The 61306-nt window shown below is 39.3% G+C and overlaps 3 protein-coding genes across 3 annotated transcripts; all 3 read left to right on the forward strand.

Annotated features, from left to right (window-relative positions):
* Positions 1 to 2775: 2775 nt before the first annotated feature.
* LOC135464491 (uncharacterized) lies at positions 2776 to 8216 on the forward strand. The gene is made up of 8 exons (XM_064741917.1): positions 2776 to 2889; positions 3713 to 3742; positions 4472 to 4572; positions 4783 to 4854; positions 5596 to 5716; positions 6638 to 6723; positions 7408 to 7479; positions 8148 to 8216. Exons 1-8 carry the CDS (start codon positions 2847 to 2849, stop codon positions 8214 to 8216), a joined length of 594 nt encoding a protein of 197 aa, XP_064597987.1. The 5' UTR covers positions 2776 to 2846.
* Positions 8217 to 11985: 3769 nt separating this feature from the next.
* Positions 11986 to 43613, forward strand: LOC135464492 (scavenger receptor cysteine-rich type 1 protein M160-like). The gene is given in 12 exon segments (XM_064741918.1): positions 11986 to 12117; positions 12543 to 12709; positions 15107 to 15257; positions 16494 to 16663; positions 18458 to 18549; positions 18551 to 18613; positions 19351 to 19367; positions 19540 to 19670; positions 36853 to 36991; positions 40664 to 40833; positions 42231 to 42384; positions 43433 to 43613. Coding segments are annotated over 12 exon segments (1557 nt in total). The 5' UTR covers positions 11986 to 11995.
* An 8162-nt stretch (positions 43614 to 51775) lies between these two features.
* LOC135464723 (uncharacterized) lies at positions 51776 to 60281 on the forward strand. Its single transcript, XM_064742240.1, has 3 exons — positions 51776 to 52299; positions 55181 to 55333; positions 59474 to 60281. Exons 1-3 carry the CDS (start codon positions 51828 to 51830, stop codon positions 59788 to 59790), a joined length of 942 nt encoding a protein of 313 aa, XP_064598310.1. The 5' UTR covers positions 51776 to 51827; the 3' UTR covers positions 59791 to 60281.
* The last annotated feature ends 1025 nt before the right edge of the window (positions 60282 to 61306 follow it).

The raw sequence follows: 61306 nt of genomic DNA on the forward strand, positions 1-61306 counted from the left end.
TGTTTCATATATGGTGTCTGCGGCCTGATGCTTTAGTGGCGGCGGCACTTTGACAGCGTGGAGTCATCCTGTTACAAGAAGACACAACACATGTGTACACACCTAAAGACACCTCATCGTCATATCACTGAAAAAGTACAGTAACAATAACTTGTTAAGTGCGAGGTTAATCACCAAGCATTCATTTATTCACATCACTATCTTAATAAGAATTTCCCCTATTTGTCTACTGTACATTTTGTACATAGCTATTACTGTAAAATCATTTTTGAACTATCTTAGGATCTTTCTAATCAGTTTCAAACATTTTATTGGCTCTAAATATAAACAAAATGAGCAAAATCTGATTTTAAAAACCGACCTTAGAAAATGTTTGACATTTCTGCAGTTCTTGGCAGGGAAGATGTGAAAAAAAAGTCTTAATGAAGACATTTGGCTCTTTCCTTTCATTTGAACCACACATTATTTTGGACATCATGTACACTTAATAAGAGGATTTGAGTTCAAACTCTTTTCCTCCTGAAGTCTAAAAAGTCTTGCTATATCATGTGACTTGTCAAAAGAGCATTCAGTTTTAGTGGACATGAACGGAATAACTGTATTATCGTGTTTAGAAACCACATGTGACACCTCTTTGCTTCGGGGTCTTCTTTTCCTAACGGTCCAGATCCTAAATTTTCTCCATAGTACGTCTACTTTCAATGAGCCCTCTCCTCAGACGCCCATATTAATGCACATGTAATCAAAATAATCTATTTACTGTTTTCACTCCTGTAATGGTACATGTACCATATGACTTTTTGTTTTACCTTCCGCCGCAAGCCTTGAGTCAGCGAGGTCGTATGTTCGAAACCACCTTTCTCTGCCTCATCTGCTGCATGGCTAAAATTAGAAGTTTTTATCATTTATTTAGGAGTTGCAATGATTTTAGCTCATGGAGTTGACCACCGTTGCGTGAGTAAGATGTCCGACGAAGGACAGTGGTTTATTCCGACCACTCCCGTTTCCTTCTGAACCTATTCCAGGCATACGGTCTATCATGTAACTTCAGTTCTGCCGTACATGTCGTTGGGAATTACGAATACTTTTATAATACATAGTTGATAGAAAGGAAAATTGTCATTGGTTTACTAGGCTTATAATAATTCTCTTTCAATTTGTCGGGATTAGTTCACAGGGGCAGTACATGCAAACTTACAGCCGGTTCCTCTTGCTGATTTCAGGTTTATCGTTAGTATTCCTTCAAGAGTGCAGGGCGTTTTGGGTTGCGTTGATGTTTATCGATTTATCAATCTCGTCCAGGTAGATTTGACAAGAACGCCATCATTATTACGCACTGGTTCGTCGAGGCCTAAAACATTGTTTTCAACCCATTCCTATACCTTGTCTAAACAGCCCAAATAACAAATAACCCGTGACTAACTCCACTTTCAGCTGTATATACCCAAGTGTCACACATGAATGGCAGATGACGAACAGGAAACCCTGGACGTGACTTCTGCAAACACATCTGACTTGTGGACAGCACGTCATATCGTACATGTCACTCCTGCAAACTTGCCCATCGTGACTTGTGGATAGCCTTTTTTTTAGTAAAGGTGATTTCTACGGCCTGCCGTGTGGTACATGTGACTTCTGAAAATATATCGATACTTGTAGAAAGCCTTGATGTCGCGTAATGATGTCGCGAGATAGGACGCGTAATAACTTATGTTATCACACATATGATTTGTAATGTCAATATTTCGACCAGTATGGCATGTGGGAAATAAAAAAGTGACATGTAGAAAGCAGCATTGAGAATAACATTTGTTTTTTAATATTTAAAAATAGAATTTGTCTCAGAATCAAAATTTATATTTTTCAATATATTTAAATCTGTAGAAAATAAATTATTTTTAGAAAAACTTCAGTTATTATATTGAGCTTTACATACACGCGTCAAGGCGATGACACACTACTGTGTTCTGGCATTTGTAGGACGTCATGTTATTCTGTTAAGGCGGAAAAAACCAAATACTTTGCATGTATTTATAATTTATTTGCACAAAACATGGATGTCCTTCTAGATAAACGTACATGTATATAGATTTGCTTATTATTTAACGTTTCTTAATATTCTGTCCTCGGACACGGAATTTTCTTGATTCCTAAGATTATCTCTTTCTCGGCTACAGTATGTGGTGAATTTTATTTTGTTGTGTGGTCTTACGTGAAGTTCCAGGAGACCATTTGCTTTGTTACACGTTAGCGAGTTTCGGTTTCCCCCACCTATAAAACCGAAGTTCTTGAGAAATACGTAAAACAAGAAAGAAATGTATCAATAAAGACAAATTCTATCATTATTTTAATGTTTACTGGTAAAAGAGCATACACCTACTTCAAGGTCGTTTTGTCGACCACCCTCTTATCATTTCGGTTGTGGAGAGATAGTGGAGAGAGCTGAAGATTATCACTAAAATTCAGCATATTTGCACCAGGTGAAGAAACGACAGATATTCACAGCCCACCAGAGATCATTGTTCACAAAAAAAATTCATCCCTGCGCATGTGTCGCCATAGATAATACTAATCGCTTTGAGTGATTCTCTGCTTATCGTAGAAAATGCAAGGGAGCTAGCCCTTGTTATCAGAAAAACATCGAAGCCATCGACTAATTCCAGATAAAGCTTCCGTAAAATGGTGTCGAAATACACCAGAGGCTTTTCTCGTAGACAGGAGTTCGTGGCGTACAACACAAAAAAATATCAGCCATTTTTGACTTTAAGTGTGAAAGGGTACGTGGTGTAGAAAGGTACGTGTGATAGGTCTTTGGAAGAGTAATAATCCCAGATTTCCGAACAATAATGACAACAAGGAATTACAGCTGTCGACTGTATTTTTACTTGGGTAAGTGGTCATATTTTTCATTGACATCCCGTCGGAGGGAGTTATGTTGCCGACAGTGACTGGGCTTTTTAGCTAGCCCATTGTCAAAGTTTTTTATCCATATTTACATACCTTTCATCTGTTTGATTGATGTTTAACGCCAGATTCGCTGAAGTTTCATTTAAACCATGAATAGCCATCATTTTTGCGGTTGAAAAAGTTGGAGTGCTAAAAGCGAACCAATGGCCCTTGGGAAGTAACTTGTGAATTTTCTACACATTTTTACCTGTAGATCGAGCTAATTATGTTGTGAGCAAAAACCACTCTATATGCGACAAATTATTTTTGCCATTTTTGCCCAGTACGACAAAGAAAGCTCATGAAGATTGTGTCCAACATGTGGCGTCTGAATGATAAGCCTGTAAATTACCCAGTCACGACCCACCAGTATTAAAATTTAAGCATGCAGTGCTTAAATAAAAATTGTTTTCAAAGCTTTTTCGACAAGAGTGTTTTTGGGTATATCTGATATAAATTAAAATTAAGTCTCTTTTACTAGAATGAGAGAGAAAACTATTTACGTTTTTTTGGATTTGTAGCCAAATTCCGTAATGCTTAAATTAAATCATTCCTTTCCGCCCACTTTCTCTAAAAACAGCTTCCCTCCACGTGCTCGCATTTTCTCTCCTTTTGCCTATCCACTACTCTTCCTTCCACAAATTTCTTACCCCGCCCCCAACTCCTTTTCTCCAAAAACTAACATCCCTCTTTCTCAAATTTTACACATTATAACTTGGACTTTATTTCACTATACTAACATACTGTCTCCTCTGGTGTGTTGTAGGTCTCATCGTTCTACTGACGTCACTTTCATGTGGGTAATTTAGATATATTAGAGGGTTGTGGTTACACCGACACTCCCCAACCACATAATTAATCTGAGTTTTGGTCATCAAGCACACCTAGCTTTTTCGAAAAGAGCCACACTTTATTAGAGGAAGTGCGAATAAAGTTTTTTGGTTTTTCAAGTTACTTTTTAATAATCTGACTTTCTAAGAAGCTGTACAAGCCAACATGCTCATAAAAAGTGGGTTTGCAATTTCACACAACTGAAGTGAGAGCCCATAACTATGCAAACAGAAGGAAAGGATTTGTCCTGCAGTATAAAAATTGATACCAAATCGTGACTAAGGTTCCCTCCCCCCCTCCACCCCCTCTACCAACGTCTTTCTATGTTTTAATTCGTAGTTCTTTTAACGCCATATTTAACAATTTGTCGATCATGCAATGGCGGGCAGCCAACAGCTCTAAAGCGGAATATCGTATTTACGTGGAAGAAAAATCTAGAACTTGTTATGGGCGATTATCATTATTCTAACATGGATATAACAAGAAATGACGATGGCAGGAATGCACGTAAGTAAAACAAAAAAAATGCATCCCTTAGTCATTTGCGAAATCGTTACTTCACGAACTTACAATAAAACACGCACTGAGGGAATCTGGCACGAGGCGGTATTTCTCCGGTTGCGTGGGACCCTTTGTGAACAATCACACTGCCGTGGCTACTCTGAGTTTACTTTGATCGATTTGGCGCTTACAGATGTTGCATCAGCTGATATCTTCGGTCCAAAATGTCTCAGTTGTGAAGGAGTGGGGAGTCCATCAGACTGCCTGTATACAAAACGATGCTGGGCACACGAGGTGAATTTTCTTCTTATTTTAAAAGCCGGAATATTTTACAATTTCTTTTCACCTTTCCTTATCACACGCGTAGTTTAGTGTCAATCATTTTCTATTCACCTGGCAATGATTTGGGGAGACATGGTCTCCCGGGAAGTAAACATGCTATACAATTCTCTATCTGAATTATCGTCATCCACTTCGTTCTATTTCCTGCATACATCCTGACAGCGATGCTTCACGGAACATCTGACCAATTCCAGCGGAGCCACTTGGTACAACTTCGGCTGTAAAATACAAGAGGTAACAATACTTTTTTTTTATTTCATTGGTGTTATATGTTGTACTGTAGAACCTGTGACTTAACCTTTACGGCCAGCATTATATTAGCAAAAAAAGAAAGAAAAAAAGGGGACAGAGCCCGGTGGGGCTCAAAGACCATCCAAAGGCTACTTGAAGACGTTTCTACATAAGATCGGATGAGAACTGATAAAGTTTAGATAGACAACGTATAAATTAAACGGTACATTGGCAGGCATAACTCTTAGCATCTTAGGAGCATGCATTACCGTTAAAACTGAGGAGTAGAGAAAGAAATAGGGGCAAAACATGACCGTGTTAATTCTTTGCATGTAATATTTATATTGTACAATAATTAAATAAAAAAAACACAAACTCAAACATTTTATCAAGCACAGGTTCATGTTATTTCTTATTTCTTTTTAAAAAAATCCATGTGACGTCATGAAGCCCCAACTATATAGAAATGGTTCCATAAACGTACCATTGAAGACAAATATTTTGATGGACCTAATACTTTTTAAAACAGTATTAAATGTTTTAAATGTAAATGAAGATATATTAGATACTGCTAAAACAGATGTAACTGTTGTCTTGTCCATGAATACGTGACCTTTGTTTTACTTTATTCGTTTTCTCATTACTTGTGGGTTTGTTATCTTTTCCATGATTAAGTACCCTTTTTGACACAGTTGCATTTATTTATTTCCATTTCTGTGTTTGCTTCACTTTGTCTGTCGACAGGAATGTAGCCTGCTGGAATCTTTCAGCGAGAGAAGACGAGGTTTTGAACCAACAGTGACACTGTGTGAGCGATGTTGTACAGGTGATGCCTGTAACACCCATCTCTGTTCAACAACAACAGGTGAACTGTTTCCACCCAGATTACTTTAATTTTTTATACCTGATTTCAATATACCCGAAGTCAACATTACCAGTCTCGCACAACCTAAGAGAAATTAACATAAGTAGGCTTTAATACTTACCTTTTCCAATATTTGCGAAAACACTTAAGACAATCTTTACATAGGTTAATGGTTAAAATCTAGACATGTGCCAGAAAAGCGACGGTTACCTAGCAAGTGCCTGGTAGTAAACTGGTTGATGACTCAAAACTATTCAGCAACATTTGCTTGTCCAAGTTTTCAACATCTCCTGAAGAGAACACTTACCAACCTAGAAGTTTTGTGCAAATCATAGAATGGCAATAAAACTTTAATAAGGAAATAAAGCATACCTTAATGCAACACATTGAAGTAATTGTGTGTTAAAAGAGGAGAGCCTGGAGTAACCAAACAACTCCATTTCGTCAGATATCTTACAACCCTGTTGACTTAAAGGTGCAACCAACAACAGCGTGACATATAATTTCATCTCAGTTGAATTGCGATAGCTTATCTACTCGGCCGCAAAGTCTCCAATTTAAAATCAACATCCTGTAATGTATTGAAGGAAGAAGTGGTAGAGTACACATTTTACCTATTCGTTCCCGAGGAGTTGAATTAGAAAGCATAACGAGGACAATCCTACACAGTACATTGACACTAGCATTTTCTTTAAAAGGGATGGTTTACACAAACAAAAGCCATGATGTTGCTTTCTAAAAAAAGGAGAAAAAGCGCCCTACGTCCCAGTCTCAATTTTAAAGAGGTTTCTGAAATTCTAAGAAACTTCGTTTGTCACTAAAAATGTTTATACTACCATTTTATCATTTGTAGTCATTTGCGACTCTCTTTTTCTTCCCGTGTCTGGTCAAGTAAGTTGTATTTTTCTCTTCAATCCATAGGTCCACAATCCCTTTCCTGTTTTTCTTGTGACGACACGGACGATTCCAACGCCTGTCATGTGGTCAAACATTGCAGGCCACACGAGGTGGGTTGGTATCAGCGAGCATTCTGAAACATCTAGCCTCGGATGCATGGCCTATCCCGTACAAATAGAGTTCCGCACGGGTTATTCCCTAGTCTCATATGCTCGTATTTGGTAGGCTTTCACTCAGGGACAAATGTCAGAAAGCTATTTCTTTAAAATGATTTAATGTACGCGCAACTATTTGGGAAAGGATTTTAGACCAATTTCCAGATGACCTTTTTCACGTTCCATTATTGACTTTCTACTCCTCTCGTGGATAATAAATAGTTTTGTGAACGCCGTAAATTTGTTAATATAACAAATGAATAGCAAAATTTAAAAAAAACAAAAGCGTTTAAATTCGAAACTGAATAAATGTATAAATTAATAATTATTATTGCAATAATTAAAAGCAAAATAAATTATTTGAATAAGTATATAAACTATATAAATATAAACAAAAATAATTCAATAAACAAAATGATATACAAATAATGCAAGTATATGAAACTATTTCAGGTCAGCCAGCTCATGCTGGCTTCCTCTCCGGCTGTACGTGGGAAGGTCTGCCAGCAGCCTGCGAATGGTCGTGGGTTTCCCCCGGTTTCTCTGCCCGGTTTCCCCCCACCATAATGCTCAAGAATAAGTGAAATACTCTTGAGTACGGCGTAAAACACCAGTCAAATACATAAATAAATATTTCAGGTGTGTTACGCTGAGTCGGTGATTGAAGATAGTCCAGTGCCCAGGCACACTTTGGGTTGCGTGTCACAGTCGGTGAGTGCATATACTAGGGGCCATTTTCTGGTTGGCAAAAGGTGTGTAATTTGACCTTTTGATCACTGAGAAGTCCTCATCAAATCCCATCCCAGGGTTGTATACATGTACACTCTTAACAAAATAATCCAGAAACAAAACGTTCATGATATATTTAAAGTGTGATGCTAGATACAGATGAGGTTTTCCCGTCTTTGTAAAATCCTTATAGTTGTCTGACAGAATAATAATGATACACTGCTATTCTTAACAAAAGCGAAATGTTCAATACATGAGATTTATATTTAAATTTATGAAAACCCTTGATTTTTAATTATAGTTTTTCGTTCAGTATTTACCCATGTTCTTCACATAAGAATAACCATAAAAACAAGAAGAGACTTGTACCCAACACTTGTCTTGTGATCGACGTGTGGTTGATTTTTTTTTTCTTTCTGTTCAAGTTTTGTCACCTGCTTACGGGAAATATCATTGGTCGTCGAACAGGTGATACACGTGAAAAGAGAAAAACTCACCTGTGTCAAAAATGCTGTCAGATATCAGGATGTAACAGTGACATTTGTTTCTCACAGAAGGTATAATAGGTTTTCCATTTTAATGAGAAAAAAAATACAGTTAAACCTTCTCTATTTACTCCTAGAACTTTGGTTTGCCATGTCCCTTCACAGGACCTCTGTATTACATATACAGACATTTACCGTTTTGAGTACCAAGGCGATAAGAACCCGTACATCTGAACCCTTAAATGTTCCAATGAACATTTTGCTGGGGTTTCCTCTTGTAATAGGGCAGTCTTAATGCCGAATGTGTTTGTTTGTCAAATGTGATGACAGTACTGTATTTTGAATAATTCATTCTTTTTAATTATCATGTATGCTGTATCCTTTGATGCTGTTTCCATGTGATTGTATATTAAACGTGATGAGAATACAGCATTTTGAGCAATTCTGGATGAGTGACGTTTAATACATTGCAACTAATATCACTGTGAACTATTTACCTAATTCTGCTTAATTCATGGTGCCAGAGAGCGTCTTATTTGCGACTATTTAAGCATTTATATGAATAGTTCACAATAATATAAATAAGACGTCCCACAGAAACAAAACCACAGCGGTGGACACAGTGTGATAGCTGGTCACACGTAATGGGTGAAATACAGCCTCATGTCAGCTTACCTTATTCAGGCATTTATTCTATTTATGTAAGTGCCTAATTACACGCCCCCTAGCACCATGATTTGAGCTGAATTAGGTAAAAAATGCAGTGATGTTAATTGCATTTCATTAGACGTCTCTTGTCTAGAATTACATCTAACATACAGTAACATTACAACAATTCAATAGGACCAGGCCTCGGGAATGGCTATGCCACCAGCATAATTCTGTCTTATGCAGGAATACAATATAATTAAGACGTACGGCATAGAGAGAAAAAATCGACAAGTGACCTAAGTTTAGTGGTTACGTGTGCTCATTTGGGAGATACTTCACCATCGTCCTGTACTCTTTCATATCGAATCGACCGCGATAGCAAAGTTGGTTTTGCGTCTGCTTCGGGAGAGGTAGATTCAGAATCAACCATGGGTCCAGTCACACCTAAGATCTTAAAAGGGGGTGATTCGACTTCCTCGCTTGAAGGAGATAGTGCAACGACTGGTTGACCCGTATCAGTATAATGACTCGGGCGGGGCGGATTACTTGCCTTCGTTAAGTCGTCTCAGTGAGGTAGCTCTAGATAAAAGAGCGGTGGAAATCCGTCCTGCAACAAGGAGGCACATTACATGCGCTGTAAGGATTCCTTCGTCGTCATATGACTGAAAAATCGTTAAGTACGACGTTAATCCCCAATCCCTCACTCACTCACTCTTTCATATCGACATGTTTATGTTGTTGCTTCACATGGTTAGCCACACCAAATACACCAGAAGTAAGGACAAATCTCCTCACAGTATGTTCACGATGGACTCAGATGTGTACCCCTTATCGTTTTCTATCGAGGCTCTGAAATGCTTTAATTACAATTGTGGGACAGACAAGGTGATGGTTCATTTCTAGAAGAGTGATATTTGCGTTAAGATTGCTTGGGAGTCTTAAAGATAATAACAGATAGGAGATGTTGTGGTTTTGGTTCGTCTTACATGAACCTATTTGGATATTGACTAGTTTCCAAGAATATCCTTGTCGGTGGGTTTTTTTATGTGTGGTATTTAACACATTGGAATTTAATCAACCCATCCATCAATCACTTTTGTATGAAACATGTAAAACATTAATCGTTTTCATTTATCTGTAACTCAAATTATACATCATATTCAATTCGTGTTTCGTTTTATTTTTTCTGTTTTAGCCAATTTCCCAAGGAACGCAAGCGACGGAAGGATTCCAATCAACTGCAGTTACATCTGTAACGAATGAAGTCCCCTTAACATGTAAATTGACATTTTGTTAAAACAAACAACCTACTAGTGGAAACATAAATGTCATGTTGATAAAAGTGTCATGTTGTATCAAGGTGTCATGTTGATAAATGTGTCATGCTGATAAAGGTGTCATGCTGATGAAGGTTTCATTCTGATAAACGTTTCATGTTGATAAAGGCGTCGTGTTGATGATAGCGTCATATTGATGAAGGAATGACAATAACAAAAGTGTCATCCTGGTAAAGGTAACATGTTGATAAAGGTATAATGTTGATGAAGGCGTCACGTTAATGAAAGCATCTTGTTGATGTAGCTGTTACGCTGAAAAAGGCGCCATTTTGATGTAGGATTTATGTTGATGAAGGCGTCATGTTGATACAGACATCATGTTGATAAAGGCCTTATGTTGAAGAAAGTGTCATTCTGATGTAGGCATGTTGATAAAGGCGCCATGTTGGTGTAGGCATGATGTTGACAAAGGCGTCATGTTGATGAAGGCGTCATGTTGATGTAGGCGTCATGCTAATGTATGCAATATGTTGATGAAGACGTCGTGTTGATGTAGGCATTTTGCTGATGAAATCGTCATTTTGGTGAAGTTGTCTTGCTGTTGTGCGCATTATGCTGATAAAGGCGTCATGTTGATGAAGGAATCATGTTTTGTAGGCGTCATGCTGATATTGACATTGTGTTGATTAAGGCGTCATGTTGATGTGGGCATAATGTTCATGAAGACATCATGTTTTGTTGATTAAAGAGGCATGCTGGCGAAGGCGCCATGTTGATGAAGGCGCCATGTTGATGAAGGTGTCATGTTGATGTAGGCGTAATATTGACGTAAGCATTATGTTGATGAAGGTGTCATGCTGATGTTGGCATTGTGTTAATGAAGGCGTCATGTTGATGTAGGCAACACGTAGAGGTAAGCGCCATGTTGATGAAGGCGCCATGTTGATGAAGACGTTATGTTGATGAAGGCTTCATATTAATAAAGGCATCATGTTGATAAAGGCGTGACCTTGATGTAGGCATTTTTTTAATGTAATCGTCATGTTAATGTAGGCGTCATGTTAATGTAGGCGTCATGTTAATGTAGGTGTCATATTGATAAAGGCTTCATCTTGATGGAGGCGTCATGCTGATGAAGGCGTCATGTTGATAACGGTGTCATGTAGAGCATTATTGACATTTATTTACAATTAAAAGACGAAAACTACGTTACCAGTGATATATACACATGTGATACAAGGCCGTTATGTCTAACGAACGACAAAAAATTAGTTTTATTTTGTTTCCCACGACTTTGTAAGATGTGTAAAATATTTAATGACATTAACATTTTGTTATAATCTATTGATAATAGAAATTCATTTCATCTTTATACGATTGATTAGGGTGCAGCATTACGTCAGTAATTTTTTCATGCATAACGGAAGACGCCATTTTTCAATGTATGCACACGTACAACTATTTCATTGTGTCTAAACTTTCATCAACATGGTAGTTCTTTTGAAAGTTAGTTACATTAGTATTTTTGTATTCGTCAGTAAATAATCATTGTCGAACTAGGCGATACATTTATGTTTTGATCAATATTGTGATAATTGGTGTCTTTTGCATTATGGTCTGCTGAGACCAAGGCATAAGAGATACAATATTCCCCACGTAAAATAAAGGAAGTACTTCCTTTCTACACCATCAGCTGGCTACAAAAGTTAAAGAAATGTCAATAATGTGGACGTCGGCTTAATTCTACGAGGAGTGTTGAAGTGGGCCCGTAAAATGCAGTCGTCAAAAGGGATTGTTTGAGGAGTATGACCGTATGACCCAACAGATTTGGTGAAACTTGACCTTCATTAAAACTTGCAATGTGCGGAGTACGGAAGTGTGTCCGAACGTTGCGAACGCTGTTAAAATCATGATGAGAGAAGGGAGGGAAAAAGTCTATACACAAAGGTCTACCGTACACGAAGTATGGTGCCCTTTGCAAAAATGAATACTGATGTATGCCTTGGTATTCCAGCATATAACTGATGTATTTTGTATTCCATATTTCTTTGTACATCCACCCCGACAGACATTCGTCTGGTTGGCATGAATTACTCGATGGCCGGAAGACTTGAGGTGTACCATAACTCTCAATGGGGCACGGTCTGTGACGACTTTTTCCACGCAGCAGCTGTTAGAGTGGCCTGTCGCCAGCTTGGCTTTTCTGGGTACGTACGCTGGGTAAATATTTGATTAATTGCGTTTAGTGCAGGGATTCATTAGTTTTCCAAACTTTATCACCAAATACCAAAAAAAAGTAATCGATAAACTGTTCGCAAAAGAACAGGTTTTCCTCTCAGAGAAAGTTCTCCTCTACGCTATAAACTTTTTCCCGGGGTCTAAAGTTTTCTCTGTGGGAACAACGCTTTCTACGCGGGATTAACGTCTATTCCGCCGGTTTAGCTTTTTCTCTGCAAGATTAACGTTTTCTGGGCCGGGTTTACGTTTTCTCTGCGGCCTTCACATTTTTTCCGCGGATAATGTCAAAACAATGTCAAAACCTTGTTCTGAGCTTTCGTGGTTTGTACGTCACGAATGTCAATTAAATACAAAATAAATAAATCATTTACTAGTATCTTCTCTTACCTGTCAGTCAGGAGGGATCTGTCATCGGGACCACACTTCCTGGTTCCGGGCACATCTGGTTGGATGACGTGACCTGTAATGGAGACGAGTCGTCCTTATTCTCTTGTTGGCATACTAATTGGGGCCAAACCGACTGCCGTCATGCAGAAGACGTCTACATTAGTTGTGGCTTCGGTAAGTTAGGGTTACAACTGAAGCCTCGACGAAGACGCCTTCATCAGTTGTGGCTTCGGTAGTTAAGGTTAAAACTGAAGCCACGACGAAGACGCCTTCATCAGTTTTGAAATGCCTAACTTGGGGGTACGACTGTAACGACGACGTAGACATCTCAGTTAGTTGTGTCTTCGGCAAGTTGGCGTTACGACTGTAGTTACGACGCAGAAACCTTCATTGGTTGTGGCTTCGGTAACTTGGGATTGCGACCGTATGGAAACGAAGATGGCTGTATCAAGTGTGCTCACGATGAACTTGGGTTACGACTGCAGTGACAAAGATCTTTTCATCAGCTACGGATTTGGTTAGGTGGGGTTGCGACTGTAGTTGAAGAAGTCTTTTGTGTACCAACCGTCAAAAACAAGGACGTTCCAGGTCAGACTACGATTAACAAAAACCAAAGAACTAAGAAAGTATATACTAATAGGAGAAGCAATCAGAATTTTGAAATGATGTTGGAAAGACGTACGGTATATTTTATTTGTTTATTTATTTGATAGGTGTTTCTAGCCGCACTCAAGAATATTTCACATATACAACTGCGGTCAGCATTATGGTAGAAGGAAACCGGGCAGAGCCCGGGGGAAACCCACGACCATTCGCAGGTTGCTGACAGAGCTTCCCACTTACGGCCAGAGAGGTGGACAGCATGAGCTGGACCTCACAGCCACAGCATTGGTGAGAGGCTCTTGTCTAGCGCGCTAACCGTATTCAGATCGTGTACCGCCTAGAATAATTTCGGTAACAAAATATGTGTCTAAGTTGCGCTTTGATTGCAACTATTCATCAGTTGTGGCCATGGTAAGTTGGGGTTACACTTGTAATTGGGACAAAAACTTCTTCGTCAATTGTGGCTGCGGTAAGTTGAACACTTCTTCATCAGTTATGGTTGAGGTAAGCCGGGGTTAAAGTAAACCAAAATAAGCGGCTACATAGAATACTAAGCCACCGTACCCTGTATAATTCTTACAAAGGGTTTCTCAACGGATTATTATATTGCCTGTTGTACATCATGCTCTAACCAATGCTCCTGTTTTCAGGAAAACAAATGGCATAGCAGAATTACACCGCGTTGTTGGACAGACTTGCCCATTTTGTCGACTTAATACCATTGCCTCAGAATGTATTACCAGTCCATGCTGCTTAAGTTGACTGGGGTGGGGGGGGGGGGGGGGTTAAGAACAAAATGGAAACCCTCGAAATGACCAAGAAAGCGAATTTCACCAGTTTAAAAGTGACCATTTACCACTACTTACACGTTCGTCGTTGCTCTGGTTCAGCTCTCTATGCTGTTAGTCTTTAACTCTGTGGATAAGGTGAGTTAGGAACGAATGGAAAATGGAGGGGGACTAGATTCATGCCAGCTGTATGGTCAAGCTAATTAGTACCCCGGAAAAGATCCAAGGAAAAGGCCCCAGAAAAACCACTTCCTGTGTCCCACAATCCCTTTCCATTTCAGGTCAAAGCAATTGACTTTGTGAGGCGACAGAACAAATGAAACATTGGTAAATAATCTGTGGGACATCCGTTTTGACCCACTTGCAACAATATTGCCTGTTACTGGCATGCAAATATGCATACATACATTCGCATCATTTAATAATTTTAGGGAAAAAGCACTTTTTGATTTCCATCGTATAAGAGTCAGTTAGAATACTTTATTCTTTACGATTGGTAGCCTATGGCAACGACGAATCTCCTCTCACGCGAGGACATCTTGTTGGCTGGGATTCTTTATTAAATCATGTTAAATCACACTAAACCAGTGAAGTGTTAATTGTTTCTAGGTTGATCCAGTCTATTTTTTTACTCTTTGTACTGTAGTCTGTTATAATACTGTACGCCTGCGTAAACCATAATTCTGCTCGTGGACTAACCATCCCCAAGGATTGGTCCCTTTGAGTTGTTTTAATGTGATTGTATGTAAAATGTGATGACAATTCAACATTTCGAGTCAATTGTGGTCAGCCTAAATAACTACAATGAACATCACTGCATTTTTAAAAACTAAGTCTATTCAAGCCATGGTGCAACTTGGCGTGTAATTTGCTACTATTTAGGCATTTGCATGAATAGTACAAGGCCAATTAGCAAGAAGCCCCTTTTAACCGCTTTTGTGTGATCATTTGCCAATTAGTGCACTGCCGCCGTTGATCTGGTTTTACTCTCTATGCAGTAAGTATTTTATCATATTTTGTGCTTTTTATATGGTTTTCTTTTCTCGGGATATTGTGGTTCAAATCTACAACTATTCCATACCTTAGATGTAACACAAATGAGTTTTTCTTACGCCGTGAGCGGGTGTACACTGTGTAAAGGCTCTAAACAATGATATTCCCTTTAATTCTCTTTAAACAGAAGGCTCTGAAGAAATCCGCCTGGTTGGACTAAACTCATCTACTTCCGGAAGACTTGAAGTCAGCGTAGGGACCGGCTGGAGTACCGTTTGTAGCGACTACTTCAACGCAAGAGCCGCTAGAGTCGCATGTCGTCAACTGGGTCTCCCTGAGTATTATGCTAGTTTTCTCCACCACTCTTAAAGTATTAATTATTGTGGGGGGGAATCGGGCAAAGCCCGGGGGAAACCCATGACCATCTGCAGGTTGCTGCAAACCTTCCCCTGAACGCCCGGAGAGAACACAAGCATGACTTCAATTGACAGCAACCGCATTGTTGGGAGGTTCATGGGTTATTGCGCCCAGCTGGCGTGCTAACCCCTCGGCCATGGGAATCCCCTATCGCCTGGATGAACGACTAGTGTTCAGCCATGGAGTGGGCCGTGATCTGGTGAATAAGGGTGCTTGTCTTTTAATCTCTACGACCTGCGAGTTACAGGTTCAAACCTGGCTATGGGCATAGAATTTGTAGATTCCTCTGCACTCCCTAATCGTGGGTGTCCTCGTCACATTAAAGGGATGAATACCATTCTGGATGCCGTTTTGGGGGCGATTTCGTTGGTCACTTGTCTTGGACACGATTCGCTGAATATCACTGTTTTGCACCAAAATAATATGTATATATGTAGGTCGCATGTAGGAATGTTTGTTAGTAACTTGCCACACGCCAGTGGTTTATGTCGAAGGCTCAGGTTTCCTCCCACTCATGAATCTGATTGACTGGGGACAATTCTTGAGTTTACCGTTAAACATCAATTAAAGACATAAAAAATAGAGCGTTACCAAAAAAGTCACAGGTTCAAATCCAATTCGTTGGTACAAGAGTACCTCTGCATTTGGACTGCGCGTCCATATTAACCGCTCTGGATTGCTTCCGCCTCATTTAGCACAGCAGTATCGTTGTTAAGGTCATCCGACCGTTTGCCCATATAACGAGATATAACAGTTATATGTAAATATTTTTACAGCCGTTGTTGATATTTTATTACTGAATCGTCCTTGTTAGACCACTTATATTTTATACTCGAAAGATTCCGTGGCCGAGGTGGTTGGCACGCTAGCGCGGCACAATGACACAGGAACCTCTCACCAAGTCCAGCTCATGCTGACTTCTTCTCCGACCGTGCGTGGGAAGGTCTGCCACCAAGCTGCGGATGGTCGTGGGTTCCCGCCGGGCTCTGCACGCTTTCCTCCCACCATAACATTTCCGCCGTCGTTTAAGTGATTATAAGAATATTAAGAGTACGACCTAAAACCCCAAACAAATAAATAAATTAATTACATACTTGTTGGCAACACAGAGGTTGCACTACTGAAGAACTACCATTTGTCTTCATCTTGTTTCTCAGAGAACCGGCGATTAGTTTCCCAAACGCAAACCTTGCCGGAACCGGGGCCATCTGGTTGTACGGTACCGAGTGTGATGGCAACGAGACGTCTCTATATTCTTGCAATCATTACATATTTGATCAGCATAACTGTCACCACGACCAAGATGTCGTCATCATATGTGGACATGGTAAGTATACGCTATCAGCGACCTAGTTTTGGACAAGAACTGTAACTCTTTAATGAAAAAAGGTAAAATTGGTGCGACCTGTCGAGGGCGGAAAATTTGTTTTCTGAAAAGGCGAAATGTCGCAAATTTTATGACTTAAGACGAGCCTAAGTGTACGACCGTCCTAAGTACCTTTTGACAAACAGCCCCCAGGACGTAGTAAGTAGGCTCACGTCACACTTTTTCATCATCAGACGAGGGCGTGTTGAGCAGGCTTGCGCCGGGCTTCGTCATTTATGATTAGATGTGGGCTTAGTAAACACGCACATGTTACATTTTATTAGTCGACATCACATGTGTGCATGGCAAGCAGCTGCACATCATGTTTGATCATTCGTTATCAGATGTGCGCGTGGAAAGAAGATTCACGTCCCGCCGCGTCTTTCGTCATTTGATGTGGGCGTAGTAAGCAGGCTCACATCACGCCTTATCATTCGTCATCAATTGCGCTGTGGTTTGCAGGCGCCTGTCACGCTTAATCATTCATTACCAAGTCACCTGTGATCACCGAGCGATCAGGCCGCACTGTTAGCCCCACATATAGTTTTAACAACAAGTAAATAATTTTTGTTTCTCATCTAGTACTATTAATCGAACATTTGTACGGGCGAGAGAGAACCCCATAAAGCTTACTTTATTCCGGAAATATACAAGTAAATTATTTTAGAATACAAATAATTCAGAATGTTTTTACAATGTACAGAGATATTTTCGTCACTATGAAGAATACATTCACGTTAATCACAGATAAGATCAGAAAGTATTCAGTGTGAAGCCCACCCAGGCTTTTGTGAACATTCTGTCAGTCTTTACTGGTGTACGAGAAGAGTAGCTGCACAATTATGGGAAAGTGCATATTTAAGGTGTTATCAGGATGTACTCTTGACTTGTATAATGGTATTTATGTCATACCAAGATAATCCTCTTGTCAGTCAATCCCAGGTTATTCTTTGGGGTGAAAGCCACAAAGTTTGTACATATATTAATACCAAATCGATGGTGGGTCCGTCCATGGCCTAGTATTTAAGGCACTGGCGCAGCACAGCTTTAGAGCATCTGACCAATGTGGTTGGTTTGAGTTCAGCTCCAATTGGCTTCCTCTCAAGGAATGCGTGAAAACGTTTGCCAACATCCGATGGATTACCGCATGTCGATTAAAAAATGTAAAAAAAATTGTATATATGAACTCACTATGAATCGAGAGTTCGGAATGGGTCCACCGAAAATCGTTTATTTCAACATACGTATATTACAATGAATAAAGTCAAAAAAAGCTTCATTTCGGTAACAACTGGATGTCTTTGTTTTGCTTTCGTTACCTTACTAGATTTGGCCAAGTAGAAGACAACGGCAATAGTGTGGTAGCGGATAAAAAATTGCCTCTGGTCAACTTAGGGTTTTATTCTAATTGTTCAGGTCAATGCTTTCATTGTCACCAATATGATTTTTATATTTTTTCCTGTAGAACTATTTATCTATAGTTATAATTAGAATTTCACGCCGTTCTCCCAAACATATTGTTCCTGTAAGACGATGTACAACATTACAGTGGGAGGAGACCGGGCAGAACCTTGGGAAACCCCCGATCACCCACAGGTTGCAGGCAGACCTTTCCACGTCAGAATGTAAAACATATTCAATAACCACTAGGCTACGGAGGCCATGTGGAACTATTTTAACCACATTGTAAGTTAAATATTCCCGATTATGTCTTTAAAACCAACGGAATAAATCAAGAAAGCACTCTTTCTTCAGACCTGGAAACTTCTAGGGTTAGACTTGTGAACGGTACCTCTGACAACGGAGGCCGGGTTGAAGTGTTCCGTAATGGAGTGTGGGGGACAGTTTTGTGACGACGATTTTAATCAGAATGCCGCCATGGTAGTCTGTAGCATGCTCGGCTTCCCCACGGTAAGGTTTCCTATGCACATTTCGCATCAGTGTTTTCTTACAATCAGCTGGCATATAAACACTTTTCACAATGTAAATCAGATTACTCATCTTTATGTAGTCCTGTTTTCAGTGCCTACTGTTTTAAACTAAACAAAATTTTCCCACATTCTCGAGTTGGCACGAGAAAAGTTATTTACACATTTCCTCTGTGATTTGCAAATTTATTGTTCACCTACAAGTGGAAAGATGGAAAGAAAATTCTTCTTGATTTCAAGTTAAAATGGTAAAACAAATACCATTGTTTCCTGTGTGTGGATCTGTATTTGCTTTTCAGTTAAACTACAACACGGAAACGTTCTTTTCTATGTTTCTTCGCGTTAAGCCAAATATTCCATTGACATGGTGCTTTGCATAGGCACATGCGTTTGTCACTTAAACACGTATCTAACAAATCCTTCATATTCTCGAATTAGAGCATTTAATTTGTGGATTTTGATTAACTTGTATTCTTGGGTTACGATATTTACCAACAAGTGTAATATAAACAAACTGTTAGATGTATAAGCTCGGTTGGCATATGCTCCGTTCATATAAACCTTTCACATGTATTAAAATGTCAAATGCTCTGTCCATATCTTACCTCACACATTGCTTAAAATGTAATAAAACACACTAATTTCCGAAATGGTCAAATGTTGCTTACCGGAACAAAATAATAATAAAAAACACTGAAATTCTTCTGCTTGTTTTGATAGGTGTTCTGTAACTACAAGTATATGAATTCCAGCACAAACGCGTAGGCCACACTAGACATAAATCACTCAAAGGTAAACTGATTTTCATCAGTATCAACACTTCTGAAGAAAGGGTATTACAGTGCAGTATCTTCAAACTAAGGTCATCTAAATTCTGCTGTTTTCGAATAACTTTGCTTTTGATTTTAGGAGTGGAGCTATTGCTAAACCTCAGGCATATTTTGGTCAGGCTTCGAAGAATACAACGATTTTACTGGATGACGTTAACTGCCACGGAAATGAAGATGACCTTGACTCCTGTCGCCACCGTCCTTGGGGAAGTAACAATTGTCACCATTCGGAAGATGTTGGAGTGATTTGTCCGGGTTTAGTGATAAATTAGAAGCCACTGGGCGTCCTTTTTGTATAGACATCTTGGAGGAAATAAACAGTTCTCCCTAACGACGCAACTGGGAATGATCTTTATTTTTTGTCAGGAATTTACGATACCAGTACTCAATAACCAAAAGTTACTTCGCATCTACCAATGGTTTCTTTGTAAGCGACAGTTTAACACCGAGTATAAGTTTTATGACACTTAGACCAAGCCGTTTTGATTCCTGAAAGACTTCGTTTTACATCAATTATTTGAGAGGCAGGACTACTTTGAAAATATCACATTTTAAACAATATCTAACCATGCACACGTCATATAAATGGCCTTTTTGGTGTATTTCTATTTATATAAGGGTAGTTTATCCTTTCGAAATAGGAATTATACGTGTTATCATAAAGAGATAAAGCTTTGGTCACCCTAGTGAAGATATAAGCAAAAATAAGGTGTACTGTGGGGGACTATCAGTTCTATGATTTAAATCCAAGGAATGTATCCAGCTTTGGAAATACTAACAATGCATTAGTAGTTTGATAAATTCTGCATAGAGTTCCATTTATATGAACACCTGGATGTCTGTCTGTAGATACAGGTGTGCAATTCTTGCCCGTTGGAATACATGAACCCATGAAACAACACAAACGATACCCCAAATGTTAAAGTCAACATAATGTTGGATATTTCGGCCCACAAAGCCATTAACAGGAATATAAACCAGGCAGCATTTGCAGGGGAACCCATGCTATGAGATGAACAATGCACACATGCTTACGTTTTTACTTCGTACGTTTTCTTCCTACGAACTCAGTGTGTCAGTGTTATTACAGCAAACGCCTTCACTTTAAGTTTCTTAAGATTTACAATAAGCAACAATCTCTTGTAAGTATACATGGTTCAGAATCCCTGGCGCCCTGCCTCTTGATTTTGTCTAACTCTGATTGATTTGGGGCTAAGGACTGTATATTCATCGCATTAAATTATATCGCCACGCTTTCCTTAGTGGTGTGTCTAGAAACGTCCATTTTTGATTGACGGCTGATATACGAATCTCCATTCGGACCCATTAACTTAGTACATTTTTTTATTTATGTCTAACGCGGCGCTGAAAATTTTGTCACTTATTCCAAGTATCCACCAGGGTGTCCATTTTATGGGTATAGGACACCGAAATACACGGAATAAAACACTGGAAATCCAAGCAAACCTATGGACTTATAACCGAGACATGATAACCAGGATTTGAACACGGAACTTCAACAATCGCGACGTTCAAACTAATGTCATTTAATCTTAACCAAGAGACGACAACCCCGATCTAGAGCCGAGAATTTAACCGGGCTTTAGTATCTATTTGTTGATATCAGTTGAACGTTCTGACAGGCAGTGGCGATCTAGAGACTCCTAAACATACATAAGGTTCATACATAAACCTTGTGATATCGCTTACAGTTTCTCGCCACCCAGAACAAGCAATATCTGACAATTGCCATGTGGCTTGATACTCATACATTTTTGTTCTGGAATGTAAGAACGCATAGAGCGACACCTTGTGGAGACTTGCATCTTGCATCAGTATATGAAATATGACGAGCAATATAAGAGCCTAGACAGTGTGAAAAACGGTCAGTTTTAAAACGAAGGTACTGTTATCTACTAAGGTGTGAGGAGATAACGGACAGCCTTGAAGTTTATCACTCTATGATGCATACACTAAAGCACACAGGCCTCGCACTTAATAGTATCCGTTGGGCCGCAAAGCTCCTAGGTTGGCCTGAAACAGGTATGATGTGCGGAACTGTACTAGTTCTAGATCTAAGTTACCACATAATACCACACAAAGGACTTACATTGATCGGCTTCTATCAGACTTGAGTAACGGCATTGCCATTGTGATCACAATCAATTATGTTCTTATTGTTAAATGAATAAAGTGCCATACTGTAATTGAATGATATTTTTTACCAATTTACCAAATCTACCTTCGAGCTATCACTCTTCCACATAACTGGTGAATTGACAAGGGTGCTAACTATCAAACCTGGAGGAATAAACCAGAAAAAAGGAGAGTACACGCATATCTGTGTACTGGTCTGCTTTGGTGACCATATCAGTACGAGCTTGGACGTATAGCCGCTATGATTTCTGAACACATATCTAGACGAGCAATGCTGACTCACTGGCATAGAAGGGGTGGGGGGGGGGGGGGGGGGGGCTGGGTAAGTTTCGGCGGTTACGTGTGACCGTTTGTCAACTTTCACACTGTCGTCGCTGCTGTGGTTTTCCCTACAATGTTACTGTATTTCATATCAAAGGCCGTTACAAGTAATGCCCAGGAAAAATAGCTCTAACCTATTTCCACATCTTTACCTTTTTACAAGCTGTGATTTGGGCTTAAAATCATCATTGGCAGACATATTCCTCTTTTGTGGGAAGCATCGTGTAAATTAGCTATATGCACTTCTGTGGACAACACGTGGGCTTAAACTATGTTTGGAACCGTGGAATGTGTGTTGAAATTCAACATCAGTTTTCAATCACGAAACAAGAACATTTAACAGGTTGATTGGGAAACCGTGAATCTTCCGTTGGTAGTATTTGCGGAGACAATATTACATTATTTTGCTGTTTAGGAAACCGTGAAAGTACTATTACGCAATGTCCTAAGTAGGTGTAATTACGAAAACAATTTCTGGTGAACTCATGCATGCACAAGTTCCGATGATAGCCAAGATGTATAGTAAGATACATCAACATTGGCGGAGTAGTTTGGCTCAGACAAGGTGCTTCAAGCGTAACTTCGTTGATGGTGTACAAGATTAGACAGTGTCGGAGAAAGTGAAACCTGAGCTGACGATCTGATTCAGTTAGAGCTTCCCATACAAAATGATTAGGCTGAAAATGAAACCTTTATTGAGGAGCTGATTTAGATCGTTTTCTTAGGCAATATGACTCAGCTGTTCAGGAAACGATTCAATCTGCGCCAACATGCAGTTTAAATCTGAGTTTCCGGTGACGAGACAAGAAGATTATTATGCTTGGTAAATCGTCACATCTTGTATAGATCAGTCTGTGTATTTTTGGAGGAGAATAAATACAGATGGAAATATTTGTTGATAAACAGTATCGGTACATATCCAGTAAATGCCGAAAGTTTTTTTTGACATGTAGATGTTTGATTGTTGATTTTGCTCCTTTGGTAGCCTCCTCGTGGTTTGAAATTCTTTTTGACGTTGATTCGGTCAAATTAGGGCCATACCACCCAAACCAGTCTGAGCATAGTGTACCAGTTTCATTGAGCCATAAATTGAGCCAGATTTTACCGCTTGCCAGTTTTACAATCGTTTGTGTCTGTCGACAGCCATACAGCTTGCTGGCAACTGGCAGAGGAAAAAGACGAGGTCTTGAACCAATGATAACACTATGTGAGCGATGCTATACAGGTGATGCCTGTAACACTCACCTCTGTTCCACAACAGCAGGTACATGTCAACTGGCCTGAGATCGATTTAACTTTCGCTTACCTCGTATATTAGAGTTTAGCAATGTACGTTCAACCCAAAGCTATTATGGATAATGGTCAGTGTGAGTGACAAGTAAACAACTCAAGGGAATATGTGAAGTAATTCTCTTGATTACCACGACAAACTAAAGCTATTAACAACCAACATTTAGAAAGACGAATCGAAACAACAGACGGATGTTGTGTGAGATGAAGAACCCAGAATGAGTGAATGCCAAAAACAATACAAGGCAGATAAGATTTTTACCATCCCTACACGTAAGTTTCCTTATTCCATAATCTGTAGAACAAATATTGGTAGGGGTTCAAGTTGGTTCACAATAGGCAAAGAATCCAAATCAACGAGGTGAACCAGTAAACAAAGTTAGAGTCTTAAAATGATATATCTAACGATATAACTGTCAAAAAGACATACGCATTTGTATGTAATAATGGGCCTATAAAATCTAGTGCGCTGTCCCCAGATCTTTATGTTTAAAACACGAAGCAAGAAAACGTGTAAGGGTGTTTCAATCATTCTGGTTTTGTAGCTGTTCATAAAAGCTTAGCACTGATATTAAAACTGCACAATGAGTATACGCCCACAATGGGCCCGGGTCTAGCGGAAGTAGGTGCAGACTTCAAAACCACAGCGTCAGGATCGTTAGGATTCAAACTGGCTGCCCAAACACTGAAGTAGACAGAAATTGAAACGTGAAAAAAATTGTCATATGTTCAGTGTTGTTACTTCTAAGTTTGGTTGTTCTACTTGTAACAACTTACAAGTTGAGAACAGAAACTGTAAAAAAAAGCAAAGACTTAGAATCCAATCAGTTCCGATAGGTGTTCCGCCATGACCATGTAGGTAGTAGCACAGAGTCCTGTTTTAAAAACCGTTAAAAGTTTCGGAATTGTTTTGCTTGTATGCATACTGATGTCTTTTTCTGTGGTCCTTTCATAGTGTATTCCTGGATAGACTGGGATTCTGCTAGTTGTTCATAACCGGCCGCATTAAAGCGAGTTTGGTCTGGTATTTTTGTTCATTCCACAGCTCCACCCCTCATTTTGTTCTTTTTCTGTGACAGGAAAAACGACCCGAAGGCCAGTCACCGGGCCAAAAAGCTAAAAACCGCACGAGGTGTGTTAGTATCTCATTCCTTGGGTTATGCTCGTTAACTCTCCTCAATTTCCAGAAAGACTTGTATGGCTCAGTTGGTTAGCTCGCTAGCGCAGCGTAGCGACCTACAAGACTCTCATAAATTTGGTCGTTGTGAGTTCAAGTCCATCTCACGCTGGCTTTCTCTCTTGGTGGTGAGGTCTGTCAGCAAACTGCGTTTGCTCGGTTTTCTCCCAAAAAAAATGCTGCTTGCCGTCGTATAAGTGAAATATTCTTAAGTATGGCGTAAAACACATATCAAAGGTCTGTTGTGACATCTACGTGGTCATGTTTTGACGTGAGCATACTTTTTGTTCGGTGGTGACGTGACGTGGTCCTGTTGCTACGTGGACATAGTCTAGTATGGACGCCAACATAGGCCTGTTGTGACGCTGATATTATTCTTGTGACGTCCACATTTTCCTGCTGTTACGACGTGAAGTTATAGCCCAGTTGTGAGATGAATATAGTCCTGTTATGACGTGAACATCGCCATGCTGTGAGCATAGCCCAAGTGCGACTCGAATATAGCCTAGTTGTGACGCGAAGATAGCCCAGTAGTGACCTGAACACACTGTTAGACCTGTCGTAACTTAAACATGGTTACATTGTAAAGTGAACAGTTCTGGAGTGAATATAGTCCAGCCATGGCGTGAAAATGGTTCTGTTTTGACGTGAATATGGACCTGTTGTTGCGTTAATATTATTCTTGTTGTGACGTGAACACAGTCATTTGTGATATGAACATACTGTTAGTCCTTTTGTGACGTGAACTGGGTTATGATGTGCATTAGACATAGTCCAGTTATGGTGTGGAAAAGGTTCTGTTGTGACGTGAACGGGGTTATGATGTGCATTAGACATAGTCCAGCTATGGCGTGGAAAAGGTTCTGTTGTGACGTGAACATACCCGTTTTAGCCCTACTGTTACCATAGAGTAAGATTTTAGAGGTTGCCACTCTAAGATGTGTTTCTTTTTTTTATTGATTATATGTCCGAAAGTACTTCAAAAACCAAGATAAAACAATAAATAAGCATTTTGGGAAAAAATTAAAGTTGGAGTTGGAGTTAAGACAAGGGAGAAAAACATTATTGTTGGTGTCTTAAAACACATGCTTTTTTCTGGCATTTTTTCCCACAAAATTGTATATGAAATAGTCTAACCTACCTATGAGATCGGAATCACTGTGCGATCCCATATGTATACCATTATTAAAGCAGGGCCTCCGAGGCTCAGTTAGTTAGCGCGCTAGCGTACCGTAATGACCCAGGAGCCTCTCACCAATGCCGGTACGACTTGAACAATGTGAGTTCAAGTTGAGCTGAGGCTGGTTTCTTCTCCGGCGGTGCGTGGGAAGGTTTGTCAGCAACCTGTGTATTGTTGTGGGTTTCCCCAGAACCCGGTTTCCTCCCACCATAATACTGACCGCCGTCGTATAAGTGAAATATTCTTGAGTACGGCGTAAATAAAAGCTCATTATTAAAGCAGCAAAACTCATTATTCCAAAATAGAAAACAACGAAAGGAGCAAACGTTTTCCGTTTTTTATAGGACCGTGCGCTAGGTATTGATCACACGGTTCCCTTAATACCATGTATGTATGTACATGATAAAGTCGTACAAAGCATATCTACTTAAGACATATAGTTTCAATTATTTTTGATACAAAAATGTTGGGGGACCCAGTGACCTAGTAGTTAGCGAACCAGTGAGTCGGAATGACGTTGGAACATCTCGCCAATGCAGTTGCTGTGAGTCATTTCAGTTCATATTGCATTTCTCTCTGGCCATGTGTGACGAGGTTTACGGCAGCCTGCGGATGATCGTAGCCTTCTCCTGGGCTCTGCCTGGTTTCCTTCCACCATGATACAAGCCGTCCTTGTTTGAGTGAAATAGTCTTGAACCCTGTGCAAAACTCTAATCAAAAAAACTATTTTAAAAAAATTGTTTTAACTCTCTCTTTGAAAAAACAAATTCCCCCCCCCCCCAAAAAAAAATTACCAATGACTCTTTTTGGAATAAAATCGTCATATCGATTTCCATCTTTGGCGGAAACATAGAGAATTTGTGAAAAACGTGCATATTGTAATTTTTTATTATTTCAATATTTGTAAATTTTTATATTCAAACTGGACATAAGGACAGCCGTGGTGTCGTAATTGAAAACCTATCTACTGTGACTTGTAAAAGGCTTTACTGTGGGAGATGAAACTTTTCCCAGACGTGACTTCTGCAAACATATGATGACTTGTGGACAGCACGCCATATCGTACGTGTCACTCCTGCAAAGTTGTCCATCGTGACTGGTGGTAAATGTGGTCTTATTTTGGTAAATATGATGTCTGCGATCTGTCGTATGGTAGATGTGACTTTTGAAAATATATCGCCACTCGTACAAAACCTTGTTGTCGGAGATAGCATATGTTGTTACAAATGTGATTTGAAATGTCAATATTTGGACAAATATGGCATGTGGCAAATAAAAAAATGACATGGAGAAAACAGCATTGAGAATAATATTGTTTTTAATATTTAATAATATAATTTGTTTGAGAAATAAAATTTATATTTTGAATCCATTTAAATCTGTAAAAAATGAAACAAATTATTGTTGGAAAAATTCAGTTATTTATATTAATCTTTACATACACCGGTCAAGGTGATGATACACCACTGTGTTCTGGTATTTGTAGGACATTATGTTATTCTGTTAGGGCGTAAAAGGGAAAATATGCCCCAAATATTGTGCATGTATTTAGAAGTTGTTTGCACAAATTATTATCTTTTTTCTCTTTTTCTCATATGTAGTGGATTTTATTTTTGTATGGTCTCACGTGAAGTTCCTGGAGACCATTTCATTTTTTTTACACGTGAGCGAGTTCCGGTTTCCTCCACCTATAAAAACAAAATTCTTGAGAAATACGTAAGACAAAAAATAAAAGTAGTCAATAAAAAACAATTTCAATCATTATTTTAATGTTTATTGGTAAAAGAGCATACATCTACTTCAAGGTCGTTTTCTTCGGCCACCCTCTTATCATTTTGGGTTATGGAGAGATAGCGAGGTGACTTGAAGTTTATCACTAAACCTCAGCATATGCGAACCAGGTGAAAAAAACGACAGACATTCACAGCTCACCAGAGATAATTGTTTACAAAAAATTCCTCACCGCGCATGTATCGCCATAGATAATACCAATGGCGTTGGATGATTCTCTGCTTATCCTGTAAAATGCAAGGGAGCTAACCCATGTTATCAGAAAATCCAGATTTCTTGCTAAATCCAGATAAGGCTTCCGCAAAATGGAGGCGAAATACAACAGAGACTGTTCTTGTATACATCAGTTCGTGCCATAGAACCAAAAAAAGGTCAGCCAGTTTTGATTTTAGGTGTGAAAGAGTACGTGGTGTAGAAACGTACGTGTGATAGGTCTTTGGAAGAGTAATCATCCTAGATTTCCGAACAAAAAATGACAACAAGGAATTACAGTTGTCGACTGTATTTTGACTTGGGTAAGTGATCGTATACTCTTTTCATTGACATCCTGTCAGAAGGAATTATATTGCCTACAGTAACTGGACTGTTTGGCTAACCCATTTTCAAAGTTTTATATCAACTTTTACAAACCTTTCATCTGTTTAATTGTTGTTCATCGCCAAATTCCATGTCTGCTATGAACAGCGATCATTTTAGCGGTTGGAAAAGTTATAGTGCTAAAAGCGAACCAATGGCCCTTGGGAAGTAGCTGATGAATTTTTCACATATATTTACCCGTAGATCGAGCTAATTGTGTGTGTCATCCTGGATGGGAGTAAACAAATCATACCCATCATACCCGCGTTTTTTGCCCAGTACGACAAAGAAAGCTCATGAAGTCCGTGTCCAGCGTGTGGCGTCTGAATGATAAGCCTGTAAACTACCCAGTCACGACCCACCAGTATTAAAATTTGAACATGTAGTGCTTAAATAAAGAGTGATTTCAAAGCTTTTTCGATGAGAGTGTTTTTGGGTATATCTGATATAAATTAAAATTAAGTCCCTCCTACTAGCATGATAGGGAAAAAGTATTTACATTTTTTTAGATTTGTAGCCAAATTTTATAATACATCAGTTAAATCATTCCCTTCTTCCCACTTTCCCTAAAAACATCTTCCCTCCACGTGCTCCCACTTTCACCCCCTTGGTCTATCCAAAACTCTTTCTTTCACAATTTTCCCACCTTTCGCCAACCCCTTTACCGCCAAAACTACCATCCCTCTTTCCCAAAGCTTACACATTATAACTTGAACTTTATTTCACTATACTAACATACTGTCTCCTCTGATGTGTTGTAGGTCTCATCGTTCTACTGACGTCACTTTCATGTGGGTAATTTAGATATATTAGACGGTTGTGGTTACACCAACACTCCCCAACCCAAACAATCAATCTGGGTTTTGGTTATCATCCACAACAGTGGGAATAAAGGTTTTCGGTTTTTCAAGTTACTTTTCATTACTCAGACAAACGCATCGGTAAAGACCTTTTAAGAAGCTGTACAAGCCAACATGCTCATAAAAAGGGGCTTCGCGATTTCTTATAAATCAATTGAGAGCAGATCATGATGCAAACAAGAAAGACAGAACTTTACCTGCAATATATAAATTGATAGCAAAACGTGACCAAGTTTCCTCTTCCGCCCCCCCCCCCCAATCCCCTCTGCCAACGTCTTCCTACGTTTTTATTCGTAGTTCCTTTAACGCCATATTCAACAATTTGTCACAATTTGAGACAAAATCCAGAACTTGTTTTAGGCGATTATCAGTATTTTGATACGAATATAAACAAGTAAAGTCGATGGCATGAGTACAAGTAGATAAAACTGAAAAATGCATCCCTTAGTCATTTGCGAACAATCACACCGCCGTGGCTACTCTCGTTTTATTTTGACCGATCTGCCTTTACAGATGTTGCATCAGCTGATATCTACGGTCCAAAATGTCTCAGCTGTGAAGGAGTGGGGAGCCCATCAGACTGCCTGTATACAAAACGATGCTGGGCACACGAGGTGAATTTTCTTCTTATATAAAGGCCTGCATATGTCACAATTTCCTTTCACTTTTTCCTTGTCACAGTCTAGTGTCAATTATTTTCTATTCACCTGGCAATGATTTTGGGAGATCTTCACACGAAGTTCACAATTTTTCTGAACAGCCTGATTATAAGATTTCTATTGGAGCACACACATTGGACTATCAGGTATAGACTATCACGTGTATATATATATATATATATATATATATATATATATATATATATATATATATATATATATACCTGATACCTGATATACCTGATATATACTATCAGGTATATATATATATATATATATATATATATATATATATATATATATATATATATATATATATGCCTGATAGTCTTTACCTGATAGTCCAATGTGTGTGCTCCAGTAGAAATCCTTGTAATCAGACTGTTCAGAAAAATTGTGAAACTTCGTGTTAGGATATACAGCGGCTAATACTAGTACAGTTCTTCTGTGGAATGATCTCTCGAGAGATAGACCTGCTGTAGAAGGCTATGCCGTGAAATATCGTCAGTCATTTTGGTTTATTTCTTGTATACATCCTGACAGCGATGCTTCACCGAACATCTGGTCAATTCCAGCGGAGCCACTTGGTACAACTTCGGCTGTAAAATAGAAGGGGTAAGAATTTTTTTTTCATTGGAGTTTTGTCAGACTCACGAACACTTAAACTTGGGCGTGGAGCATTATATTGGCAAAAAAACCCCGGACAGAGCATGGTGAAAACCAACGTCCATCCACAGGTTACTGCAAGACCTTTCTACATACAATCATATGAGAACTGATGAGGTTAAGATGTACAACCTTTAAATTAAACGGTACACTGACAGGCATAAGTTACAGCATTTTGGAAGCATGCGTTACAGTTTAAACTGAGGGGTAGAAAAATAAGTAGCGGTAAATAAGTCCAGTATTTGATGCATCTAATTCTTTCTAAAACAGTACTGAATGTAGTAAATGTAAATGAAGATATATTAGACACTGCTTAAAACACATGTTAAGGTTGCCTTGTCCATGAATATATAATTTTCGTAATAGCGTTCACTTGTTTTAAGTTTTCTCATTACTTATGTTTGTTACCTTTTCCACGACCATGTGCCCTTTTTCAAACAGTTTCATGTCAGCCATTACCAGTTCTGTATTTGCTTCGATATGTCTACCGACAGGAATGTAGCCTGCTGGAATCTTTCAACGAGAGAAGACGAGGAGTTCAACCAACAGTGACACTGTGTGAGCGATGTTGCACAGGTGATGCCTGTAACACCCATCTCTGTTCAACAACAACAGGTGAACTCTCTCGACCGAGAATACTTTAGTTTTCTAGTATCTGAGTTCAATACTCTCAAGCTCCCACAACGGAAGGGCAAGTAACCTAAGTAGGCGCACTTACCCTTTCCAGTATTTGCAAAAAGAGTTAAGAAAATCTTGACGGTTAAAATCTAGACCTATACCAAAAATAGCGACGGTTACCAAGCAACCGAGCTAAACTGTTTAGCGACTCATTACGATTCAAGAACATTTACTTGTCCAAGTTGTCAATGTCTCCCAAAAAGAAAACCTACCAACCTACAAGTTTCAAAAGTTCTATGCATATCATACAATGACAATGAACCTTTATTAAGAAAACAAAGCATACCTTAATCCAAAACATTTATTTAATTATATCTTTAAAAAAGGGGAGCCTGAAGTAATCAAACTACACCCTTTTGTCAGATATCTTATAACCCAGTTAAAGGTGCAACAAACAGCAGCGTGACATAATTACATTTCAATTGTGTTGCGATAGCCTGTTGACTACTCAGCCGTACAGCCTCCAATTTCACATCAAGATCCTGCAATGTATTAGTAACAGAAGTTGAAGACTACACAATTTTTACCTCTTCTTTCCCGAACAGTGAAATTAGAAAGCATAAAGGAGGCATTCCTATACATTACATTGACACTTTAAAAGTGATGGTTCACACGAACAAAAGCCTTTCTGTTTCTTTACAAAAACAGAAAAGAAAGTCTTAGTCTATTTTAAACGAGTTTGTGCAATTCTAAGAAAATTCATTTGTCAATACAAATGCTTATATTACCATACTATCTTTTATCTTGTAAGTTGTATTTTTTCTTCAATCTACAGGTCCACAATCGCTTTCTTGTTTTTCTTGTGACAACACAGACGACCCGAACGCCTGTCATGTCGTCAAACATTGCAGGCCACACGAGGTGGGTTGGTATCAATGAGCATGCTCAAACGTCTAATCTCGGATGATTGGCCTATCAAGAACAGATGTTCTCTAGTCTCGCATGTGGTAGGCTCTGATTTAGGGACAATTGTCAGAATGTCGCAAGCAATTTCTTTAAAATGATAAAATGATTTAATGTACGTACAACTATTTGGAAGAGGATTTTAGACCAATTTCAAGAAGACGTTTTCCAGCTTCAATCATTGAGTATCTTCTCCTCTACTGTGTAATAAATACTTTTGTGAACGCCGTAAATTCGTAACAAATAAGAAGCAAGACTTTAAAAAAAAAGTATTTAAATTTGAAACTTAATAAATATATAAATCAATAATTATTATAGTAAAAAAGGAAAGTAAAAAACAACATTTGAATAAGTATATAAACTTTGTAAATATAAACAAAAATAATTCAAGAAAGAAAATGATAAACAAATAATGCGACTATATAAAACTTTTTCAGGTGTGTTACGCTGAGTCGGTGATTGAAGATAGTCCAGTTCCCAGGCACACTTTGGGTTGCGTGTCACAGTCAGTGAGTACATGTACTAGGGGCCAATTTCTGGTTGGCAAAAGGTGTGTAATTTGACCTTTCGATCACGGAGAAGTCATCAAATCCCACCCCAGGGTTGTATACATGTACACTCTTAACAAAATAATCCAGAAACAAAACGCTCATGATATATTTAAAGTGTGATGCTAGATACAGATCAGGTTTTCCCGTCTTTGTAAAATCCTTATAGTTGTCTGTCAGAATAATAATTATACTCTGTTATTCTTAACAAAAGCAAAAAAATGGACGAAGTTTATATTCAAATTTGTGAAAACTCTTATATTTCATTGTAATTTTTAGTTCTGCTTTTAGCCATGTTCTTGACATCAGAATAACCATAAAACAAGAAGAGACTTGTACCCAACACTTGTCATGTGATCGACGTGTGGTTGATTTTTTTTTCTTTCTGTTCAAGTTTTGTCACCTGCTTACGGGAAATATCATCGGTCGTCGAACAGGTGATACACGTGAAAAGAGAAAAACTCACCTGTGTCAAAAATGCTGTCAGATATCAGGATGTAACAGTGACATTTGTTTCTCACAGAAGGTATGATAGGTTTTCCATTTTAATCAGAAAAAAATACAGTTAAACTTTCTCTGTTTACTCCTAGATCTTTGTTTGCCTTGTCCCTACACAGAACCTCCGCAGAACATATACATGTACATAGTTTACCGTTTTGAGTACCAAGGCGATAAGACATAAACACATAAAGTCAAGGTACATCTGAACACTTAAATGTTCTAATGAACATTTTGCTGGGGTTTCCTCTTGTAATAGGGCAGTCTTAATGCCAGATGTGTTTGTTTGTCAAATGTGATGACAGTACTGTATTTTGAGTAGTTAATTCTATTTAATTATTATGTATACTGTATCCTTTGATGCTGTTTCCATGTGATTGTATATTAAACGTGAATGGAACACAGCATTTTGAGCCATTCTGAATGAGTGACGTTCAATACATTGCAAGTAACATCACTGTGTACTTTTTACCAAATTCTGCTTAATTCATGGTGCCAGAGAGCGTCTTATTTGCTACTATTTAAGCATTTATATGAGCAGTTCGCATGAAGACAATTAAGACGTCCCACAAAGAGACAAAACAAGGGCAATGGACACATTGTGATAGCTGGCAAATGGTCACACGTAACCTATAAAAAAACAACCTCATATAAGCTTACCTTATTCAGGCATTTATTCTAACTATTTGTGTAGGTGCCTAATTTGTAGCAAATTACACGCTCCCTAGCACCATGGTTTGAACTGAATGGGGTTAAAAAATGCAGTGATGTTAATTGCATTTCATTAGATGTCTCATGTCTAGAATTACATCTAACATACAGTAACATTACAACAATTCAATAGGACCAGACCTCGAGGATGCTTGTACCACCAGCAGAATCCTGCCTTATGCAGGAATACAATATAATTAAGAGAGAGAAAAAAGAGCATAAAGAGAAAAAATCGACAAGTGATCTAAGGTTAGTGGTTACGTGAAATCATTTGGGAGATGCTTCACCATCGTCCTGTACTCTTTCATATCGAATCGACCGCGATAGCAAAGTTGGTAGAGTGTTCTCTTCGGGAGCCAGAGCCAATCCTGGGTCGAGTCACACCTAAGATCTTAAAAGGGGGTGATGCGACTTCCTCGCTTGAAGGAGATAGTGCAATGACTGGTTGACCCGTATCAATATAATGGCTTGGGCGGGGCGTATTACTTGCCTTCGGTGAGTCGTCTCACTGAAGTGGCACTAGATAAAAGAGCGGTGGAAGTCCGTCCTGCAACAAGGAGGCACCTTTATTACACCTAAAGGATTCCTTCGTCGTCATATGACTGAAAAATCGTTATGTACGACGTTAATCCCCAATCCCTCACTTTCACCAGAAAGCGGGACAATTCTGCTTACAATATGTTCATAATATACTTAGATGTGTACCTCTTGTCATTTTCTGTCGAGGCTCTGAAGTGCTCTTGTTATAGTTGTGGGACAGACAAGGTGATGGTTCATTTCTAGAAGAGTGATATTTGCGCTAAGTTTGCCTGAGAGTCTTGCAAATAATAACAGACGGCAGATGTTGAGGGATTGGTGGGCCTTACATGAAGCTGTCTGAACATCGACTAGTTTCGCACACACAATGCGTCTCATGTGACATAGTTTGCAAGTTACTTGTCACATGCATGGGGGGGGGGGGGAGGTTTTGATGTATGGTATTTAACCTTGGACTTCAATCCATCAATCAATCACTTTTGTATGAAACATGTAAAACCTTGAACGTTTTCATCTGCAAGCCTCTAACTCAGATTACACATCATATTCAATTCATGTGTTGTTTTACTTTTTTCTGTTTTAGCCAAATTTTCAAGGAACGCAAACGACGGAAGGATTCCGGTCAACTGCAGTTGCATCTGTGACGAATAAAGTTCCCTTAACATGTAAATTGACATTTTGTTGAAACAAACATCCTACTTCTGAGCTAAACATAATTAACTGTTTCTTTTACGAGTAACGGTAAATCGGCATACAACACAGTTTACATGGCATGACAGAAGCATGCACAAACCAAGTTTCGACCCATTCCATACAGATAAAGGCGCATAAGACGTTATTGAATTATTGACTTGATCGTGTTGATGAAGGTGTGATATTGATAAAAGTGTAATGCTGACAATAGTGTCGTGCAGATAAAGGCGTCATGGTGATGCAGGTGTAATGCTGATAAAGGTGTCATGTTGATGAAGGTGTTATGCTGATAAAGGTGTAATGTTGATAAAGGTTTCATGGTGATCAAGATACTGACAGAGGTGTCATGTTGATAGAGGGGTCATACTGATAAAGGTTTTATGTTGATGAAGGCGTTATGTTGATAAAGATATTATCTTGACGAAGATGTCATGTTGATAAAGGTGTCATGCTGATAAAAGTTGTTGCTGGTAAAGATGTTATGTTGATGAAGGCATCATGTTGATGAAGGTGTCATGTTGATAAAGGCATGGTAATAACAGAAGTGTCCTGCTGGTAAAGGTATTATGCTGATAAACTTGTCATGCTGGTAAAGGTATTATGCCATGTTCATAAAGGCATAATGTTGATGAAGGCGTCATGTTGATAAAATTATGATTATACCAAAAGTGTCATGCTGGTAAAGGTGTCATGTGAGAAACGTGTAATGCTGATACAGGTGTCATGCTGATGAAGGCATCTTGTTGATGTAGGCGTGATTTGAAGGTGTCATGCTGATGTAGGCATTATGTTAATGAATGCGTCATGTTGATGAAGGTGCCCTGTTGGTGAATGTGTCATGTTGATGTAGGCATCACGTTGATGTAGAAATCATGGCGATGTAGGCATTATGTTGATGAAGGCGTCATGTTGATGTAGGCATCACGTTGATGTAGAAATCATGGCGATGTAGGCATTATGTTGACGTAGGCGGTATGTTGATGAAGGCGTCATGTTGATAAAGGCTCATGTTAATGTAGGCATTATGTTGACGTAGGCAATATGTTGATAAAGGCGTCACGTTAATGTAGGCATTATGTTGATGAAAGCGTCATGTTGATGTAGGCATCATGGTAATGAAGGCGTCATGTTGATGAAAGGTGTTATGTTGATGAATGTGTCATGCTGATGTAGGCATTATGTTAATGAATGCGTCATGTTGATGACGATGTCCTGTTGGTGAATAGGTCGTGTTGATGTAGGCATCACGTTGATATAGGAATCATGGCCATGTAGGCGTCACGCTGATTGAGGCATTGTGTTGATGAAGGTCTCATGTGGATATAAGCGTCATCTTGATGAATACGTCATGGTGAGGTTGGCATTATGCTAATAAATGTATCCCGTTGAGAACGGTATCATATAGAGCATTATTGACATTTGTCAACAATCAAAAGTTGAATACAAAATTAACACTGATATATACATGTGGTATAAGACCTTTTTGTCTCAGGAGCGGCAAAAAATCAGTGAAGTCTTATTTTGTTTTCCACGACCTTGCAAGATGTGTAAATTAGTTATTAAGACTAACGATTTGCTATAATCTACTGATAATATAAATTCACTTCATCTTTATGTATGTTTCAATGTATCCACACATACAACTATTTCATTGTTTCTAAACTTTTATCAACGTGATATTTTCTTTTAGTAAATATGCATGGTCGAACGAGCCGATGCATTTATGTCATATAAATATTGCGATAATCGATGTCTTTTGCATTGTGGTTTCTTGAGACCAAGACATATTCTTCACGTAAAATGAGAAAAATACTTCCTTTCTACACTATTAACTCGCTACAAACGTTAGGGATATGTCAATAATGTGGACGGAGGTTTAATTCTGAGGAGTCTATGCGGTCGATAAAAGGTTTTCTATGAGGAACATGGACGTAAGATCCAACAGAATTGACCTTCATTGAAATTAGCACAGTGCGGAGTAGAGAAATGTGTGCGAAAGTTATAGCTGTTAAAACCGTGACAAACAAGAAAGGAAGGAAAAATCTCTTCTCAAATAAATAAATACTCGGAAGATGTATGCCTTGGTTTTAAAACATACAACTCATGTATTTTACAGTTCACATTTCTTTATACATTCACTTTCACAGATATTCGCCTGGTCGGCATGAATTCCTCGGCGGCCGGAAGACTTGAGGTGTACCATAACTCTCAATGGGGCACGGTCTGTAACGACTTTTTCAATGCAGCAGCTGTCAGAGTGGCCTGTCGACAGCTTGGCTTTCCTGGGTACCTTCACTGAGTAAACATTTTTGATGAATAACTGCGATTAGTGTGTTGTTCCATTAGTGCGTTGAACTTTAGCATTACATACAAGAACATATTAATGTGTCCTCGCAGAGAAAAATCCCCCCTGAGTTATAAACGTTTTCTCCGCGGAGTTCACCTTTTCTTCGCGGGTTTGACGTTTTCTCCGCGGTGTTAACGTTTTCTCCACATGATTAACGTTTTCTCAGCGAAAACAACGTTTTTTCCGCAGGTTAACATTTTCTCTACGAGGTTAAAACTTTACTCCGCGGCCTTCACGTTTTCTCCTCTGTTAATGTCAAAACCTTGTACTGAACTTCCGTGATTTGTACGTCACGAACGTCAATCAAACACATAAATAAATGAATCATTTATCTTCTCTTGTCCATCAGTGAGGAGGGATTTGTTATCGGGACCACACTTCCTGGTTCCGGGCCCATCTGGTTGGATGACGTGCATTGTACTGGAGACGAGTCGTCTTTATTCTCTTGTCGACATACAAATTGGGGCCAAACCGACTGCTATCATCAAGAAGATGTCTTCATTAGTTGTGGCTTCGGTAAGTTGAGGTTACGACTGTAGCCACGACATAGGCGCCATCATTATTTGTGGCCTCGGTAAGTTGGGGTTAAGACTGTAGTCACCACGTAGACGACTTCATCAGTTGTGGCTTCGGTAAGTTGGGGTAACGACTGTAGTCACCACGTAGACGATTTCATCAGTTGGAGTTTCGGTAAGTTGGGGTTGCGACTGTAATGGTGACGAAGATGTCAGTGTGGTCACCATGAACTTGGGTTACGGCTATTCTCACGAAAGATGTTTTTCATCCAAGTCCGGGTTGCGATTATAGTCGTGCCAAAGATGTCTGCACACAAAACGGAGAGGTCTTTGTGAGCTGTACTTTCGGTAAGTTCCGGTTACCATTGTCCGCACGACGAAGCTGTGTTCATCAGGTGTGGTTACAATAAGTTTGGGTTGGTAGACAAAGCGAAGAGATTTTCATCACGTGTAGTTTTGGTAAGTAGCGGTTACGACTGTAGTCACCACGAAGATGCCTCGCCCATTGTGATTACGGTTAGCCGGGCTTTCGCTTTGCAGTCACCGCGAAGGCGCTTTCATCGGCTGTGATTACTGTAAGTTTTGGATACGACTACAGTGGTGATGAAGATGCCTTTTTTAATTACCTTTGATTACTCTAATGCAATTGCAGTCATGGCAAACACTTCGTCAGTTGTGGTTGCGGTAGGCTGGGGTAACAATTGCAGTCATGACAAACACTTCTTAAATTGTGGTTGCGGTAAGTTGGGGCTAAAATTGCAGTCATGACAAAGACTTCTTGAGTTGTGGTTGCGGTAAGCTGGGGATACAACAGATGTCTATTTCATAACGTCCTGTCCAAAGCTACAATGACGAAATATAACCGCTTCTTGCACAGGTCAGGTCAAAAATGGTAATGATTCTTATAACCACCCTATGATAGGGAGAGAGGGACAATGACTATTTCTAGCTTTAATACAATTTTAAGTTATTTTCAGAAATAAATCACCACGGATTATTATTCACGATGTTCTGGTAATTACTTCACTGTAACTGAAACAAGCAAATTGGATTCCTAGATAACAAAAATATCAACAGTGGATGAGGCACCAGCATCCCTTACCGAAGATGACTACATATGTAATGAAAGGATCATGGTCATTTTCATCGTCTGGCGCTCATATTGATCTGCCATTTTTAAGTTTACAATCATATTTTATTCTACCATTCGACCGCTTGTGTGACCTAATGGTTAGAACCTCCGCCTCAACGTCAAGTTGACCTGGAACCACACCAAGACTTTAAATGTATCACTGCTTGCTGCAACGCTAAAATTTCAGCACTAAGAGGTTAGAAGAATGAAACAAGACATTTTGATCTGGTGTCAGTATAATGTGACTGGACCGGATGTCATGTCTGGTATATTATACTTCAATGGCGGCAGCACTTTCGCTCCTTGGACTCACCCTCAACAAGAAGACAGTATATGTAGACAGCTCTATGAGCTCGTTGTCACAGGACTGAAAATTTACGAGGCCAAACCCAACGTGAAAACAGTATATATCAACAACCCTATTAGCTCGAAGTCATATGACTGAAAAATTACGACGCCCAAACCATAACATGCATACACATTTTTTGCATTTCTTTATAATTTAATAAAAGGGCGTTTATTGGTGTTTGTTGTATAGGAGTCAGAATACTTCGTTATTTACGATTGGTAACCTATGACATCGACAAATCTATTCCCCTGCAAGGACACCTTATAAGCTGGGATTATTTACTCTCCATTGTATACAGTGATATCTTAACTATCGTTTAAATAGTAAAGTCAATCATTTTCTTATTATTTAGTCACAGTGAAGTTTTAGTTGTTTCTAGGTTGATCCACTCTAATTTTTTACTCATTGTACTGTAGTCTTCTTATAATATTGTACGCTTGTATTAACCATAATTCTGCTCGTGAACTAACCATCCCCAAGGATTGGTCCCTTAGCGTTGTTTTAATGTGATTGTATGTGAAATGTAATGACAAGTCAGCATTTCGAGTAAATCGCGATCGGTCTAATTAAGTGCAATGAACATCACTGCATCTTCTTTAAATGGGCTTATTTAAGCCATGGTGCAAGTTGGCGCGTAATCCGCTACTATTTAAACAGTATAAGGCCAAATAACAAGAGGCCGCTTTTGTGTGACCATTTGCCAATCATCACACTGCCGCCACTGGTTTTACTCTTTATGCTATATTTTTGCCATATTTTATGCTTTTTTATTTTTTTTTTTATTTCTAGGAATATTGTGGTTCAAATCTACAACTATTTCATGCCAAAGATGTGACACAAATGAGTTTTTTATTTCTGAGCCGGTGTACGCTTGGTAAAGAGGTTAAGCAATAATATTCCCTTTAATTCTCTTTAAACAGAAGGTTCTGAAGAAATCCGCCTGGTTGGACTAAACTCTACTTCTTCCGGAAGGCTAGAAGTCAGCGTAGGAACCGGCTGGAGTACCGTTTGTAGCGACTACTTCAACGCAAGAGCCGCTAGAGTCGCCTGTCGTCAACTTGGTCTCCCTGAGTATTATGCTAATTTTCTCCACCACTCTTAAGTATTAATTATGGTGGGAGGGAATCGGGCAGAGTCTGGGCCAAACCCATGGCTGTCTGCAGGTTGTTGTCAGACCTTCCCACGTACTGCCGGAGAGGAAGCCAGCATGAGCTGGACTTGAATAGAAGGCGACCGCATTGATGAGCGGCTCATGGGTCTTACTCCCTGTTGACATAACCCCCCCCCCCCCCCCACCCCCCGGCCATGGAATCCCCCTATTGCCTCGATAAACGACTGGGGATTAGCCATGGAGTAGGCCGTGATCTGGTGATTAAAGGTGCTTGTTATTTTATCCCTACGAGCCACGAGTTACAGGTTCAAACCTGGCCATGAACATGGAATTTGCAGATTCCGCGGCGCTCACTGATCGTCAGGCCCTCGTGACAGTAAATGGTCGACGACCATCCTGGATGCCTTTTGGGCACGATTTCATTGAAGGCCTGTTGTCTTGGGCACGATCACATAAAGGTTGCACCATTGAAGCACTAACAATAGTCTTCATCTTTTTTCTCAGAGAACCGGCGATTATTCTCCCAAACGCACACCTTGCCGGAACCGGGGCCATCTGGTTGTTCAATACCAAGTGTGATGGCAACGAGACGTCTTTATTCTCTTGCAATCATTCCGTATTTGGTCAGCACAACTGTCACCACAACAAAGATGTCGTCATCAAATGTGGGCGTGGTAAGTAGGCGCTGTTAGCGACCTAATTTTGAACAAGAACTCAAACCCTTTAATGAGAGGAGGTAAACAATGTACACAAACTGACGTGGAGACAAAAACAACAGTATAAGCAAAGGTGGTTACGCGATCAAACATTTGTCTTGCCCATTTTCTCTAATGGGTTACTGAAATACGCATAATGTTGTCACTAGTTGCTAATTGCAACGTCGGAGTGTGGGCCACATTTGCCGAAATGTTTGCAGGGATTCCATTGTTATGGCCGACCCACGACACCTGATCGTTAGCGCAAAATTTGCGTCTTGTCGAGGGCGTAGATCTGTTTTGTAAAAAGGTGAAAAGTCGTGAATTTTATGACTTAAGACGAGCCTAAGTGTACGACCGTCCTAAATGCATTTTGCCCCCTGGGCGTAGTAAGGCTGGGCTTGATAAACTGCCACATGTTACATTTTATCATTCAACATCACATGTTTGCTTTGTAAACAGCTTCACATCACGTTTGATCATTCGTTATCAGATGGGCGCGTGGACGGAAGGTTCACGTCGCGCCTCGTCTTTCGTCATCTGATGTGGGCGTGGTAAGCAGGCTCACATCACGCCTTATCATTCGTCATCAATTGCCGGCGTGGTTAACAGGCGCCTGTCACGCTTTATCATTCATTACCAAGTCGCCTGTAAGCACCGAGCGATCAGACCGCATTCTTACTCCCGCATATAGTTTTAACAACAATTTTGTTGTAATCTAGTACCACCAACATCTAATCGTAAATTTGTACCCCATAAAGCTTACTTTATTCAGGAAACATACAAGTAAAAGATTTTAGAATACAAATAATTCAGAATGTTTTACAACGTACAGACAGATTTTCGTCAGACGGAGTATACATTTATGTTAATCGCAGATAAAATCGGAAGTATTTAGTATGAAGCATACCCAGACTTTTGTGAACATTCTGTCCGTCTTTACTGACGTGCGAGAAGAACAGATGTAGAATTATGGGAAAGCGCATAATTAAGGTGTTAGCAGGATGTACTCTTGACTTGTTTAATGACATTTTTGTCAATTTTTTTCAGCGTACATTTATTACAATAAATAAAGTTTTAAAATGTTTTCAAGTGGGTAAAAATTAGATGTCTTAGTTTTATCTTTCTATACCTAGACTTGGCCTCGTAGCAGACAGCGGCAATAGTTTTTAGGCGATAAAAATTAGCCTCTGGTTAACTTAGGGTTTTATTCTAAATGTTCAGATCAATGCTTTCATTGTCGCCAATATGATTTTTAGCCTTGGGAAACCCTTCACCACCCACAGCCTGCAGGTAGACCTTTCCACGTACTATCTGAGAGGAAGTCATGTGGTTCTAAACTAATGGAGTCAATCAAGGAAGCATCCTTTTTTCAGGCCCGGAAAATTCTACTGTTAGACTTGTGAACGGTGCCTCTGACAACGAAGGCCGGGTTGAAGTGTTCCGTAATGGAGTGTGGGGTACAGTTTGTGACGACGATTTTAATCAGAACGCCGCCATGGTAGTCTGTAGCATGCTGGGCTTCCCACGGTAAGGTTTCCTATGCGCATTCGCATCAGTGTTTTCTTACAATCAGCTGGCATATAAATACTTTTCACAATGTAAATCAGGTACTCATTTACATGTAGTGATTTTTTAGTGCCTGTTTTAATATTTTTCTACATTTTCGCGTTCTCATCAGAAAAGTTAAATACACCTTTCCTCTAGGGATTGCAAATTTATTGCTCACCTACAAGTGTGATACAAAGAAAATTCTTCATGATCTCAAGTGTAAATGGTAAAACAAATAGCATTTCTTCCTACGTGTGGATCTGTATTTCCTTTTGACTTACACTACAACACGGAAAAGCTCTTTCCTATGCCCGTTTCTTTGCGTTAAGCCAAATATTCCTTTGACATCGTGCTTTGCATACGTCCATACGTTTGTCACTTAAACAGGTATCTAACAAATCCTTCAGATATTCGAGTTAGCACTTTTCCTTTGTGGATTTGGAACAACTTGTTTTTGCAGAAGAAATCTGTTATTTATGCATTCTTGGGTTACGATATTTACCAACAAAGGCAATATAAACAAATTGTTAGATATACAAGCTTGGTTGGCTAATGCTCTGTTGATATCTTACCTTTCACACGTCTTAAAATGCCAAAATCTTCTGTTTATATCTTACCTTACACCTTACCTGAAAATGCAATAAAACACACTAATTTCCGAAAAAGTCATATGTCCCTTACTTGAACAAAATAATAATATAATACTGAAATTCTTTTGTTTGTTTTGATAGGTGTTCCGTACCGATATAAATTTTACTAAAACGCGAAGGTCACATTAGACTTGAATCACTCAGAGGTCCACTGATTTTTACAAGTATCAACACTTCTAAGCAAAGGGTATTACGGTGGAGCATCTTCACACTATACCAATCTAAAACCGGTTGTTATATTTTTATAAACTTTGCTTTTAATTTTAGAACTGGAGCTGTTGCAAGAACTTCTGAAGAAAGGGTATTACAGTGCAGTATCTTCAAACTAAGGTCATCTAAATTCTGTTGTTTTCGAATAACTTTGCTTTTGATTTTAGGAGTGGAGCTATTGCTAAACCTCAGGCATATTTTGGTCAGGCTTCGAAGAATACACCGATTTTACTGGATGACGTTGTCTGCCACGGAAATGAGGATGACCTTGGCTCCTGTCGCCACCGTCCTTGGGGAAGTAACAACTGTAACCATTCGGAAGATGTTGGAGTGACTTGCCCGGTTTAGTGATAAATTAGAAGTCACTGGGCCTTCTTTTAAATGGACATCTTGGGGGAAATAAACAGTTCTGCCTATCTACGCAATTGCGAATGATCTTTATAGTGTGTCAGGAACTTACGATACCAGTACTACATAACCAGCAGCTACTTCCGGTCCACCAATGGTTTCTTTGTAAGGATAAATTATCACCGAGTGTAAAGTTTATCAGGACAGAGTTATTTGCGATCATATTTATGCCGAACTGAATTACAAATCATTAACTAAAGACTACAGTGGTCCTCGGCAATCTGCTGTCATAGATAAAATATACCTAAATACAGCCCTTAATTTTACTGCGATCCAAGCAAGAAAATTTTATATCTACAACTGCTGTGTGGTTAATATTTTGGAGAAAACAGACTGGCCAGAGGAAAACCATTGCCCTTCTCTTAAGTATTTTACAAACCTGCTTTTTACACCCGTAGCTAAATCTTCTGGGTTAAATTGTAAGATGCGATTTGATTGGTCAAAGGCGGGTGGGACGCTTATGCCAAAGAGACAGAAGTAGTCGCGTGGAGCGGCTGTTTACTCAAAACAATGTTTTTTGTTTATCTGTTTGATGGTGCTTTATGCCAAAATGAAGAGCATTTCACTTATACAACGGAGGCCAACATGATGGTGGGAGAACACCAGAGAATTCCCGGGGTTTCATGGCAGACCTCCCGTACAATGGGAGGGGAGCTAGCATGAGCTCACAAAGATTTCATTTGAGAGAGGCTCCTATATGTCATTGTCGTATGCTAAGCTAACGCGCCAATCCCTGAGCAACGAAGCCTCATCCCCTCCTGTGTTACAGGGCCTAGTTTCACAGAGCGACACGACACTGTTTTATCATACAATTCTCACACGATATTCTGTACGTCACTATTAACCTGACACACTTTGTATTAAATTAATCATTTGCGAGTCAGACCTATACTGAAGTATCACATCTTACACAATATATAACAATGCATACGTCATATACATGGCTATTTGGTGTATAGCTATCCATATAAGGGCATTTTATTATTTCGAAATAGGAATTATACGTGTTGTCATAAAGAGATAAAACTTAGGTCACCTAGGCGAAGATATAACCTAAAATATGGTGTAGGGTGAGGATTATTATTTGTATGATTTTGCCCGTTGGAATACATGAACCCATAAAACAACAGAAAGTATACTCCGAATATGAAAGTAAAAATAACGTTGAATATTTCGGCTCAAGAGGCAGTGATATCATTCACATGAAAACAGGGATGTTTGTAGATACAGGTGAGCAATTCTTGCCCATTGGAATTCATACACCGGTAAAACAATACAAAGGATACTACAGTCAACATAATGTTCATCAGGAATCATCATCTATTCAGTTTCAAATTTATATACTCTGATTTTTAAAAACTTTTCCAATTGATTTGTTGTATTAACAATTTTACGGCGTTCACAAAAGTATTTATTATACACGTGAGGAGAATACACTCCATGATGGAACCTGGAAAAGGTCATCTGGAAATGGGTCTAAAATCCTCTTCCAAATAGTTGTACGTACATTAAATCATTTTATCATTTTAACAAAATTGTTTCAGGCATTCTGACATTTGTCACTAAATCAGAGCCCACCAAATACCTGCTTACGAGACTGGAGAACAACCCGTGCGGAACTCCATTTTGTACTTGACAGGCCAATCCTCCGAGGTTAGATGTTTAAGCTTGCTCGCCTCACGTGGCTTGCAATGTGTGACCACATGACAGGCGTTTGGGTCGTCCGTGTTGTCACAAAAAAAACAAGAATGGGATTGTGGACCTGTAGATTAAAGAAAAAAATACAACTTATATGACCAGATATGAGACGAAAAGAGAGTCGCAAATGACTACCAATGATAAATGATAGTATGGTAGTATAAACATTTTTCATGACAAATGCATTTTTTTAGAATTTGACAAACCCGTTCAAAACAGAGACTGAGACATAGGGCGCTCTTTTTTTAAACAACGGAAAGTCTTTTGTTCGTGTAAACCATCTCTTTTAAAGAGACTGCTAGTGTCAATGTATTGTGTAGGATTGCCTCCTTTAGGCTTTCTAATTCAACTCCTCGGGAACGAATAGGTCAAATGTGTACTCTTTCATTTCTTCCTTTAATACATTGCAGGATCTTGATGTGAAATTGGAGACTTTGTGGCCGAGTGGTTAATAAGCTATCGCAGCACAATTTAGATGAAATTATGTCACGCTGTTGTTCTTTGTACCTTTAAGTCAACAGGGTTGTAAGATATCTGACGAAAGGGATTGGTTTGGCTACTTTAGGCTGCTGTCTTTTTAAGACGGAATTAAATACATGTTTTGCATTAAGGTATGCTTTGTTTTCTTAATAAGGGTTCATTGTCATTATATGATTTGCATAAAACTTTTGAAACATCTAGGTTGGTAGGTCTTCTCTTTGGGAGACGTTGGAAACTTAGACAAGTAATTGTTGTTGAATAGTAATGAGTCATCAATCAGATTATCCGGGTGGTAGGTAACCGTCGCTGTTTTTGGCATTGGTCTGGGTTTTAACCGTTAACCATTGTCAAGATTTTCTTAACTCTCTCACAAATACTGGAAATGGTAAGTAAGCCTATTTGTGTTAATGTTAATTACCCGTCGGGTGGGGGAGCTTGAGAGTATTGAACTCAGGTACAAAAAAAACTAAAGTAATCTCAGTCGAAACAGTTCACCTGTTGTTGGTAAACAGAGATGGATGTTACAGGCATCACCTGTACAGCATCGCTCACACAGTGTCACTGTTGGTTGAACACCTCGTCTGCTCTCGCTGAAAGATTCCAGCAGGCTACATTCCTGTCGATAGACAAAGCGAAGCAAACACAGAAATGGAAATGGGTAACATGAAACTGTATCAAAAAGGGCGCTTAGTCGTGGAAAGATACCAAACACATGTACTGACAAAACTTAAAACAAGTAAACTGTGTTACGAAAGGGCACACTTTCATGGACAAGGCAACAGTGACATCTGTTTAAGCAGTATTTAAAATAGCTTCATTTGCATTTATTACATTCAATACTGTTTTTAAAAAAATGTAGATGCATCAAAATATTTGACTTCAATGACACGCTTAAGGGACCACTTTTATATATTTGGGGCTTGATGACGTCACAAGAACTTTTTTTAAAGAAATAAAAAATCAAATGAACCTGTACTTGGTAAAATGTTCGAGTTTGTATTTTTTATTTTAATTCTAGTACACTATAAATATTACATGCAAACAACTCACGCGGTGGCGTTTCACCCCTACTTCTTTCTCTACTCCTTAGTTTAAACGGTAACGCATGCTTCCAAAATGCTATAACTTATGCCTGTCGATGTACCGTTTAATTTAAAGGTTGTCCATCATAACCTTATCAGTTCTCATCTGATCGTATGTAGGAAGGTCAATCTGTGGATGGTCGTTGGTTTCCACCGGGCTCTCTCCGGGTTTTTTTGCCAACATAATGCTGGCAGGCGAAGTTAAACTGACATATGCTTGAGAACGACATATAACACCTATGAAATAAAAAAAATACTTTTACCCCTTCTATTTTACAGCCGAAGTTGTACCAAATGGCTCCGCTGGAACTGACCAGATGTTCGGTAAAGCATCGGCGTCAGGATGTAAGGCAAGTAGAACGAAATGACTGACGATAATTCAGGACATAGCCTTCTACATAAGGTCTATCTCGAGAGAGATCATTCCACAGAAGCACGGGCCTAGTATCAGCGGCTATACATCCTAGCACAAAGTTTCATATTTTTTCCGAACAGCCTAATGCTAATACGATTTCGAGTGCAAACACTGGATTATCAGGTGTATATATTTCCCAAAATCATTGCCAGGTGAATAGAAAATAATTAACACTAGACTATGACAAGGAAAAAGGGAAAGGAAATTGTAACATACTCCGGCTTTTGAAATAAGAAGAAAATTCACCTCGTGTGCCCAGCACCGTTTTGTATACAGGCAGTCTGATGGACTCCCCACTCCTTCACAGCTGAGACATTTTGGACCGAAGATATCAGCTGATGCAACATCTGTAAGCGCTAAATCCATCAAAGTAAAGTCAGAGTAGCCATGGCAGTGTGATTGTTCACAAATGGTCACATGCAACCGGCGAAATACCGCCTCTTGTCAATTTCCCTTACATCGCAAATGACTAAGGGATGCATTTTTCAGTTTTATTTATGTGTACTCATGGCTTTGACTATACTTGCTTATATTGGTATCAAAACAATGATAATCGCCCATAGTAAATTCTGGATTTTCTTTCACGCAAATACGATGTACAATTTCTTCCGCTTTAAAGCTGTTGGCTGGCCGCCATTGCATGAGTGACAAATTGTTGAATATGGCGTTAAAGGAACTACGAATTAAAACGGGGAAACGCGTTGCCAGAGAAGGGGAGGGGGCTTAGTCACGATTTGCTATCAATTTATATATTGCAGGTAAAGTCCTTTCTTCCTGTTTGCATCATGATCAGCTCGCAATTAATTTGTAAAAAATCGCGAACCCCTATTATTGGCATGTTGGCTTGTGCAGATTCTGAAAAAGTCTTTAACGCTGTTTTTGTCTGAGTAATGAAAAGTAACCTGAAAGACCAAAAACCTTTATTCCCACTCTGATTAAATCTGACTGTTTTTGAAAGGCCTAATTGTGTATGAAAACCTAGACCCAGATTGATTGTTTGGTTGGGGAGTGTTGGTGTAAGCACAACCCTCTAATATATCTAAATTACCCACATGAAAGTGAAATCATTAGAACTGTGAGAACTACAACAAATCAGAGGAGACAGTATGTTAGTATAGTGAAATAAAGTTCAAGTTATAATGTGTAAATTTTGAGAAAGAAGCATGGTAGTTTTGGGGGAAAAAAGAGTTGGCGAGGGATGGGAAAATCGTGGAAGGAAGCGTAGTGGATAGGCAAAAGGAGAGAAAATGCGAGAACGTGGAGGGAAGCTGTTTTTAGGGAAAGTGAGAGGAAGGGAATGATTTAATTGATGTATTATAAAATTTGGATACAAATCCAAAAAACGTAAATAATTTCCTCTCTGCATGTTCAAATTTTAATACTGGTGGGTCGTGTCTGGGGTAGTTTACCGGCTTATCATTCAGACGCCACGCTGGACACGGACTTCACGAGCTTTCTTTGTCGCAAAAATCGTTAAAATGATTGGTCGTACATAGAGTGACGTGGATTTGTTCGATATCAACCAGGAGGACATACACGTCAAAATGTGTAGAAAATTCACCTAATACTTCCCAAGGGCCATTGTTTCGCTTTTAACACTCCAACTTTTCCAACCGAAAAAATGATCGCTGTTCATAGTTTAAATGAAACTTCAGCGAATGTGATGTTGAACAACAATCAAACAGATGAAAGGTAAGTAAAACTTGATATAAAACTTTAAGATTGGGCTAGCTACAAAGTGAGGTACTGCAGGCAATATAATTCCTTCTGACGGAATGTCAATGAAAAGAGTATCCAACCACTCACCCAGGTCAAAATACAGGCGGCAGCTGTAATTCCTTGTAATTTTTTTAGGAAATCTGAAATTACTACTGTTCCAGAGACCTATCACACGTACCTTTTTACACCACGTATCCTTTCACACTTAAGATCAAAAGTGGCTGACCTTTTTCTGTAGTACGCCACAAATTGTTGTCTACAAAAACAGTCTCTGGCGTCATTCGCCCCCATTTTGTGGAGGATTTATCTGGAAATAGCCGATGGCTTCAATACTTTCAAATAGCAAAGTGGTTAGCTCCCTTGCATTTTCCAGGATAAGCAGAGAATCATCCAATGCCATTGGTATTATCTATGGCGACACATGCGCGGTGAGGAATTTTTTGTGAAGAGGGATCTCTGTTGAGCTGTGAACTTCTGTCGGTCTTTCGCCTCGTTCACACAAGCTGAGTTTTAGTTATAAACTTCAAGTCACTCCACTATCTCTCCACAACCCAAATGATAAGAGGGTGGCCGAAGAAAACGACCTTGAACTAGGTGTATGCTCTTTTACCAATAAATATTAAAATAATGATTGAAATTGTCTTTATTAACTACTTTTATTTCTTGTCTTACATCTTTCTCAAGAATTTTGTTTTTATAGGTGGAGGAAACCGGAACTCGCTCATGTATAACAGCGAAAATGGTCTCCAGGAACTGTAGCTCTGAACTGAACTTGTAGCTGCGAAAAGATAATCTTGAGAACCATGAAAATTCCCTGTCCGAGGGCAGAATATTAAGAAACATAAATCTATTAGTCTCTCTCCACACTGACTTGGTGCTTACAAGATCTAGTAGTCTCGTAATGACTGCTGCCAGCCCCTTGTCCATGACCTTCCTCTGAAATGGAAAGGTGAAATGGCTGCACCAATCAGAATCGTCTTTTCAAAGCATGAAATCAAATGTTTCAGGAGCTGACGTAGTTTCTTGAATGGCCACAAGAGAGAGCTGGGCTCGACGAACAGAGAGGTGCAGATGATCATAGATGCTGTTGATCAGATAAGCAGCCCCGCGTTTTGACTTTTCGGAGATATTTCGGGTGTGGGTATAAATCTATTTTAGTTACCTTTCTCACGGTAGAGTGAGCAGAGCACATCTGAAAATCCTTGGTCATTAAAGAGCTTCGGCTCATCACAGATAACTCAGTCGCAAAGTGGCTGCTCTAGAAACTTGATAAGAGTTCAAATTTGATCATTTTGTTCTCCTTTTAGTGCTCCTATCTGAGAACGCATTCATCCACGTTTTGCGAAACTAAATTTTAATTACATGCACAGTTTTTTCTTCGCTTAACGCCCTGGCAAAATAACATGACCTTCTACAAAACACAGTGGTGCATCATCGCCTTGGCAGACGTATGTAAAACTAATTATTATAACTTTAGTTTCTCCAATGATAATTTTAAAAAACCGGAAATGACCAGATTATTTTGTTTCCGTTTTATTCCCTGAACCGAAAAATAGCGGTTTTAAAGCGCTTAATGTTTTACATGGTCTGACATATACAAGTCAGTGTTTGACTGTTCCTCATCAGCTGTTTTGTGTGTTCGAATCTGACTTCTACTGATGGCGAGATGATTTTGTCGCTGTGTGGAAAGTGTGTGAGCTTTAGCACTGCGTGCAAAACTTAAGCGGTAATTTCTATTTGTTAAGATCTATTTAAGATCTGTTTGTTTTTTTGGTTTTTCTTCTCTATTTTTCTTTTTTAATCACTTTTAACTTTTTGTCACAGTGTGTATGCAGTGTGTATGCAGTGTGTATGCAGTGTGTACAGTGTGTATGCAGTGTGTACTCACAAACATACATTTTTCGGCCATAGATCTTTTTAAATCAATTCAGCGTATGCACACGGAACAGAGATAAGGCTGCGCGAGCAAATTAAGAGGTGAAATCCTTCAAATGATGGCAATCTTTCTGGCTTAAATTAAAACTGCCAGTATGGGCTGAATATTAGAAAAATGACAAAAATTAGTCTAAAAACTAATGGGTTAAATTTAACACAATGCCATGTTTTAAGTATGATAGGGAAATTGATTGATAATATTAGAGTGTCAACAGCATAAAATACATTTACGGGAACAAAAATATTTTGGGGAATAAATGAACAAGTTTCCCGCAAAAACATTCTTTATTCTGTCATTACTCAGAAATTATAATATTCTGTCAATTTAACAAATGAGTTTGTAAACTGTAAGGGTTGTAAATATAAACAAAAAAAGTGCAGGAAATGTCACAACGAAAACGTGTAATAAAGAATATATGCGGTCTGTATGCTCCTTGGCTGAGTGGGTACTGCTAGCGCAGAGTAATGAATCTCACCAGTGCTGTCAACAGCGGTAATGCACCTGTTCACCCGGTCCGAATTTGGTTTCTGGTAGATATGTCGGCAGTAAACGAGTTTTTGCCTGCGTAATACGCTGTGTACACTGACAGGTATTGCCTTACACAATGGAATGAATTGGGTATAATGTATCAAGACACTTTAAACGGATATAGGACATCCCCAATGACCCAAACTCCCGGATGTCACGAATAAGATTAGACGACGTAAGTAGGGTAAAGGATATTGAGGATGTGTATATAAACTCTTGTCACAACCCTTAGGCAGCTCATTTTCATCCGAGTGTAGCTTTTGATAGTGCAGTATAGGCCTACGTCCACTTTCGTTATGCTTAGGATGGTTCATTTCATCGTTTTGGGGCTATTATGTCTCTCATGTACGTTAGTCAGTTGTGTGAATATCGCCCAAGCACGAGCAGATCTCGCACGCGGCGGTAGAGCCGTGTGTCCGTATTGTTGGGCGTGCGCACATGAGTGGAAGTGCGGCCAACCTTGCCGACCATCTTACCGTGACTTGTGTCCTTTGTGTGCTTATCGGTTCCACTGTAGTTCGACATGCGTAAACTTGTGTCGCACGCCTGAAACACCCGCGCCTACACCGCCACCGACGACAACACCCGAGCCCACTCCGCCACCTACGACAACACCCGAGCCAACTCCGACCACAGCGCCTCGACCTACGACTCCAGCCACTAACCCATGCTTACCAAATCCGTGTCCTCTTAATGGAAACTGTCACGCCATTGAAAACTCAGCAGGCTATACGTGCTCTTGCCCAGAAAACGTGGATCCTTGTAATGGTAGGTTACAAAAACAGGAGATATCAGTCATGTATGGCGAAATGACGCTTTAGAGCGAGATTCGTAGGTTATCAGATAGGCTCGTGTTCACGCGTCAGTCCCGTTATTTTGAATTAAATTCACACTGAGATGTAGGATTTCGCATTACATGAACTATATCTCCCAAAACAGCTATTTTAAATCAGTTAATGAAAAATGCGTACTTCACAATTAATACAGAATCAAGATATTTAGTTCAAGATATTTTTAGATAAAGAAAAGGTAAGTATAACTTTAAATATCGATGTTCTTTCAATATGTGGATAACTGTATAATGTAGGGATACATTCGTTAAGGTTGTATGTGTATGTAGTTGTCGATATTGCACTAACGTATATTCTGTGTCTGAAATGACGACGCACAATAGAACTATATAGCATATCTCAGAACACATTTTTTTAAATTTTAATATTTTGTCCAATATAACTTATGATTTCTTTTAGAAAACTAACCCTTGATTTTATACGCTATTACATGTACTACGCTATTGTTATAAATGTGTCCATTTCTCCGGCTTAAGATTTAATTAATAGCACTGCAACCCAGTAACTGAACAATTTTATGTATCAAAATGATGGTTTGTTCAGACTGTGCTTCTATACCAACTTGCCTCACGTAGTAAATCAGCTGATGTGTGAAGATGGCCACGGCCTATCCCCCTCTATATTATTAGCGGACATGCGATGTTTTTCGTTTTACGCGCTGATAAATATAGCTTCTATCTCCATTGAAACAGCTTCGTGACAAAAGATATCAGTGCACAATTTACGTGATGTGACCGAATAAAAAGCTCTATTAGTATGACTGACATCAGTTGTGTGCTGGAGAAGAGAATTGATACGGCTATTAAGAAAGAAATTTCAGTATTATTAAGCCGAAAGTAAGGTTGTTATAAAGCCGGTCGCACGGTTATATAAGAGAGATCATTTGTAGCATGATTTAGCTTCAACAAACGTCACTACAAGTCGCCCTGTCTGTGGTCTCTTTATTGGTCAACTTTTCAGGCTGGTTACACGGTTATATAAGAGAGATCATTTGTAGCATGATTTAGCTTCAACAAACGTCACTACAAGCCGCTCTGTCTGTCGTCTCTTTGTCGGTCAACTTTTCAGGCTGGTCGCACAGTTATATAAGAGAGATCATTTGTCGCATGATTTAGTTTCGACAAGCATGACTACAAGTTGCTTTGTCTGTCGTCTCTTTGTTGGTCAACTTTTCAGGCTGGTCGCACGGTTATATAAGAGAGATCATTTGTAGCATGATTTAGCTTTAACAAACGTCACTACAAGTCGCCCTGTCTGTGGTCTCTTTATTGGTCAACTTTTCAGGCTGGTTACACGGTTATATAAGAGAGATCATTTGTAGCATGATTTAGCTTCAACAAACGTCACTACAAGTCGCCGGGTCTGTGGTCTCTTTATTGGTCAACTTTTCAGGCTGGTCGCACGGTTATATAAGAGAGATCATTTGTAGCATGATTTAGCTTCAACAAACGTCAGTACTAGTTGCTCTGTCTGTCGTCTCTTTGTTGGTCAACTTTTCAGGCTGGTCGCACGGTTATATAAGAGAGATCATTTGTAGCATGATATAGCTTCAACAAACGTCACTACAAGCCGCTGTGTCTGTGGTCTCTTTATCGGTCAACTTTTCAGGCTGGTTACACGGTTATATAAGAGAGATCATTTGTAGCATGATTTAGCTTCGACAAGCATGACTACAAGTTGCTTTGTCTGTCGTCTCTAAGTTGGTCAACTTTTCAGGCTGGTTACAGGGTTATATAGGAGATCATTGGTAGCATAATTTAGCTTCAACAAACGTCAGTACAAGTTGCGCTGTCTGTCGTCTCTTTATTGGTCAACTTTTCAGGCTGGTTTCACGGTTATATAAGAGATTATTTGTAGCATGATTTAGCTTCGACAAGCGCCACTACAAGTCGCCGGGTCTGTGGTCTTTTTATCGGTCAACTTTTCAGGCTGGTCGCACGGTTATATAAGAGAGAGAATTTGTAGCATGATTTAGCTTCGACAAGCGTCACTACAAGTCGCTCTGTCTGTCGTCTCTTTGTTGATCAACTTTTCACGCTGGTCGCACAGTTATATAAGGGAGATAATTTGTAACATGTTTTAGCTTCAACAAGCACCACTACAAGACGCTCTGCCTATCGTCTCTATGTTGGTCAACTTTTCACATCCTATCTTTTTTTCACAAGGGCTATTCACGTCACCCTACCGCTTGGATGGCCTAATTGTGAGGAGATCAGGGGGTCAAATCCGGGTCCGGTCATACTTTAAAAATCTTACTGGCTGTTGCCTGGCTTGGAGCTCAGCAGTCAGAGATTACAGCAGAGAAGCATGACTGATTAACCCGGTGTCAGAATTATGCTACTGGGTGGGGTGTCATGTCTGTGTAATTTGGTATGATGCTTCATTGGTGGCTTCACTTTGGCGGCAAGGACTCCTGCCCCAAGAAGACACAAAATATCTACACACACCTCATGACGTTAAACTCCAAGCATACATACATACTACAAACATACATACATACAGATATTATATCTAATATATATTGATCACAAGCTCAACAGGTGTGAAATTCTCCAAAACTATATGCCCTTTGGTGCGAATGAGTGTTCCATGTTAAAGACGTAGGATGTGAAACATTTCACCATCCAGCGTTTGTTAAAGGATGAAGGATGTTAAAAGAAAATCACTGTCCGAGAGACCAACCCACAGACAAATATAAATATAACCTTTATAATAAACTCAACAAACCTGATTAGACCATGAAACGCCATTCCTGAACCAAATGCGTCATTCACCGAAAATTGTTGTTTTGTTTTCAGATGATGTCATGGATATTTTCAAAAGGTATAACTATGACAGAAATGGCCCGTCCTTCAATGAAGTCATGCTGGAAAACCCCCTAGAAACCCCCGTTGTGGGCGCCATTTACCAATTCACGCTGAATGAGCTTCGATACTTCTCCGATATCCCAGGTTTGTTACATACCCTTCTAAAAGGGCCATTGGTTCATATAAACGACTGATATGTATATTTATACTACTGGCAGTCATTCATACGTAACAGATATCTTTACGGCCACTTCACTTATGACCTTCCCACATGAAGCTATGTGTCTATTTGTAGGTATCTGTCTACCTGTCTGCTTTTCTGTCTTTCCCTGTTTGTCTGTGTGTCTTTGTGTGTTCGTTTTCCTGTCTTTCCCGTTTTTTTTCCGTCTCTTTCTCCATCTGTCTCTGTCGTTTGTCTGTCTTTTTGTCTATCTGTCTATCGATCTTTGTCTCCCTGTGTCTTTCTGTGAGTCCCTCCTTCTGTCAGCGCGTCTGTCCTTTTGTCTCTGTACCTGACTTTGTGTCTCTTTTCTGTCTTTCTAACGGTTTGACTGTCTGTCTTTCTGTGTGTCCGTCCTTCTGTCAGCAAGTTTGTCTTTCTGTGTCCCTCCTCTCACCGTGTCTATATTTCTGTCCGTCCGTCCCTCTGCCTGCCTTTGTGTTTTTTTTCGGTCCGTCTGATTATTTTTCTGTCTTCCTGTCTGTCTTCCTGTGTATCCTTCTTTTTATCAGTCTGCCATTCTTTTTTCTGTCTCTCTTTGTATGTAAGTATGTGTGTCTGTCCGGAATTTTACGGAAAAAGTTATGTATAGATTTGGATGAAATTTTGTCCACACGCACGTTATGTGGATACGGTAATTTTTTTAATCCTGCATCAGAAAAAATACTCAGCTTTTCAGTACCCCACGGTAACGCGGAGTACAAAATTATTCTAGAATCCTGCAGATGACGTCAAATGCGTTCGCTGAGTACTGAGTCGATTCCCCTGTACACCAGCCTTCTGCACTGAATTAATAGATGGTTTGCAGGAAATAAATTCACCCTGCCGAACATGAGGATTATTGACACCATATATTTGCGTATCCTATCACTGAGTAACCACATAACTAATAAAGTCATTCTTTACTATTTGGGTGGTTGGAAAGAATGAACTCTCGGAACAACTTGTAATTTATTTGATAGGAATTTGATGGTGAAATGACCAGTCTTTTTTATATCAAGTGCGTGTGTCTGCAGCTATGAACGAATTGTTTCACGTTGTCATGTTACAATATATTGTTTATAGTTGTACATTTCCTAGCGCGGCTTAGTCACGTGACGTACTCATTTCAGTCGCAGCCGGGTAGTATAAATATAGAGCATCTTGTAAATTTCTAGTCAAAAGGATTCGATCGACCGATGCTTCTGGAAAATTACCTTGTTTATGTTTTTTCTTTGTTTTTTTCTCGAAGCTGCGATGACAATATATAACGCGGCAGATTTGTGGGCTTCGGGTCGGTCAGTGATACTTATGAACAGTGATAGACAGTTATAAGATAGTGATACGACAGTGATATTTGGACAGCTATAAGGTGCTGTTGACGGAATGCTGGTTTATTTGAGTAACGGACGATACGTCACAGCTATAGTTAACAGAAATTGTTAGTACCTTTGGAGTGGAAAAGCCGGTGTAATTTGGATTAGCTGGACCAAGACTAACGGGTGATTGTTGGCTGTGATTATCGTGTATATATTAACTGCTTGCTGGAGGATTTGTGGTCTCGATACGAGATATTCCAGGGTCGATTGGACAACGACGGAAAGTCAAGTTAAGGACTCTAGCGTAATTCAGGTCTGAAGTATTTGTACACACGAGTAAGCTGCCGCCATTTATTATAAAAAATTTTATTATTATTATTATTATTATTATTATTATTATTATTATTATATATATATATATATATATCCTGTGCATTGCTATTTGTAGTTTAACTCATTATTTTCCTTTCTGATTTATTAAATTGTTGAAGCAGCCATTTGGGTGTTTGAGAGTGTTACTCTGTTTGACCCAGGTTAGGCTTGTTATTGGGAATTGATTTTGGCTTGTTATACCGATACCCTAACAAATTGGGGGCTTGTCCAGGAAAATCTTAGCAGTGCTGAACGAAGTTGCAACATTTGCAGCACTTTGTAAACATACGGTCAAACAGGGTTTCACTGGGGGATTGACAGGATATCGTTACTTTTGTATACATTGTAATATTTAAACAATGGCTGAGGAATTCAATGTTACGGTGATTTTAGTTTCTGACATAACTGTAAGTAGACTATCTGCTCTCAAAAAGGCTGAACTAAGACTCATTGCAGAAAAAGGGAAATAGAACTGTGCTCATAGCTTAAAGAAAAGTGAAATGGTTGAGGCAATAGCTAAGCATTTAGGATTAAGCAGCGACCTACCCCGTGTCACCACGGCGTCAAAGGCACAGGTATTGAAGTTTAAAAACTGCAACTGGAGATGGAAACATTGAAGTTAGAGAAAGAGTAGAGAGAGAAGGAAAGAAAAAGAGAGGAGAGATAAAAGGAAATGGAAAAAGAGGAGAGAGAAAGAAAGGAAAGAGAGGAAATCCGGAGACTGGAAAGAGAATGAAAAGAAAGGGAGAGATTATTTGAAATGCGGAAGATGGAATATAACATAACTTACGGATAAAGGAGATAGAAAGCAAAGAGAAAACTGAAGGAGATCGTTATAATACAAACCCTGTTCAGCACGGATTTGATTTAGCCAAAAACATTCATTTGATGCCGAAATTTACGGCGCGGGATATAGAGAAGTTTTTTCTGTCTTTTGAAACGATCGCTGACAGCTTGGGAATCATTTGAAAATCCCCAAAAAGTAATTATTATGGAAGGATATAAAAACAGTGTACCGAATGAAATCAAAGTTCACCTGGACGAACAGAAGATTAAGGACATTAAATCTGCTGCAAATATGGCTGACGACTATGGACTTACCCACAAATAAACGGGTTACCAGTTTCCTCCGAAGCGACCGTTCAATAAGTGGACCAATAACGCTAAGGGGCCCGGGGGACAGAAAAATAAAACTGCATCACCATTTAAAGGAAGGCTGACTCAAGGAAAGGACATGCACAGATCATTTGCTCCGATATGCCATTACTGTCACAAGAGAGGTGAAAAAGTTCGGGCCAATCCACATATTTCCAGTTTACCAGTGGACATACCCGAAAGTGAAGGTTTACAGAACGAACACCCAGGTATTTTCCCATCATGTGTGATTACCAGAGCCCAGAAAAGAACAAATGGCCCAGGAACAAGACTGCAGATATTGACAAGGTAGTGGAGAAAAAGGTCAGTAAGGTCAAGTACGTCATCAGTACCCCTGATCGGACAAAAGGTAAACGGCTCTGCCACATCAACATGTTAAAAGAATACCATGGAAGATTGGACCAGTCAGTGACCATAGCTAAATTAATTACTAAGGCGGCTCAACCAGATAGCCATGAAGAACAAGACACGTCTAATTTAGGCACCATTCAAGTGGCCGTATTGAATCCAAAGTTAGTAAACTTTTCTGTGCTGGAAAATCTCGATTTAATTCTGGGTCACTTGTTTAAAAGCCAGAGAGAATGTTGCCAAGTTGCTGAACCAGTATCCGACCATATGTACCAGGATGTACCAACACATGACGTGAATGTCTGGTCATCACCACCTATCAAGCAGCATCCATGCCAGCTTAATCCAGAAGGCGCAGAAGGTACAACAGGAAATTGGACACATTGTTGAGAATATCATCATTGAACCAAGTCAGAGTAATTGGCGTTCTCCGATTGTAGTTATTCCCAAACCAGATGGCTTAATCAGGCAGTGCGTTGATTACCGCCAGACCAATGCCGTAACCAAGGATGACTCATAACCCATTCTACGAATAGAGGATTGTATTGACCAAGATGGAAAAGCTAAATTTGTCAGCAAAATAGATTTCTTAAAAGGGAACTCACGAACGACCGGAAATGTACAGTAGTACAAGTAGACCATGTACCACCATTTATTTAGATTGCTCCACAACAGTCTGGAATATTCGACTGTAGGATTAAGTCAGTAAGTTTGTCCTGGGGCTATGATTTTCCGAGGCCACTCCCAATTCCTCCTCTCATCGATGTTACTGCTGGCATAAAATTGAACACTTATTGAACTCGGCTGTTAATAACAAATGAAATAAATAGATAAATAATAAAATAAATAAATAAATATGAACATTATGTGATTTATTACTTAATGTTGTAGGAATTCACAACGGTATGCAGGACGCTGCCCGACATGCTCTCACAAACTACCGCTGGACAAGAACTTACGGAGCTGATATCGCTAAACAGTTTGGGGATGCTCATGAACGGAGCAACCCTAACCCATTCAACGAGCTAGCAATGGATCTACACAACAACGCCAGGGGGAGAGAACTCGCGCTAGACGCGGCGAACACTAACCGAGATGCGTTAGAGGTGATCCGAGAAGCGTTGATGGATGGAACGCTACAAGTCAGGCCCAACCCAAACCATCCCTTTAACCAGGACACTGTATCAAATCCTTCCTACAACGAATAGCTGACTATATTACATTTGGACTAGATCTAAAGGGACACGAATATGACATGTAAAAAACTTGCAAACAGCTTGTCAAAGCTCGGTAGATCGGTCCAGGCACCCTCAGTCAGTAAAATTGTTTTTACATGGCGTTAAACAACAGTGAAAAAAATAAGTATCGAGCGCATGAAGAGGATACAGTGTATTGTATATATCATCACAATTCGCGCTGTGCTAATAAGTACCCAGCTGATATCCAGTGTATCCTCCATCTCCATCTGGATTAACGGCTGGATTAGTTTTATCCAATCAGAATTCTTACTGGAACACAGTCTCACTGGTTACGGGCCTAACTTGCTACACCTTTGCACAAACATGCGATGTAAAGAACGGTGATCTATTCTATATGCAGTCCAAACAATAAATTAGTATATAATACAGTTTGCAAGAGTACACGATCTACAGCTGTTTTAATTCGTGTCAAAATTTCCCATTGTTTCGGGGAGCGGGGGGGGGGGGGCTCCATTGCCGAGATGATTAGCGTGACAGCATGGCAAAATGACCCAGAATCCTCTCGCCAATGCTGTCGCTGTGAGTTCAAGTCCAGCTCATGCTGGCACCCTCTCCGGTCGTACGTGGAACATTAGGATTGTCGTTGATATCCAGCGTGTTCGGTCCGGTTCTTTTCCACTATAATGCCGTTGTATTAGTAAAATATTCTTAAGTAAGACACTAATAGGAACTAACCATAATGTTTCACTAAAAAGTTGTTAATGCGAAGACTGGAGTTAGCAAAATATATGTATCACCACATTAGATGGCTTGACAATTCTTACCTGTCAAAACATGTCAAAAATCTGATAATAAGGGTCAATCAAACAACACAAGCCTAGCGATACCGTAATCTTACACCGAAGCATAAGCGTAGTGATTTTGCGTGCATATTGAGTACGTAGGGGTTGAACGGCCCACATGTGAGGCAAACAGATAAAAACGTGGTCATATACGGGTATGCTAAAATATTGCATTCTCTGGGTTCAGTCCAGGACCTGGAACTAAATTTAGTTCTTATTTGAAGTTTTTCTAATTGAAGCAATACCCAAGTAGCCCGTGAAAGGTTTTAGATGCGAGAAAGATTTACAAAAAAATGGGCGATATCTTGAATTGCGACTCTGTTTACCCTGTGAAGAACTTATACAACTATCTCGTATATTCGTCCTGTTTTAAATCAATGCTTTTTAAACCTTTTTTAAGCAATCGTTGTCTTAAACTTCTATTTGTTTTTGGAAAGCAGGTTTATCGGGCATATTACGCTGTCATTCTGTTATGTTGTTTTGTATTCTGTTGAACTCATTACTACTCCCAGAATGATTGTTACATTGTGATTGTGACTCACATAAATATATAAATAAATGAATATATATATATTGTATCTTAAGAATAATTGTTTGATATATTAATATTAATTTTAACAATACAACTTATGGATCATTATACATTAACATTTTGTGTGGGTTTTTCCTTGATTTATTTGATT

This window comes from Liolophura sinensis, chromosome 4 (genome assembly GCF_032854445.1).
Source record: "Liolophura sinensis isolate JHLJ2023 chromosome 4, CUHK_Ljap_v2, whole genome shotgun sequence".
Lineage (NCBI taxonomy): Eukaryota > Metazoa > Mollusca > Polyplacophora > Chitonida > Chitonidae > Liolophura > Liolophura sinensis.

Coding starts and splice junctions, on each gene's coding strand:
- LOC135464723 (XM_064742240.1), top strand. CDS start 51,828: ATGCTTAGGATGGTTCATTTCATCGTTTTGGGGCTATTATGTCTCTCA. Junction 52,300..55,180: donor AAACGTGGATCCTTGTAATG/GTAGGTTACAAA, acceptor TTTTGTTTTCAG/ATGATGTCATGGATATTTTC. Junction 55,334..59,473: donor ATACTTCTCCGATATCCCAG/GTTTGTTACATA, acceptor TTAATGTTGTAG/GAATTCACAACGGTATGCAG.
- LOC135464491 (XM_064741917.1), top strand. CDS start 2,847: ATGACAACAAGGAATTACAGCTGTCGACTGTATTTTTACTTGG. Junction 4,573..4,782: donor AACGATGCTGGGCACACGAG/GTGAATTTTCTT, acceptor ACATCCTGACAG/CGATGCTTCACGGAACATCT. Junction 6,724..7,407: donor AACATTGCAGGCCACACGAG/GTGGGTTGGTAT, acceptor TAAATATTTCAG/GTGTGTTACGCTGAGTCGGT.